General features: G+C 43.5%; 1 protein-coding gene across 1 annotated transcript; it reads left to right on the top strand.

Moving 5' to 3' along the window:
- The first annotated feature begins 21,078 nt into the window (after positions 1 to 21,078).
- On the top strand, positions 21,079 to 69,373 carry UMODL1 (uromodulin like 1). The gene is made up of 20 exons (XM_064645619.1): positions 21,079 to 21,300; positions 28,779 to 28,940; positions 29,352 to 29,458; positions 31,141 to 31,333; positions 32,279 to 32,569; positions 33,206 to 33,337; positions 34,628 to 34,882; positions 36,333 to 36,445; positions 38,542 to 38,761; positions 42,247 to 42,384; positions 42,888 to 43,559; positions 46,591 to 46,703; positions 52,959 to 53,172; positions 56,092 to 56,537; positions 57,834 to 57,976; positions 59,055 to 59,291; positions 60,147 to 60,306; positions 63,029 to 63,116; positions 65,382 to 65,589; positions 65,716 to 69,373. Exons 1-19 carry the CDS (start codon positions 21,171 to 21,173, stop codon positions 65,567 to 65,569), a joined length of 4,002 nt encoding a protein of 1,333 aa, XP_064501689.1. The 5' UTR covers positions 21,079 to 21,170; the 3' UTR covers positions 65,570 to 65,589; positions 65,716 to 69,373.
- Positions 69,374 to 71,626: the final 2,253 nt, after the last annotated feature.

Raw genomic sequence — 71,626 nt, 5'->3', positions numbered from 1 at the left:
CTGGTTCTGAGGCCACAAAATGTGCATGCCGAGGAGAGGTTGCAATTTATAACAACTTTAAACTTATTCTCGTGCCTTTCTGTGCACTGTAAAGACATGACCACAACGTGCTTTCAGGCAGTGAGCACAGAAGTTCTGCCCTGTGACAACTGAGGGTCAGCTTTGTGCCTCTGTGGCCTGTGCAGTCTTACAGATGTCACATCTGCACTGATTTATTCATTACTGAGTGGAAAGCTCAAGTGGCAAACCAAAAATAACCAAGATACCAAATTAGTGATGTCTTTATGTTCAGCCTACTGACTGAATTTATTGTCGATTCCGTACTGTGAAATCACATTCTTTGCATGACGAGTTCAGACCCAAAACAAAACGGGGATTTATTTAGTAAGTGTTGCTCTACAGTTCCGAAGGACAGAAACAGAGCACTGGAAGAGGCCTTTTCGCCTGACCTGCTTTTCTGTCAATTTAATACTCTTCCCCCCCCCCCCCGTTCCCTGTGGCAGTTCATTATAATGGAGCCAATGACACATGGACAAGACAGAGGCCGATTGCCTCTCCTGCACCAGCATCCTGCTGGGAGCTGGGAGCGGCTTCAGTGTGTTATATTCCAGGGATTTGAATGCTGAATGTGAAGAGGCAAAATTTGGCCGTGCCATCGTACAGTCGGCTTCCCCTCTCTCGATTACACAAACATTACTCTCTCCAATGTAATTCTCTTAGTTATGTTCACAGAGGTCATAGTTCTAGATCACATGTAATCAGTACAGCTAGAGTATGTCCTGGAGAGCCCCAGGACAAGTGTTTCTGTTTGAAAACAACCCTCATGGTAAAATCACACACATGAGCTGCACTGTTTCGTTTACCAGACTCCTCATGGTCTGATAACTTCTTAACAACATCTCCCTCGGTGTTGTTATGGACCTTCTTGGGGGGAAAAAACCCCACTACCTCAAAAACAAAAAAAGAAAAGGTCTAATGGATAGAGCTGCCTGGAGTTTTAGTCAGAGTTTGAAGTCTCTTACCAGGAATCCTCACTTAACATCAGGGTTGGAAAGAGCCAGGGTCATGAGATGGAAAGGACAGAAAGGAGGACCTCAGAGCTCTGCAGTTCTCCAGCCTGAGCTAGAGCTATGTGGTGGTGTACGTGCTGCACCTGTCTCAGTGCACCATATCTAAGCAACAGTTTTGCTGCAGCTGTGGGCTTCCACCTCACATTTAATGTAGATTTTTGGGCAGACTGCAGCAAAGCCTCAGCATTATGCTCCATGTGGTGTGTTGCAACAGGACACTGTGATCTGATGTTTCTCTGTGCAAATTACAAAGCTAATCAGAATAGCTGCAAAAAGGATAAAAATAAATGGGCAAATCTGGCTTTAAGCTTTTTTATTTTTTGTGCTTTGTGATGTTTGTTTGTGTGAAGCATTATTGCCTGTACTGCACATATGAGAAGACGTTACACTAGCTATGATAGCTGATGGCTCAGAACTAGAGAAATCTTAAGCTGACATTGGACCTTGAGGTGAAATTGCCTGCAAGGTTATGCAGGTATATTTTGATGCTGAATTAAAAGATTATGGCACTTAACTGGCCAATTAATGGCTAATTAAAGCACTGAAAATACTGAGAGTCTCACAGTTGGCACAGAAGGACCCAGCTGTTGCACTTCAGTGTATGTGACTGTTGTTTCTTAAAGTCTCCTCCTATTTCCAAAGTAGCACAAAGTTGTATTGAAGTTATCTTTAAATACAAAAGGGAATTTGAAGAGAACACAATGAAAATATAAATTTCTCTTTGTATGTGGGTGATGGAGGTAGCTGAAGTGGGAAAAGGCAGAAGGTGTCGTATGCCAGGATGGCATATCAGGGAATTGGTGCTGGAACCTGACACACAGGAGACATCAGCATTTTCCAGGCTGCTACTGGAGTATTTGAGAAATCCGACCCCTGCAGTCTTGTCAGTGGACTCTGGACTTACTGAAGGGGCATATTTGTTCCCAGGAATCTGCAGAAACTTGTGATGTGGAACAGGAATTCTCTCCTCTCCAGTAGGCCACTCAGCTGCCTGGATATGGGGTTTCCCCCCTTTAAGCAGGACATTTTTTCATTTAAATTAGGGCTGTAAATGTTCTGTGAATATGTGAAGGCTCTCTCTGCATTGGAAAATGATTCCCCACTGCTTCCCAACTGCTGCAGACCTGTACTGCTCTGAGACCTGATCTGTTCTCATTTTATTCATTAGGACAACGCTGACCTGGAAGAGAGAAAATGAGAGGGGACTCTGTAATTCATTACATATTTAACATCTTATTTTAAAAAGCCGATAAATTGATTTTTAATTTATTTTATATCCTTAACTGGCAGTGTCACTCTTGGAGGTGGGCTGGCACGTGTGGTACTTCGGGTGTTCCCTGGCCTTTGTGGCTGAGACCTGCAGAAGGGCAGACCTGTCCATTTTAGCTTGTAATAGATAAATCCTCCACTGCACCTGGATAAAGCTGTAGCAACCAACACTGTCTTATGGTTTCTGTTGGCCAAACATTTTTGAAAGATTATGCCTGGAATTATTTTGCTGTAAAAGCTAAAATGACACACTTTCTTCCCTTCTATGTTTCATCGTTCCCTCTATTTTAGGTCAGATGATTCATCTCTGCATTACTGTTCCTGCATTTCCATTGCCTTAATTAGGTCTTTTGGAGTTACCATAGTCTATATAGAATTGTCAATGCTATTTCTAACAACATACAGATTTGTTATCTCCCTACTTCTCTTCATTCCTCCCTTCCATGCCAGGGAGGGTTGGAACTATAAGATCTTTAAGGTCCCTTCCAACCCAAACCATTCTGTGGTTCTGTGATCCCTCTCTCCCTCCTTCATCTCTCTTCTCTGCTTTCCCTGATCCCCCCTCTGGACCTCCCTCAGTCACAGGTGGTTTCTTTCTTCCTGTCTTTACTGCACCACAGCTTTTCGGGGAGTGAGCCGGAGGGTTTCTCTCACTCTCCTGCTAAAAGGTGACTTGTTTTCTTAAGCCATGATTTAACTCAGAGGAAAGTCCTCATGACTTTTTGTGCTGTTTTAAGGTACAGCCAGGTATCTACAAAAAACCCTTGCAGGCAAAGGATGTTGGGAGATGTCCTGGACCAGCACATTTATTGAGAATTTCAGATACTACATCAGCAGTTATTAATACTCATTTTTAGCAGGATGACCCAGTGCTCGGAGGTTGCTTTTCATCCCATTATGAGCTTTTCCCACCAAGGTTTAACAGAGTACCACTGGCCACCTAAAACTGAAAAATCTGGCTGGAATTTAGCCAGTGGTGAACAAAATAAAATACTACTAAGGGTGGTGAACATCAAAGTGTTTAATACTTAAAGTGCCATCTATGATGCCTTATTGTTCCTAGATTTGTGTTCAAAGGTGGTGTGTGCATTTACAGTTTGAAGGAAGCATTTGAGAAGGAAGCGTTTGAAAAGGAAGCAGTTTGTCATTATTACTTACATGGAAACTTTCTGTTTGGGATTTTAAAATCCTGAAATTAAAGAGGACTATTAATTATAATCATGTAATACGTCTCTGCAATTAAACAGTACACAAAGCCCTTCATTAAGCCTGCACTGAATTTGTAGATTTTAGTAGAGCTTTGCCTTTTCTACTCACTTGAAAGACCTGAACCTTTCAAAATCATCTCCTCTCCTGTGAAAACTTAGGAAACCAATGAGCATTTGCTCTCAAAATATTTTAAGCAAAAAAGAGGTAATTAAAGTTTCCAACTTGGGAGCTGTAACTTCAAGAAAGACGGAAAAAGAAGCTTATTTTAACAGCAAGGATTATTAAGCACTTGAAAAATTTGCTGAGGGTCATGGTGGCCTCCCTGTCATCAAGACTGGGTCCCTGTCTGGAGGTTGTGCCACAGCTGGTACATGTGTCCAGCGTGTTCCCACAGGAATGGTGCTGTGTCCAGAGCCTGGGGGAACATTTCAGCAGGGAATTTGCCCCCCCCAGATCTTCTTGAAGCTCCAAATGCGGCAGCCTGGAGGATAATGCTGAGTGTGCACAGCCAAACTCTTAATTCCTTCTGAGCTGCATCCTGATTGTTGTCACTCCATAGCTGCAGAGTTTAGTGGGCTACAGAGATCTGAGTTTTTCGAACTGCTGAAATTTCTGGACATCTGTTTAGCTTCAATTATGGGCTCACTGGAATAAAACCCAGGCAAAACTTTGCGTTTTGTCACTAACGGGTGACCTAAAAATAATAAATTCAGGGCATTCTCTCAAGATATAGCAATAATTTCCTGTTGCCTGGCAATGTCTCCAGCACTGAACACAGAACTGAGAGTTTATTTTATGATGCTGTGCAGAAAAATTTGTTTACAGTTTTCCACTGTGATTCCCCCAAGAGGAAGAACCCGTGGCTCATACGGCAAGAGCAAACATTAATGACACCTTCTATTCATCTTGGCAAATTTATGACCAAGTTTCTGTTCCTCTTTATGTATTTCCATAAATATTTACTGACAGACTTGTCTTTTCTTGAATTCATCCCACTTATTTTCAGTGGGAATTAGCTTGAACTTACTCTAAACAGCTTATTATAGCATAATTTAAATTTTAGTTTGTTTTTAAGTACTTCTTTTTAAATAATCCTGCCTTCACATGGCATGCAAAAATATTTTTACGTTTCTTCAAGGAGGACTAAGGAACTTTCTAATGCATTTCTAGATGACATTTTATTACCCATACAGTTTGCTTGGTATAGTTTAAAGGGAACCTTATACATGCACGATGTACTGTGCTTGATAGAAGAATGTGAAGATCAAAATTTCATAGTATCCTTCAGGCAAATAAGCTGCTGCATCCACTCCTGAACAACAGTATTTACTATCACTTGTAGGAATGGGATATTTTTGTGACTGAATTCAGCCCCAGCAATAAAAAAGGAGAAGTTGAGTGATTTTGTTCTGCTGGAATATACTGCTAAGAGCAGGACAGGAACCTTCATGGTTTCGTGGGCTGGGATAAGTTTTTCCTGTGACCTGGGAACAGAGACCCAGTGTGTGCCTTCAGTCTGCATTTTTTGGGCAATACATTAACACTGGAAATAGGCTTGTATGAACTGACTCCATGGAGAAAGCCATGAAATAAATCATGCAGAGCCATTTCAATGACAACCACAGTGGATCTATTGCACTTTTAGAAAGCAAATCAAAGCTAAAATCACCGGTTTCAAATACTTTGAGTTTCTTCTCTCCACTGGTATTTTAGCGTTTGGTCAATCCCTCTGATAACTGTAAATCCCCAAATCTCCTTTTTTGGTCAATTCTATCAGAGAGGATCCTGCTGATGAAAGGAGAGCTAATCAAAATTAGGCTTAGCTGGTGATGAGCTCAACAGAGCGAGTGAGATTTTGTTCTTGTTTTTCTTTTGTTTACATGGTAACTGTCTCTTTCCTTTTCCTGTACAAATGGATGTCATTTAGCACAGCCGAGATGTGCTGCCCTTTATTTGCCAGGAGAAGTTTCTAATAATTGAGCCACTTGACTTTTCAATGCAAACAAGTATTAATATGCTGCCAGTTGAACTCTGTGGCATGTCAAGAGCACCCTGTCACTCCTACCTCCTAAAAATACTGAATTCTTTTGTTCCTCTAGGAAAGGTGACGAAGTTGTCCAAATCCTCAGAATTCACTGTTTGAGTCACATATTTTCTTTGCAGCATCTTGATGGTTTTAAGCATGATCTCAGCAGCAGCTTCGTTTCATAGCACAGGAAAAGTAAATCAGACATCAAACTGATCCTAACTCAGGCTATCAAACTCTTTTTGAAGGGAATAGATTTTGAACTGGTCCTTAAACACGGGAAAACAAAATAAGTTTCTTTTGTTTTCATAGCAGCTAACTGGGTAATGTGATTTAGCTTGAATGCAGAGGGCTGGAAGGAATAAACAAGTTAATAAGGTGCTGTGGGACTTGCCTTTACGGTGCACATGTAAAGACTTGTTAAGTATACAGGCTTAAACTAAACTGATGGATAAAAGCTTCTGGAGGGTGTTTACAACATCGAGCTCAAGCACCCAATGTGTAGGGAGCTTTTCTCTCCTCACTGATTGCACACAGTTGCAAACTACTTCTATTTCTTTCTTTTTTTTTTTTAATCTTTTGCCTCATCTACCTGTACCAGAACTGTTCCTTCCTTGTCACATTTGCTTTCTGTCTAAATTGTGATGCTTAAAGAGTGAAATAATCATGGTTGAAAAATGGGTTTTTCAAGATCAAGTCTCAGCAGGTTGATACAGTTCCATCGCTTTTAATTTAAATATTAACAGTGTTGAATCAAATACAATTCCACTTGCAATAGTTGTATCTTTGCATGAGCACGAGTATGTTTATACACTTATATATGCTTTTTTGTACCTGAATGTATTTGTTTAAATATACAAAACACATGTTTGTGTATGAATATAGACAAGTATGTATATAAACATAAATGTGTATAGTGGCAGAGACATGTTAAGGAACAAACCCAAGCAAAAGATTCATCTGCATTCAGTATTCAGACTGACAGAAATGTAAAAGGGGAAAGACAGAAGAGGACCTAAAAGTAAATTAGATGAAAAAGACCTTTCTGTTTAGATAATCTTTAATGCTCTTTGTAGGAATGTGGAAGAGTTTTTTGAAGTGGACACTGAGCTATGTGCATAACCCTTACCCTTTTGGGAAAACAGCCCTCTCAAATCTATTTTTAGACAACTCCAGGCTGAAAATCAGCCTATTTTGTTAGGGACTAAGTAGTTACATAACGTAGGCACATGACTCTTCAAAACTTAGATGTTCACTTTAAAAAAAAGAGGTTGAACTTCCCATTTTTGTACTTGGCTCAGCAAAAGGAAAGGGAACACCAGTACTGGTGGAATTTGCCTTTGCCACCTTCGTCTCGTTGTTTCGGCAGCATCTTAACAAGCAAAACTGTTCTGACTAATCCTTCTTTTCTCTGCCTCAAGGATCAGAGAATTAATTACTCAGAGCCCATTTTTCCAGGTGTGCATCACCCTTTGTTCCAAATTAAACTCCAGGTAATTTGCTGAGTGTTTGGCTGCTTCAGCCATGCCATTTTTGACGTGGAAATGCTGCTTTAGTTGCGGATCATGCGGTAAATCCTTTCTTGCTGGACCCTTTTTTATCCATAGAGATATGTCTGTTACCATGAGGATACTTTTCTGTGTCCTTCCACAGCATGAGATTCCCACCTTGCCGGTAAGGAAACGTACTCACCACATCCTGAGGAAGCCTCAAATTCCAGCACTGACATCAGGGTGATTTTCTCAGACTGATGATTAAGGTTCTACCCATCTGCTGCTGTTTATAAGCCCTTGGGGCTCATCATGTGAACTTTTCCAGTGCCTAAAGTTGCGTTAAGTGTTCTTGTCCCTCTTGCTTCTGGAAGGACAAGGTCTATCAAAACCAGATCTTTTGCAAGCAGGGAGTGATGTTGCCCTTCAGTGTTTTTCCTCCTGCTTAGAAACAGGGGCATATAGGCAAAGCATTCATCTACTCTTGTCATCAGCTGAGCTTTAGCTTTCTTATTGAAGAAATAAATTGCAGCTAAAGCATGGAAGTTTTGTAGACTGTCCTAAACCCTTCTGTGACTTTGCCAGTGGGGCCCAGTCCATCCATCCCATGAGATCTCTGAGAAGAAATGAACAGTGAACCAAGCAAAAATGTGTTAGATACTACCTTATTTCATTTGCCTCCCACTTTTTAAGACATGCACACACATTCTCTTATCTCTCATTAAACTGATTTTACTGATGCACATAACTACATCAGCAGTGCTGCCTTTTGGGGAAGGCTGACACACCCTGGGCTCCCACCCTTCCATGGGAATTTGAAGCATTAGATTGGTTTGTGAGCTCCATTTCTCACATAGGATAATATTGAGTAGTTTTTAGAATATGACAGAAATTAATTGCAAGGATGGAGAGGGATGGAATATGTGTGCTGATATTTATACTTGGCATTTTAGCAATAAGTGAATGTTAATGATGACAAAACCCATGTTCTCATCATCCTGCAGTGGTAGCATTACCATTATTGTATTCATAAAGTGAAATTCCTATCTTTTTCAGCTGCAAATAACAAAGAAAACCCTCCCTGTCCTAGAGCTTTTGCAGTCCAAATATCACAGAGGACAGGGTTACGTGCATCCTTAACCAAAGCCAGATGTTTGATTTCAAGGAGGGAATTAAAATCTATTTTCACTGGGGATTTTTTCTCATGCAGAGGGTCAGCATGGGAGAAAGCACACAGGAAGTTTCCCTACTGGCATTTGTGCTAATTAAGGGTGCAGAACAGATTCAGTAAATAACCCACTGTTTTCACAAGCCAATAAACATTTTGAAAAGCGTCTCCTTTTAAGCTTTAAATATCAGCTCTCAATATCTGGCAAAATATGTTTTGTTGTGGTGGGTTTTTTTAGTTAAATAGAGTGAGATAATTTTAGTTGGGGTTTTTGTAGTCTGAAGACTGGAAGGAGAGGAAAAAAATCAAGAAAACGGTTTTCCTCCTTTTTTACAGTGCATGGCCACGTATTCCTCTTCACCTGAGAATGCCAAAACCTGGTGTGAAATCTCTTTGCAATCCAAACACTGAACCTCCCTGCCAGGCTCTCCCTCCTTTTTCCTCATTAGGTTTGCAAAGAAGGTGATCGATCGTTTCTTTTATGGATTACCAAGCCAGTGATGCAATATATAATCTTTATTCCAAAGTATTTGTGTTTCAACTTCTCCTTTCAGCATCGTGGCATCAGAAAGAAACTGCCAGTGTTTGTGTCAGCAGTTGATGCTGTTGGGAGGTGGGAATGATTCTTTTTTCCTGAGTACCTGGAGATTCCGACCGTGCTGTCTCACTGAGGCAGGGGCTGCACGTAGGAGAGGGTGTAGAAAGAGCAGCACTTTTCCTGGCATCAGAAGTGGAAATATCAGTGCTGAGAAATTCCTCAGAGACAGAGTCTGGTTCTTCTCCAGCATAACGAAAAAATCATGTTCTGAGGCTGGAGGATTCCTTCTGCCTGCACGGTCCAGTGAGGTGCCCCCCTTGTGGGACACCTGGGGGCTAATATTAGACTTCCCCTCTCCCATTGCTTAATTCACAGGTACTGGTGGAATAAGTCCTGCTGGTGTGCTGGAAAACACTGTGCAAGCTGGAGCTCTGCCCTCCTCTGTTTAAGCAAAAGCTTCAACTCAACAGATGCTTCGGATGACAGAAGCCACTCGGTGGGCGAAACCATGGCGAATTTGTACGTGTCAAAATGCAGAGTCAGAGCAGGATTGGAGTAGCCTCCTGCTGCTGAGTAATTCTGGGGGTGGATTAGCCTGGCAGTGCCTTCTGGGCAAGGCTGGATGTTTGTTCAGACTTGGCCTGTTTCTGACAGACACCTGGTGCAGGGGTTCTTACAAGTAGTTTGCAATCTTTATTTGGGGGAAAGGTATGAGCAAAGGCGTGGAAAACCCAGAGATCCCTTGATTTTAACCACACAGATGATTCATAATCAATCTCAAACCAGAAATAATTTTAAAACAGCATTTATGATGCACAGCAGGCCAGGGTTTTCTTAAAAAAAAAAAAAGAAAGAAGAAAAAAGGAAAGCATTTCCTCACTGTACGCATGAGATCACCAGTGAATTTTCTGTTTGTGCAGAATTCTTCAGAGATTTGAGCTCATAACTTGTCTAGTCATTACCATTCTGGCAGAAAGATTAAAACTCTTTATTCTTTTTCTTGCAGCACAAGCTTCCCTGTACCCCAAACTGCCGTTTCATATTGTCTTTAATCATTTGTTGCTTTAGTCATCTGTTGTTTTCCTGCCCACTTAAAAAGCTCCTTGCCTCCTTTGTACTTAGCAATCCAGTGTTTGTTCTGGGTCAATCACAATTAAAGGTATTAATGGGGAGGAAAAAAGAAACAAAACACATCCCCAGAACAACTTACTTTGTTCCTTCTTCTAAACAAACCTACTGAAGTGTTTGTACCCTCTAACCAGGTTAAAATGTGCTGGGTTTTTGCAAACCTTTACTGATTCCTCACTCAGTATTCACAGTCAGAGAGAGGTGTCATCCCATACTTTTTCCATATTGGATGTTCCCTTAGTCCAGTGTTTCTGCTTTGAAAGGCTCCTCCTCCTTCATGAGCTGCTCTGTATTCATTTGAGCTGGCTCAGGAGCCTGCAGAAACAAGGTGCCTTTAGGTCCTTTAAAGTGAGAAGCTTCCTGTAAGCATTTAAATATAATGCATTGTTTAAAAATCTTACACAAATTGTGAAATACTTTTCTGGGGTTTGGACTGCAGATTTGTTTCTGCAACAATGTAGGCAAATCTCTCATCAGAACCAGGTACTCAGGTCTGTGTGTGTATTTCTATAACTCTTAGCTGGAAGTGAGGGCTAAATCTTATGTTGACTAACAGTGAAAAGAGGATTGTGTGTTTTGGTTGGTTTATTTTGTGCTTCAAATCTGGCTACTAGAAGTGGGTTTTGCATCCGTGTGCAAAAGATGGATTCACAAAGGGAAGTGACAGTTGCCTGCACAGTCTCTTGTCCTTCCCATCTATATCTCAGCTGTATGTTGGATGGGTTTAGGAGGGATAAAAAATGTGAGGTCATCCTTTTTCCAAAAGGAGCAGCAAGTGCCTTCAGCCAAAAGTGGGTTACAGGCAGCAGCACCAGCACAAGCCAGTGAAGCAGGGCCAGATCTGTGGGCTGGTGTTTGCAAGATGTTGCTGTTTTTGAGCCTCGTGACATTGGGTCAGCAAGGAAGTGTGAGGTCAGTGTAACTCAGGGGGGGATACTAAGCAGGAGACCCTCTGACTTTTCTCCCAGGTAAACCTCCATAGCAAAGGTTTGCCCAGGCTGCTTTCCTTCAAAACTGCCTGGGTTTAGAGTTAAAACCGGGAAGAACGCTGCGAAATGTCTCAGATGGGATTTACTCCCCTGCGGCGCCGCTAAATCATGGATGAGGTGTGATCGAGTCTCATCTGGTACCCAGCTCGTGTGTTGGGAATGGGACCCTGCTGTCAAAGCCCTGGAGCAAACAAGAGCTTCTCTGTGCTGGGATTGCACAACCAGCTCCCCATCGGAGCAGCAGGGCCAGCAGAGGTTCAGCATGACCTCCGCCTGACTCATATTTTTTTCCTCCCGTTACGAATAAGAACTTTTTCCTCATGAGTCACTTTAAAACAGTTTGTGAGTGTTGAGGGAAAGAACAAAACCCGAAGATTTTCCTGAGGAACAGTTTGTTGGTGAGACAGAACAAATCACTGGATACTGTCAGGGACTGTTCTGCTCGCACAGCTCAGCTAATGAGCTCCTAGGGCTGTAAGTGGATTTTTTGCTGTCATTTGTGTGTGCCCCTTCGTTTTAATGCATTTTTCTCTGAAGTGCATCAGTGAAAAACACAAGTGCTACTATTCCACTTTTTGGATATGTGTCTGAAGCTCAGGGAAACAAGGACCCCTTCAAAAAATTGCCAGTTTAGTTGTTGGCCATCCTAACATCGGCCTAGGATACAGTGGCAAATCAGTGCTTTTTCCTCTTCTCTCTTTTTTCTGAAGTAACATAAGCAAAAGCATATTTATTAGTATTGTAGCTGTGACTCTTACAAGGTCTGAAACACTGAGATTTCTGCCCACTCCCACCCCCATGGCTTCATTGCAGGACCAAATTCCACCCGTGTAACTCACCTGTGGCTGCACAAGAGGTCTGTGGCAGTGCCAGGGAACTCAAGTCCCTGGAATCATGGACTGGCATTTTAACTCTGAGAACTGAATAGTTAAGGTTTCTGAGAAGTTCCATTCTCTGCAGGGAGTAGACATTGAGGTGTCCATTAGAATCACAGACTCATAGAATCAGCATAGATTCATTTTCAGAATCGGGAATAAGTTTGTATCCTGATGGCAGGAATGATTTATTTTGTTTTGTATTTGGCTGCAAAAAGGTCACTTCAGGCTGAGTCAGCCTGTTTCTCTCTTCTAACACCTTTTGGCCCTGCTGACTGATTTAAGCCAGTTTTGACAGATCAGCTGAAGGCTCAGACAATCAGGTTTCTGTAGGATTCACAAAGATCAGGAATGTAGAAGAAATAAACCTTAGCACTGCCCCACTAAGGGAAAGACTGACGTGAGCTCAGCCCTTGCTAAACATCTGAAATGTCACAGCAGGAGCGGTTTTTAAGGCTGCCTGAGACAAAATTCACTGGGAGCCACAGGCATCAGAGAATGCAGTCAGGAGGCAGAAACCAGATGGAAACCAAGTCTCATACGAATTTCCTGTCCCCTTCATTGGCAGCAGGGTTTTGCCTTTGCTTTCCTGACCTGGATTGGTTCATTTCCACGGTCAGATCCTCAGGATTGCTGGCACCTCCATCTATTCCCACAGTCTGCTGTGGCCACAGTAGGGGCTTTGTCGGGTTGACAGGCCATAATCAGGCTGAAATTGTGGGAGCCTGGGCGAGGTATCTGGGAGAAACTTACTGACAGCTGCTTTTGAGGGGTTTTTGAGTGACCTGCAGGTCGAGGGAGGTGATTCTGCCCTCTGCCCTTGTGAGACCCCACCTGCACTGCTGCCTCCAGCTCTGGACTCCACAACATAAGCAAGATGAAGAGCTGTTGGAGCAGGTCCAAAGTTGGCCACGAAGATGATCAGGGGGATGGAACACCCTTCCTATGAAGACAGGTTGAGAAAGTGGGACTGTTCAGCCTGGGGAAGAGAAGGGTTTGGGGAGATCTGAAAGCCCTTTCCAGTGTCTGAAGGGGGTTTATAAAAAGGAGGGAGAGGGATTTTTTATATGACCAAATAGTGACAGGACAAGGGGCAATGTTTTTAAACTGAAGAAGGGGAGGTTTAGGTTAGATATTAGAAAGAAATTCTTTACTGTAAGGGTGGTGAGGCCCTGGCACAGGTTGCCCAGAGAAGCTGTGGCTGCCCCTGGATCCCTGGCTGCCCCTGGATCCAAGGCCAGGTTGGATGGGGCTTGGAACAACCTGGTCTAGTGGAAGGTGTCCCTGCCCATGGCAAGGGGGTGGAACTTGATGATCTTTAAGGTCCCTTCCAACCCAAACTATTCTATGATTCCATGATTCTCTGATTCTATGTTAATTGATTTAATGGTTCTTTAGGTCCTATACACTTATGGGAAGGCAAGCTGGCTTCTGAAGCACAGAAGAGTTTTTGTTATATTCCCAATTAGCTCAAATCCATAGTCCTGTTTCCCTCATGCAGATCAGTCTGCCCTGAAATGTCATGATCATTTTCTGCATCTGAAATAGTGATTACTTTATAGGCAAAATAATACAAAGCAAGAAAGAAATGTTCCAACAACTGACCTTTCTGTGTCAAACCCTTGTCTAAAGAAGATCCAGATCTTCTAAGTGACTAATTAAATCAAAAGTGAATCTGTCTAAAGAAATAAATGCCTAAAAAGTATGATGAGAAAGCTGTCAGCCACAATATTTCAATTACTGATAGTACACTCCAGGAGAGTCAAATCCTATTGCTAAAAATCTTCGTCTTGATCCTGTAATGTTATCCACAAATGGATTTTGATGTGGCTTTTATTGGCACAGCCCTTCCTTGTATAAATTGCAAAATTTGCATTAATCCAGACATTACAAATCTAACTGCAGCAAGTAAAAAAACAACAGAGCCAGGAGAACTGATCAGCTCAGGATGACTGTGCCAGGAGGACTGTGATGAGCTCCTTCCAGAGTGGAGTCCAGCTCACTTCCAGCACCACACAGCCAGGGCTTTTTTTCCTCTGAACATCTTCTCCATTCCTCCCTCCGTTGTCCTTCCTCGCCACCAAAGCAGGACTGAGAAAAATTTCACAGAATCATTTAGTTTGGAAAAGACCTCCAAGATCATCGAGTCCACCCTGTGTTCGATGCCCACCCTGTCCCCCAGCCCAGAGCACTGAGTGCCACGTCCAGCCCTTCCCTGGACACCTCCAGGGGTGGGGTCTCCACCACCTCCCTGGGCAGCCCCTTCCGATGTTTAACAACCCTTTATGTGAAGAAATTCACGAGATTTCTGTATCCATTTCTCATTTGGATTAAACACACACTGACTTTTAATGAAATTTTTGTTTGAAAAGGGGGTTCTGCATGTTCTGTGTTCAGGAACTGTTTCATTCACTACTGCAATGAAGTTGCAACTCCCCGTTGGTTGCCTCGCCCTGAACTGGCTGCTACAGCTGCCAGCCATAAGACTGAGCTGTGAATATGCAAAGTTCTGTCCGTGTTTTTTCGGAGTCCTAAGGATGAACAGGCAAACTTGAGTCTTTCAGAACGGGGATGTTCATCCTTTGCTGCAATTTAGAAGGTCACACTTCAGTCACAGAAATCCTCGGTGATGAATGTGATAAAATTTGTTTTAGAACTAACTCTGGAAAGCAGCAACTGCTTAAGACATATGGCAACCCTATCCAGCAATTTAGGACTGTAAGTGGGAGACTCCAGATGCAATCCAACTCAGATGCCAGTCTGGCATTACCTCTATCTGAAATTGGCCAGGACACACGGTTCTTACAGAAGGTGCCAAGTAATTTCTAAGGACTAAAGACCTTTTTTTTTTTTCTTTGTGAGTGCTAACTGAAAAATTTAAATCAAGATTTTTTTCCAGAAAAATTTAGATTGTTGAAAAAAACCCCACTAGATCATGAAGAGAATTATTTCTATTTGAACACTGAATTTCACTGACTCGAGTCCTCATTTTTATAATTATTTATCTGTTAGTGGGGTTTATAAGTCAGATGGCATCCTCTGTACAGCCTACAGCCAGAGTCTTCCCTGTGCAGACAGGAGATGTAAGAGGTGCATGTTGGAATATACCCTGGCAAGACATCCTGGTGCATGCAGCAAAAGGAGAACTAAGGTCACATTCTCCTTTGACAGAGCAGAAATGTTTCCAAACCAAAATATATATTTGGGTTTTTTTGGTTTGCTTTTGGTTTGTTTGGTTTTGGTTGGGGTTTTTTGTTGTTGTTTTTTTTAATTTTGTTTTGTTTTGGTTTTTTGTTTGTTTGGTTTGGTTTTTTGGATTTTTTTGGGGAATTAGTTTGTTTACTTGGTTATTGTGTTTTGTTTTATTTATTTTGTTTTGTTTATTTTATTCTGTTTTGTTTTATTTTTTGGAGGTTTTTTTTTTTGTTTTTGACTGAAATGTTCTCCAGTAGCCATTTTCCCATTTTTTAAAGAAAATTTCTGTGCAGGGTTAATTTTCCTTTATTTTTCTTCTTCCTTTTTTTCTTTTTAACCCCTTGATGAGCTTGATATTTGATTTTCCAGGCCAGAAGAACAGCTCACAAGTGCCTCAATGCTACATAGAGCTCTGACTGTGCCCTCTGACAGATGATTGGAACCATCCTGAGACTCCTGTGTTGGCACCACGTGTTCTGCAGGGCCCCAGCTCTCCTACCTCTTGAGTGTCAACACAGTGATGGCCCAGCAGTGTTTTACAAAAGTGATATTACTGATGTTCTGAACGTACACAAATGGCAATTTGTGATTCCAGACCCCTCACACCTGGCTCTTTCATCCTCACAAAATTGTCTGCAATACTGGGATTTGTATTTAAGTGCTGCTCTTCACACATTGCCTCAGCTCCAAGATTTGTACCTGTGATTTTTCCATACTTCAGTGTCGGCTCCTCCAAAAATATCACCCTGTGTTTACTCCTTTTCTTTGCGTCAGCCAAGTGACACTGCACTGAAGTTACTGTCGTGTGTTGTAAAGCTGGAGGCACATCTCTCTTGGGAATGTGCCTTCAGGATTTACACAACAAAAAGAAAAGGATTTTGGTTTCTGAAATCTGATTCATGCCCTGCTTAATAAGGCCCTTGATCGCCTGGCACTGCTCTGGTTTATGGGATGCTGAAATTGCAGTGAAATGAGGAGCACAGTGAGAGCAACTGGTGAAACAGCTTAAATTCAGGAATAAACATTGACACAGACATTTTATTTCACTCTTAGTTTGTTCTCAAGGTACAGAATCAAAGACCTTCAAAGTAGAATCACCTGATGCGTGGACAGAAGCTAAATTCCAGGTACATACATCTGATGTTTGAGGTATGTCAGTCCTGTTGGGTGTCCAAGGTGTGAGAGGGAATAAGTGCTCTGAAGGATAAACATGGACTAAACCAGCAGTTTTGAAATGCCTTTTTCTCAAAGCCAGGCTGAGGGGGAGCCAAGCTGAACAGGCAGAAGAGGCAGGTTCCTTGGGGAGAGTGTGAAGGAGAGAGAACCGGCAAAATTCCCCCTGGATGCTCTTTGTTTCTGTTGCCAGGAGTTATCACCCACCTGCAAAAGGGAAGAGAACAGAGCACCTTTTTCCCTAATCCAAAAGCCTTAAGTGTAAGGACAGTCAGGCTCTACCACCTTGGAAACAAAGCCATAAGAAGGATTTATGCAGGATGGGCACTGCAATGGCTGGGATCACTCTTATTTCTGTTCTCGTCCTCTGGGCAGCCACACAGCAGAGAAGTGGGGATGAGATTACAGGTGAGTGATGCAAAAACTGGTCAGAGGACCACGGCTGTTACATAGACAGTTTAGTTTGGAGGTGAGATGGCTCTTTATTTGAAATAAACCATCCAAGGTGGCCACTCTCTGGAGAGCTGGCAATGTCTCAGCGACCATTTAAGAATCCCTGATTGATAATTAAACAAAGAAACTCTAACCCAGCTAAAATACAACCTTTGTCCCCTACTCTTCATCCCCAGGCAAAATCCTTCCCTTTGTGCCAGAAATGAATGAGTAGAATTCCTGCTTTGTCTTCAATAATGTGCAAATTTTTATGAAAGTTGTCTTTAAAATAAACTTTCAGAGGAAATGAGATAGTAATGTACCTGGCAAACTTCTAGAGGCGCATAAAATGAAGCAAATTATAACATTAAATAGAAGACATGCTTAACTTTCATCTGTGGTATGGGATGTAATTTGGAAAAACCTAACCCAGTTGTTAGGTTGTAACTGCTACATGAACTCCTAATTTGCTCTTCGTTTCTGGTTTGATTTATTTAGATGAGAAAAGATCGTGACTTTTGGCTGCTTTTTGTTGCACATTTTTGCTTAAGTGGTTTAGTGAGTCTCAGTTAAATATAAACCATATTTCTTAGAACCCTGCAGACTTTTCTGTTATTCCGTCCAAGTCACAGCTGAAAAAAAGGCTTTTACAGGTTAGGGGCCAGCAGAACCCCCATTCTAATACAATTTAAATTGTGTTGACTTTAAAAAGAATTTGGAATACGCAGAAAAATCAAGCTCTTAATCCATTTTTCTTCTTGTTTTGGAGCCTTTGCCTCTTAAAGCTGAGCTTGAATCTGCCCTCTGGGAACCTTTTGTAACAGATGACTTCTGAGGTTACATCAAGATAAGAAAAGGGCTTGTTTTTGGCTCTTGATGTTCTCCAGCAAGAAAAAATTTTGCAGATCCCAGCTCACAGTGGCTTTTCTGGCACTTGAGCAGTGAAGTTTTGAGAACTGCAGCTGTATCTGTGTCATAAATGCTATCAAGCATTCTTTATTGCTGTTTTTTGACCCTGGTTTCAGTTCTGATCTGGGTTTGACCTTGAGTTATAAGCAGCCTGCTCCTACGGAGCCTTTTCTTCCAGGCTTTATTTCTTCTATTAATAAAATATTTGCTTTAATTGTTTCTGCTCTTGCTTAATGTAAAAAAATTAATGCTCTTCCTGACAGTGCTGAAAGCTGATGGTTTCTGAGACACAAAACTGAAGGCCAGAGATGATAAGTGTAACACAGCCCTACTGACATCAGGTGTCTGCCTTCTCCTGCTTTGGGATTGACTTCAGCTCTGAGTCTCTGGAAACAGCAGCCAGTGCATTTTAATTCCATTTGATTGTGCCATAATCCCATAGATGGGAGCAATGAGAGCAGAAAGCCAATTTGCTAAAGAGCCCAGATTGATCCAAGCCACATTGCTCAGCAGCAAACTGCTGTCAGCAAATAATTGAACTCTCTGAGTGTCAAAGCTTGTTTTAAACTGTATGGAAGTGATGGATGATGCCAAAGTTGGTCGTGCTGCAACTTTCCCTGCCACCTTCAGCCCAAACTCTTCCAATAAGGGCATCTTTTTGTACCACCAGAGCCATATCTCAAACCTTCTCTTCTGGCTTTGGCAGCCTCATTCTATATCTAGTGTATATATACACACACAGACACACATATATATATATATATACTTAGTATCAATGTTTAAGTATGAAATATGATTTCATATCTGCTCTGACAGCTGTGGCTTCTAATTATAAACTGTGTCTAATTCTACACCATTTTATTCTCAGTTTCATACCTGTGTTTATGTTGCACATTGCTGTAGAGACTAAGCCAGCTCAGCTGACACTGGAATTTTTAGCTTTCCAGTGCTATGTCCTCGCTGCAGCCTCGGCTCTGCATGGACAACAGGAATCCTCTGTGCTCTCCTTCCTCAGCTGTTCCCTTCCAGTCCCTGCTTTGCTCCAACCATGCTATACCTGTGCTCTGTGGAAATGGAGGGATCACAGGGATGAGGAACAAGGCTGTAGTCTTCTTCCTACTCTCCTCTAACATAATAACAGTCTGGTTCCCTAATACATGAGGTGTTTTCTTTTTCCTCTCATTTTCCCTGGTCACCAATAGATGCTTATGCCCTTTTTCTAGAGAAAGTGATTTAAGTGTTCTCTCTATTCCACTCTGGTTATATAGCCTTTCAGGTCCCAAACTAATGAAGAAAAAAAAAAAAAGGCAAAAAAGCTGAAACAAGATTTATTTCCTCCCCCCCCATACCTACAAGCCTAGAAGCATTTGCAGGGATAAGTATTCTTGGAGCACTCTTAGCACATGGCAAGGGAATGTTTTCTAAAATGCAGTGACAGCTCCCTGTTTCTTATCAGGCACTTGTGCCTCATGTGAAGTGTTAATCCATCAAATGCATTGGATAAAAAGCAGCATAAAAATCAGATCTCTGATTTCTGCCCCAGAACCCACATTTGTTTTCTTTTCTCATTTCTCCCAGATGGATATCCTAAAGTTATCCAGGGAGGGAGGCTACTTTGCTTTCCCTAACTCACTTCCCCCTCCATTCCCTCCTGCCCAGCCACGACTGGGAATGGGCTTTCCCAGTCCTGGTCAGACCTCCATCCTGGCCACTGGGGTCCTCTCCTGGCTCAGGCTGGGTGTGGGTTTCAGCCTCACAGCTGGGGACAGTCTGAGTGTCTTCCTACCCCTCGTGACTGTTTCCTTTCAATCTCTTCTTAAGGACAAGCCCTGGTGCTTTTTAGGGATGTGAAGACCTTCCAGCCTCTGCCTCTGGATCTTGCTTCAGGGACTAGACCCAGAGATGCCCTGCTTGAGGCTGGGGAGGAGGAAGAAGCAGGGAGTGGGATTTCCAGCTATGCCCTTACTGTCAATATTTTCCTGCTAACCTGCTCTAAGCAGCAGCACAGATTGCCTGGAGCCTGCCAGGAATTCTCTTGCTCCCACACATGCTCCCTGTAGCACAACCCAGAGTCGAACTCTGCCTTTTGCTGCAGAAGGAAGGCACAGAGGGGTTGGGCAGAGCAGGGCTGGGCTCCCAGGGGCCATATTTAGGTACCATATCTATTCCATGTTTTCTTCTGGACTGCCCCTGTGGTCATCCCGTCCAAAACTTTTTTATCAGTCCTGCTCAAATTGTGCATATATCTTTTGTTTAGCTGGAAAGCTGAACGTGATAAAAGCACAGATTCCCAAGAGCCTGACAATTCCTGAATTGTTTTTATGTGTTTCATCTTTTCAGGCAGCAGTGTACAAATAAGAGAAGCTGTAAATATTTTAATTGTATGTCTTCTGTGTATACTGTGTTAGCTTCAGTCTGTCTGTTGGCTGACCCTGGTGCCCTCAGAGCTCTCAGAAAAGAAAATAACCCTGCTATATTTGAATCTCTGCAGCTAATTCATGTTTATCCTTGTTAAAGTTTCTTTTGCTTTGTCTGAAGGATGATGCAGGCATTTTAATTCTATCCGATCGGTTTCCCAAATGGGACACACAGAGTGACTCAGCCCCTCTGGCTTCTATAATATCTCATTAGGAGCCAGCCTGATGTCTGTGACATGACTGTAGGTTGCTTACTGCTAATTCTTAAACTCCATCTGGATCTGTTGCTGTCATTGATGTTTCTCTGTGTTGTTTGGTGTTGGGTTTTTTTTAATCCCTGTTCCTGTTCAAGTATTTCAGTTTTAAGTAAAACATGTAACAAGTTCACTCCTCGTCACAAATGGTTTCAGAACTCTGGGAAAGGAGTCCCATTCCCAGACCTGTGTGAAATGATGTAGTTAACGACCTTATCACTGGCTTTGTTTATCCTGTAGTCAATGAACCACTTCAGGTCTCAAGGCCTGATCTAACAAGGTCTGCTACAAATGCAGAGAGGCAGCACAGGAGCTCCAGGAATACCTTCTGTGTCAGATACCTGAAAGTCCTTCCCAGTGATGTACGAGGACCCAGTTTTAGCCTAGAGTGATGTCTGAAGGATGTCTTATTCCAGACATCTACTGTGACTCATCTGCCCATGAGTTCCCTTCATTCCCTTTATAGCCAGAGGAGAGCAATGAACACTTTGGCATCATTAGGCTGGAGTGGACATGTGAAGTGCTTGGATGACTCTGACCTGGAAGTACCTATTTTGTTCTAGTATTTTCCATTAACATATACTAATTTCCTTTCCATTTTCTTGAGTTAAATTGTCCTTTTTATGCTTTGTTCCTGAAGGCACCAAGAACTCTTTGACTTTTCTGGCAATCTGCATCCTTTGAGGACCAAAGTGATGCCTATGACAAGCAGTCACTACTAATTCTTTCTTCTGTCTGTTTTTTGAAGTGATGTTCTTCCTAACATCAGCTTTCCTGGAAATCATTCATCTCTATTGGTTCTGTCACTGCTTTCTCACAACACTGTTTTCAACTAGATACTCGCAGGGAACTGATGCTCCGGAGTGACAAGTTAATGCTGATCCCTTTCTTCCCTGTTTTTATTTTTCTTCCCCAGGAAAAGGCCTCTCTTTGCTAGGGTACCATCTGTGCAACTACACCCTGACCAAAAATGTGTTTAAAATGGTTGCCTACCAAAAGTCCTATGAGAGAAACATGTCCTGTGGAGGATGGATACCGTGGATGGTGTGTCCCAGACATACTATAGAACCCAGTATCGTAGCATTGAAGTCCCTGAAACCATCACTCTCACAGATTGCTGTGAGGGATATGAACAAGTTGGACTCTACTGCTCCCTAGGTAAGTTTTGGTCAGATTAAGAGTTGAAAAAAGTGCTTCTTGTGGAAGAGCATTCATCCCATTCTGGGACATAGGTTCCTGTTCACTGGAACCAGTGAGTCTGCAAAAATGTAGAGTAAACTTTGTCCAACAAGGTAAGGAGTAGACATGAAAGACTAAAGCTCCTGATTCTTGCTCTTTGCCACAAATTCACTAAAATTCCAGGGGATCTTGAAGAAGGGACTCCCTTGCTATCCCCCCAGGGGCTCCTTACCTGTCCTGGTTAAGGCCAATGTCCCTGGCCAAGTGCAATAACTCCCCTGTGCCTGGTGCAGTGTCTGTTCTGAGCCTGTTTCCATTTACACGGGGAGCTTTCTTGTCAGAAGTAATCCAGGATGCACTTAGGATGACATCTCCTTTGATTTGAAGCAGGGTCTGTTCCCAGAATGCAAACCCAATTTTGGTTTAAATTTAAAACAACCTGTGACCTCAGGGCAAGTCAGTACCAACTGCTTTCCAATCAAAACTACACCAGGGCCCATTTTCTCCTTGGTTACCTACGACTCTGGAGGAGGTATGAAAAGTGGTGAATGCTTTAGTGGATCTAATCTAACTTCTGAGATTTAACAAGGCTCTACTCAGGAAGACTTAACAATCTTTGACTCTAGATGGAAGCTTGTTCCTCTTCTCACATCAGGGCTACCAGTTGTCAACAAGAAATTCCCAGTTTTATTAGAACTTGAGACGTAGATGGAAGAGATTCCTTGGGGAACAGGAACTTTTTTTTTTTTTAATGGATAAAGTTACATGCTTTTGAGCTGAATAGGCATCTTGGATTAGCTAGGCCAGCACTGAACTGTTCTGTCATGCAGAAAAGTTCTGCAGGACGTAATTTAATCTCCTATTTTCAGTGTGACATCACATTTTCTCCATGTTCCCTTTTCAGTATGGACCTGGGCATTTACACAGTCACACACTGCAACAGCAGATTGCAAAGGAAAGGTCCTATTGCAGCTCTGGCCCTTGTTTTGGGTCATGAGACTTGGGTGACTCAGATCTGTGGGAATGTCCCCAAACCTGCTCCTGCACCAGATCATATAACGTGGCATGAGAGGGTATGAGCCATATATCCTGTCATGGGATCTGTCAAGAACAATGTGTTCATCCTACTTTTAAGCTGCTTCAGAGCTTTGGAAAAAGAGCCTCCCAGCAATTTTTTTCCAGGTGTTTTCTCAACAGTAGTAGAATATCTTGTCTAGCAGGAAAGTGCTTTTAAAAGGAAGATGGGAACACAGTTGTTGTGTTTTACTTGTTCCTAAAATTATTTGCTATAGAAGAGAAATTAAAGCATAATTAGAGAGACATGATTCTTAATTTAGTGTATCCTCCTGTTGGTTGGCTCTGTGGCTGTTGTGGAGTGTCAGCCACAGCAAAATTTGGCCTGCAGGTTGCTGTGTGTCCAGGCAGTCTTGTCAGACTGGCAAAGGACCCATTGTTGATCATCTGCATTTTCCAAATATCAGTTCTGCGCTGGAGAAAATCTCCAGTATGTCTAATTATTGTTGAAAAATTACTTTAGTAAGGTCTTTTTGTTATACACTCATGTGCATTCGTGTGTGCATGCATGAGTCAAATGACAAGTCTGAGAGGCAATCAGAGAAAATGGCCTCAATTCTGTAGTGCAAGGAGAGAGCTGTGCCAGCTAAATGTGGAAGAGTCACTTGCTAGTTGTGGATATCACAATTTGCACAAGAAACTCAGGTGTTTTGAAACTCTGAAAATCAAGACCATCTTCTTGTCTGGGGAAAAAAAAAAAGCATCCTGGAAACACTTTAAATATTTTTTTTTCCTAGCAAAATTCTATGTATTTTAGAGGCATCTCTAAGGATATTTTGGACTTGAGAGCTGTTGATGGGTTTGTTTCATCTAAAAGGAACAAATCTGTACATCTCCTGTAAACCTTGCAGAATTTCCACTCTGCCCTTACCACGTTGCTGATGGGCACTCTGGGCAGGCTTGTCCATGAAATACTGTGGTCACCTTGACTCTTTTTCCTGTCAAAGTTAATCTGTGAATATTTTAAGCAGTAGAAGGATTTGAATGGCTTCTAGGTGATTTCCGTGTTTACATTATTCCGGTATCTTTGCTTTTCAGGGCATTAGTCATAATTTCTGTGAATGGTAATGCACTGTCTAGACACAGTCTTAAATAAATGATGAGAAGAGAAACTGGAACTGCTGAAATTACTGCACAGCATGCTGTTGAACTACTGTTATTTTTTCCTTGACGTTATCCATGCTGTCATGCTCTTCATCCTGCTAGGGGTGGAAAGGTCTCCATGACCTTTCCCAGCAACCTGCTCCTGGCCACTCCTCACCTTTTCTTCCTGGAAGGAAACATTTGCCCCTGCCTGGGATATGGCAGGCCCTGTTTTCTTACTTCTTTAATGATGGGAAAAAGTACCTACATTGTTAAATGACTTCATAGTCCTCACTAGTTGCCCATCTATCCATTGGGACAGCATTACACAAATGACTTCAACATATTTAAATAACAACTGAAAAGTGAATTATCTAAAAGTTAGGAAGTGCTAGAATTAATTCCAAAGGTGGAATTGAATGAAACAACCTTTGTTTTCTCTCTTTGGGCCTGTGAAGATTAATAAACTCTTTTTATTACCTAATCCAGCTCTGCCGTGCCCCAAGGACCACATTTCCATGTGGTGCCCAGGGATGATGGAGCCCCTCTAAGGAGCTCCCCAGCAACATTCCGTCTTGACCTCCACATTCAGTGCATGGTGCAGTGCTCTGCTGAGCCTCTCAACGAAGAGAGAATTATTTATCACCTCTTCAGGTGAATCCTGGGGGATTTACACGCAGAAATTTGTCTTCACCCAGACTGCAGGAAGCGAGGGAGGTTCTCTGTCTTTCACAGATGGGCAACTGAGCTGCAGGGATACTGAGATCAATCCATTGTGTGCCCACTCTCAGACACCTTGGGGGCAGTTTTAATTTTTTTTTTTAAATTTATTTTGCTTTTCAGAGTGCTTAGAGCTGCCTTTAACAACTTGTGTGGTTGGGCCACAGAGATTCACATCCTCAGTGGTGACTTTGAGCAGTCCCTCAACTGCTTGGCAGGTCCAGGGCTGCAGGTCAGGCTCATGGACCTGCAAAACCCACAGCTCTGAAAGGTTGTTTCACCTTACAAAGCTTTCCCAGAATCTTGCAGGTAGAGACAGGATGTAATTCTCCAGGCTAATTTCCAGCTGCTTGAATGGATGGTATAGTTACTTCTGCTGGTGACTGGCTGCCTGCCCACTTTCCAGCACAAGATGAAACTAGAGAGCTCCTTATCTGTCACCTAACCCTGCTTGATCCCCAGCTAGGGAGGGAAAGAGTGCATCAGCATGCAATGAACCCTGGTTTTTCAGCACACAAGTCTCTAAAACACTGTTTTAGTTCAACTTCCCTAAGCACACTGTTGATCTGTGACCTCCATGAAAAACACCCTGAAATAAGAAGGCCCAGACAACTTTAATCCTGGAGTTTCTTAACTTGAGAGTGTTTGATTTGCAATGTTAAGGTCACACTTTTAGTCAGAGTGCTCTTTGTGTGCGTAACTTCCTAAGGTTTTCAGAAAAAACACTGTAAAGTAAAAAATGTTCATTTTTGGAGCCCATGAAGCTCCTCAGCAGGACTGGGACATTTTAGGGCCAGTGTGTAGATGTTCCCATGCTGACTCCAGCTGGAGCAGTGAGGAGCTGTGGCACAGCTGTCCCCTATGCTTGGGCTGTCACCAGAAAGCCATGGGATGCTGGTGTCACATATGGGCAGCGTTACAGCATCAGCCTGGGGTGGGAAGGTGCCAAAATGCCCTATGGAACTTCACCCAGGAGCAGGTGTCTCTCCCTTCCCTGCAGTTTGGGTCCCTTGTGTGCCCTCAGCAGCTGCAGAAATGGGATTATGGGCATCAGAGGGTCTGTCCCTACCTGTTCCTTGTAGTGTCTGCTTATGGGAATCCTGTCTGGGAACTGTCTTGTCCCTTTTTGAGCCCACTGAAGCTGTCTGCCTCCACAATCCATTTAGGTAAAGAAATGTGTGCTTTTACTCATTTTATTACTGTGGACTCTGGTGAAAACCAGTTCTGCTTTCACCTTGCCCTCTGCCTTCGGGATTTTGTAAACCTTGGTCACATCCCCCTCAGCCTCCTCTTCTTCAAGATAAAAGTCCTTGTCTTTTTAGTAGTCTTTTCTTACAAGTCTTTCTTTGAAGGTCGTGGTCCCCCCTTGTCCCACAGCTGCATCCTTGCCAAATTTCAGCCCATGGCTTCTGAATATGTTCTAGTGGATGACAGAGCTTTCCACAGGGAAGGATGTTAAATATTTGTCAGATACTGGACCAACACACAACCCAATTAACCCTTGGAGAAGGAATTAGGATGGAAAACATCCACGTGAGCAGGTAAAGTCTACCAATGCTCAAAGTCCCACAAAACATACGAGGAAATCTGCCAGCCTGCCTTTGGAACAGACTTTGCCAGGGACTCTTTCTATAATTTCATGGATTTGTCTCCACCTTCTGATACCTGAGACAAATGAAGGGTGCTGGTCCCTGGCTCTGCCATACCCTCTGGATGAACCCTGTCCCCTCCAGGTGGAAAGAGGGAGAGGGAGGGTATCATGGCTGAGATAATGGTGTCCTTCAGCATCAGTCTCCAGGGAGATCCCTCCTTCCTGCAGCCACAGCAGATCCAGTGGCTCTCCAGTGGGCAGGCTGGTAACTGACCTTTGGTTGCTAAGCACTGGGTGCTGCAACTCTGTTTCCATACATTTATGTAAATAACAGAGGAGAAAAGCCTGTACTTGGTCCAACTGACAGAGGAGTTGGCTGGCTTGCTCCCAGTGCTGGCAGCGTTGCCTGGTAGGTGACTGTCCCCAACGTTATTGAAGTGGAGAGCATAAACTGAATTTTCAAAGTGCATCTGGTACAATTAGGCAGAAATGTGAAGTGAATCCATCCCTGTTTCCGCTGATCCGCAAACGATGACCTTTTGATTTCAGATAAATGGCCAGGGAGGCACTGGGCCAGGATTCAATAGTGTTTTCTGAGATTGCATGTGACTCATTAAGCCATTTACACTGCAGTTAAACAAGCAAAAAAAAAAAAAAAAAAAAAGAGACCCAGGTGGAAAAAATTCTGCTTTGAACCTCAAACCTGCTTGAACTGCACCTGAATCTGAGAGCTGGAGGAATTCACATGCTTGGGTCCAGCTTACCAAGATCCACCTGGTTTTGATTAGTAAGGAGCACTGATGAACAGGGAATATACTAATACAGGGAAATCCCTTGGTGCTCTGGTGTGAGAGGCTGCTTAGCTCCCTGCACAGGAGGCTGGGATGGAGCAATCACATGAGACTGAGAATGTCTGGGAGGCTCATCTAAGGGCATCCGAAGCCATATCACACCTTATTGTGGTTTTAGACTGAAAATCTGGAAGAATATTTCCAGGAGTAAGACCTGTTTGGAGGGACAGCTCGTAGTGCCAGCCCCAGAGCCAGAAGCAGAGGTTCCTGGTCCATACTGGGAAGGAGAATGGGATTCCTGGTGCTTGCTGGACCCAGAAGTAACTTGAGTGAGATTGCACAGAGTCGATTGTTTTTTTCTCGTCCTATGAGGCCTATGACTCAGAGTGAACTTTGGAGGCAGAGTTGGTCCTGTGAGAGACTAAAGAGAGTGAGTTACTTTGGTTTACAGGCATGAAAAGGCCCATAACAGGCTGCATTAGGTAGCAGGACAAATCCTGCTCCCTGTAGGGCAGCCAGACATTCATTGGGTTTGGGAATAGGGACAGAGTTTCCTAATTTGCTGCCCAGAGCTCTTGTGGGTCTCACACCAACTCTCTGTGAAAGGTGCTCAAAGCCTTGTTAAAGCTTTTGCTCATTGGATGTGTGCACACAAAATACACACACACAGAGGATGAAATACAACACAAAACAGTGTGGGAAATGCCATCCCATGTGCTCTACATGCAGATCTTTAAAAATATGCGTGCAAATAACCTGCATCCTACTGAGACATCTCAACTCAGTGTCTTCCCTGTTCCCCAGCATCTGGATTTGGGAAGGTTTTTCAGTGGAGGTAACTCCCATCATTAAATTATGCCTGCTTTTCACAGTTACCTTTCAGAGGCCCTTGACAGGGATACTGTGGGCCCTTAGAAGGAAACAAAGCACTGCTCTTAACAGCCTAATTCTTTGTGCAAATATCTCTGCATGTCCACTTGTGTAAATGGTTGAAAATTGCACATGTTGAGTTTTGCAGGCCATAGTTTTAAGCTCAATCCCTCAACTGTAGATTGAGCTGGGGATTTGGAGTGCTAAAAATGAGAACTGTTATGGAGTGTGCCAAAAAGCTGAGGCTTTCTGCTTGCAGTAGCCTCCAGTCTCCCATAGACTGGCAGAGGGGGGAACTCGGAATGTGCACGTGGCAGCAAGTTACAGAGATTTAGTTTAAATCTTGATTAATTAATTTCCCTGTTTAAGAAGGTTACTTCAGTGAGGCCAAAAGTCAGTATCCCCTTCTGCTTCTCAGAAACCTCACATTTACTGTTATCCAGAGTCTTGGGATAACAGAAACTGTAAATCCACAGAACTGATGATTCATGATAGATTTATAATTTGTTGTGGACTTTTCACTTTCTATGGGCTTTATTATGTCAAATGTGGTTTTTCTGCACCACAGCTATTTCCATTGCAAGAATCAGGTTAATTTTCCTCCTGGCTGACTTTAATTGCCCAGTAATGGATCGAAAATCTGCAGGTGCAGGATGAATGGAAAAGAGAAATCTTTCAGGTTGATTAGAAAGACCAGAGCTGAGCATGGAGCTGTGTTTGAGACTGTGGGTGAAAGTAGTGATTGTAAGGCTTAGAAATGTTTTCTCTTTTCCTCTGGAGAGAAATATGTCCTGGAATTGAGTCAGGACCACTGACTGCCCTTGGCTTGGAAGCAGCAACCTTCTGCCCTAGCTGCCCTCTCTGCAGGGCTCTCTGGCATGGGCTACCAACCTCCTGGAGTGGCCAGCTGGTACAGAGCAGGTGCTGCCAGGCTGCAGCCACGGGCTCAGTTCTGCTCTCCTGTCCTCCTGTGTAACCCACTCACCTGCACCGGAGAACTACATCGTGTCTCCGCTCTCATGGAACACCCACAATCACTGTAACTAAAGGTCAGCCTTGTGCCACGGAAGTTAGAATAATTATTAATGGAAATTTACAAATTCAAAATTTCTGTAGCAGAAATGTCACGAGAGAGAGAAAGATCTGAGAGCATTTATGCCCTTGGAATTAAATAATGGTATTTTTAGGCTGTTGTTTTCTCCCTGTGAAAACCTCAGAACAGACGCGCTTCTAAAGTGAGGAGGAGGTGTTTGCTATAAATTAAATAGCACAATTTTGTGGAAACAATTTTCTATATTTTTGTTCTCAGAAATGTTTTTGTTACTTAGCACTCAACAGATCCAGTGTATTTGCCTCAAGACCTGGTACTTGTCCAATGGAGAATATGGAAACCTCTGATTATCCTTGCACGTTCGATACTGAGTGTCCAGGGCTCAAAAAATGCTGCAACTCATCCAGAGGAGCAGGCTGTGTGGACCCAATGCCAGAGGGTATGTTACTGATAAATTCAGGACTGCTTCTAGCAGAAATATGCTTAATTTTTCCTTCTGAGGGTGGGATTGGGCAGGAAAACTGTTACCATAGCTCTTCATAAAACAAATACGGGAATCTGCCTTGGATCAGTTCCATGATATTCAGCTTCAGTGCTTGCACCCGGGAGCACTGAGCAGTGTGTGGGTGCTGCAGGTCCCATGGACCTTCCTTGGCTTGTTCTCCTTTGCTGGCACCTGCAAAGGAGATGGCATATGGCAAAGGAGGCAGTAGGTGATGGGCTGTACCTGGGCCCTTCGTATTTGCCAAGTTAAATCCTGCTTTGTTCTCTCGGAGCTTTCCTATAGCTCTGTTGCTTTCTATAGCATCAGACCTCAGATGACTTGGCTGTTCTATTTCGTACACTTCAGGAAGAACATTCTGGTACAACGTGACAGTGCTTGTGAAAATGGATTTTAATGAATTAATCAGAGTGGATTCCCACCGTCTGAATCATTCCCGCCTTTTGCACTCCATGGTATGTACAAACATGAACAATCCCGTGTGCTGCTTGTTGTGTCCTCGTTTCTTTTACTCAGGGGCCACCCCTTGCTCCCCCTCATTTCTGCCAGATTAATTTTTGGTTTTGGCCCTAATGTATTTCTGATTACTGAATGTCAGCTGCATCCTTAAGCAATTCAAGTGATGTTGATTTATCAGCTCCTCTAGTAAATTTTTAACATCTCTTCCAAGGGCAATTTAAAGACATTCTGAAATATAGGGGTTTTCCTGCTTAAATGGTGATTGCTCTAGCACTGATTGAGTTAAGCTTTGGACCTATGACTGACTGGGACCAGATTTCAAGACCTGCAAAGTGTGATAAGGAGTTTTGAGTTAAACCTTTCAAGAGACAAACCTGATCCCTGGCATCGGGACCTACAAGGCACGTGGACTCAGCAGTGCCAGAAGTTTTGATGTGAAAAAACAGGATTAGGGCAGGGGAATGTGTTGGGACAAGGGTGTTGCATCGTCAATCTTACCACCAGAATCAGGGCTGGGGCAGACAGCAGAGTGTTATATTTTTGCTGTAGGACCAAGGCTCTGCCTTGGGAATTGGTTAGCAGCAGTAAATCTGTCCCTGTCCCCAACGTGTCAAGGAGGAAGAGTTGCAGGTAACCAAGGAAAACACAGCCTTGGAAGAGGTGTGAGGCACACTTCCCAAAAGGAGGGTCTGCAGGAGGGACCAGGCCACAAACTAAAGCCTTGCTCAGGCAGAGAGGGTCTTTCTGTCCTCTCAGGGGTACTTAGGAAATGGATTGATGAACTAGGACAAGACCCTCCAGGCCACAAACCCAAGCATTTCCCAATTCCCTACATTTTTATTTCTAGTCTTCCCCAGTTTCCAGCTGGGAGTGGGCAAGTAGCAAAGGAAACCCATCTACCATGATCTGCCAGCACTGATGGGCAGGAGAATAGAAATGATGGCAGCAGCATGGGTGTAGCTCTTCCTTCACCTGATTTACCCCTTCTCATATCCTTGTAAAAGCAAGAAATCTTGGTCCTGTCACTGTGCGGTAAGGAATAGAGGGCAAGGATCTAAAAAGACTTTTATATCTTGGTCTAAAACAAGCTATGTCAAAGTCAAACACTAGAGAAATAGGGACTATTAACAAGCTGCTATTCAGAGGAATTTCTTCCAGGCCAACCACCACATCCCTTCTCTCATTCCTGACACTGAGTTGGGGTGGCTTGGTCTCTCTGGGGTCTCTCTGTGGCCCTCAATCCCACTTTTCATCCTCAGTCTATTGCTTTTCTTCTTTTTCTTTCCTATGCCTTTGCCAGCAGTCCTTTTAGCTGTTGAAAGTAAGAAGTGTTGGACAGCTTTTTTACAGATGAATTGTAACAGCATGTGTAATGTATGTCTATTGGGACTTTGCAAAGCAGGACTTTTCCCGTATATTCCTGGATTACATCCTTCTGCCTAAGTGTTTTGAGATCAGCTCCACACCTCCCTCAGCTTGGCACTACTATAATATAAATTAGTTGTGAAATGCGATAATAAGAGCGCATAAAGACAGGCCTAAATGTTACCACTTTGCCATGTTTTCTGATTTGGTGCTTTCTCCACTCAGATTATGACAACAATCATGGCATAATTTACGCCTCAGCTGCGCTGAGAAATGAACGAGGTGCTCGAGTGTTTGTTCCCCTGTTTTCCAGATCACTGGCGCGTTGCAGCCCTTGAATGCCTCTGTGCACCACATCCAGAGCAATCCTGCAGGGATATACGCCGGGACAGTGGCCTCCCAGATTCTCCTTGGGCTGCACCAGCCGGCTCTGCTGGCTGAGGTCTCTTCTTCCCTGGCTGACGTGGTGAAACACGTGTATGAAGTGACTGACACGCAAGTGCAAGGTCATTGATTACAATCCTGTCACGGGGGGGAGAGGCTTTTCTTAGGAGGTTTCATCCCCCTTCACTTGCATTTTCATTTATATGACTATTAATTTGCTTTCAAAGATTGTGTAGTGGATCTTGTAAAATTTGCAAATATGGCCCTGACATTTCCGTTAAAGGACGGAGAGGGTTGTAGTTAATAATAATAATAATAATAATAATTTTAGATTTAATAGTTTAGAAGGGAATGCTCCTGAATGCTCAATTAAATTTATTTTCTCCAATAGTATAGCCCATTTTCAAAAGAAAAAGCAAAGGTGTCCATATTTGTTATATTGTCCACATTAGTTATATTCAACAGGCCCTTAAGAAAAGTGTTTTCTTGGGAAGCAGATATACTCTATTGCTATAGATGTGTTGCCATCAGTAGCTTGCATGAAACAAGTCACATTGATAGTCTGTTAATTCTTATAACTTATTACTACCTACTTTTTAACTGTTAGGTAAACATTTCAGTATTTTAGTTTTAAGTTTTGTGAATCTACTCATTGCTGTGTAGCTGTCTGAACATTTGTACTCCCGAAGTGCATCCATAAGACCCACATTCAATGCTTCTTATTCTGTGTTTACTCAGTCCAACTGTCAGTGGAATCACTTTCAGCAGGTCTCCTTCCTCTTCTGCTGACATCTCTTAGGTTTGGATGACATCCTGCAGCTGTAAGCAGGAGCTGCCCCTAACTGTCCTCTAATTCCAAAGAAATGGAGTAAAAAGTGAGAGGGTTGTAGCCGCTTTGGGGAAGGGCAGGATTCCAATTTCATTGCACCCATGTACATCCAGAATTATTTTAAGAGTTACTGCAGATTTACACTGAATTTATCATATCCAGAGCCTGGTTTATACACACTGCAGATCAGTCTCGATGCTGATATCAATGTCTGTGCAAGGTGTGTTCCTCTCCCTAGATGTCAATGAATGTTCCTATGCTGAACTCAACGCCTGCCCCCAGAAAAGCACCTGTGTAAACCTGGAGGGTTATTACAGCTGTGACCCTCATGCCCATGCCATCCCTCACCAGCTGAGCCAAAGGAAGGAAGGTAAGAAACATAGATTTCACCTTGGGGAAACACAGAGGAAGTTTCTGTGGGAATTTGCTGTCTGTCACAGGGGTCACCTGCAGAGCAAGGATTTCTGGAGGACTCAGTGCCCCTTCTCCTCCTGCTGGGAGGAGATGCCACATAAGCCAGCTGTTACCTGCTTCTGATTGAAATGCAGTGTATTTATTTCATGGTCCCTTGCTGTTTCTCCTATCTCACACTCAACTCTCCTCGCTCATCTGCCAAAACCTCTAACTTCAGACCCTGACTGCTTCTCAGAACGTCATTCACCACCAGTGCACCTCCCCAGCCTCCTGAGAAACAATTAATGATGTTATTTATAAAAGTTTTTAGGTTTTTTCTCCATTTTGACTGCGTGAATGCAGCCCAGACTCAGTGGTTGTGTGATCCCACCCTGAGCTGCTCCACTGCCCCCAAGTCCTTTGCTGCAGAGAACTGGAGTTTGGCACTGGGTGAAATAATTCCTTGTGGTACCAGCCCAGCAAAATATAGAGGCATATACTTAAAGCCCAAAGACATCAATGGACCTGATAATAGGCTTTAAGTTAATGAGATGAGTAACTGCTTACCAGTTCGATACTTAAGCTAGAGAACAATTCTACAATCCTTTAATCTCAAAAATGAAGATAATGTATTATTTTATGCTTTTGTGATATGATAATGTACTTATTTTCTATTTATGTTACTTCTATTGCTGCTTTCCAGCTGTGGAAAACATGAATGGTATTATTTGGGATTGCTTTGTTAGGAATACTCTAACTCTTTGATAATACTATTTCCCCTTAGGCATTGCAGCATCTACTCCAAGTTCAGCAGTAGATGCCATTAGTACCAGCAATAGCTCTCCTTCTGTAATGAATTCAAGTCTTTTGTCCATAACTAACCAATCTGCAGATGCTGGATGCTGTAAGTAATCTTGGATTTTAATGAATATTGTCTTGATTTTAATTCAGTCACTCCTAGATTCCTTTCAGATAAGAGTTATCACAGCCCTTTTAAAAACACCCTGTCCTTCTTGTGAGAGGAAATAGCTTTCAGTAGTTCTTTGCTGAGTTCAGAGAGACAGGCTGGATATTCTTGATCTTCATCCACATCTTCTGATCGGAGCTGAAGCTAGAGGAATTAAACTGAGGCACCTCTAGTGCAGGGGGGGGATGGCTTCAGGGGTGTTTGGCAACCACGTGGCTCACAGTCCTGGAAACAATTTTTTCTTATTGAAGCAACTTACAAAAACAAACGTTTTTTCTTAGTCTAACCATCAGCATGAAAGAATTGAAGCTGTGGTAGCAGAATGACATGGTCTCTGGGTTAGCATGGGGTGTGATACTCATCTCACCTGACCCCAGCTTCTGCAGTAGAGGTGTCTAGTCTGGGATCTCTCTCTAGTTAGTGGAGACAGACTGGCTCTGCTGGAGGGCAATTCATCCTACCCAGTTTAGACACCTCCTCCTTCGAGGAGAGGAATCATCTCTGAAGGGTCTTGTCTTTTCCCATTGGCATGACAACGATTTCACTGGACTAGAGAGGAATAACAGGTGCAGTGCTGCACACCACTCTGCCCCCAGCCTCTGCAAGCTGGGGTCTGTGGGGGTTTTCCGGGCATAAATCCAGACAACCTTTGCCTGAAGAGGTGCATTTTGATGATTAAAGTGACAAGAGGCAAAGCAGGTGTCAACACACGTAGAGTACACAGATTCACTCTTCCAAACTATTCCTGTTGCTTGCAACTGTAGCTCACTGCCTGGTTATTAGTGTTCCTAGACATTCAGTGGAGATTAGTTTGCCGGGAGAAATCGTCGCTGCCCCATCCCTGGAAGTGTTCAAGGCCAGGTTGGACAGGGCTTGGAGCAAACTTGGATAGTGGAAGGTGTCCCTGCCCACGGCAGGGGGTTTGGAACTGGATGACCTTTAAGGTCCCTTCCAGCCCAAACCATTCTAGAGTTCTATGAGTCAACACAAATATATATAGCAAAGGGAAATGAAAAGAGTAAGCACCAAATTAACCACTCCAGTGGGATGGTTCATGGGTGAGGGGACCTGGTAGTGTGAGGGGGGCAGATTCTGCCCTGACCTAAAGAGGACCTTTACCCTATTGATTGTCAAAGTGTTTGTCTATAGTGGAGCTAGAATAGCACAGTGCTTTAGAGGTGAAATGCTGCTTTTTTTCTGTGCTAACTCTTCCTGGGACGTCAGTAGATCCTTCTGCAGTGACAAACCACCGAATCTTCAGCGTTACCAGCAACAGTTTCGAAATGTCCTGGCATGTCACTTCTCCTCTGAACCACACTTTCCAAGTCCAAGTGTTCAAGGGCCAGGAGACTGTCCAAGACCTGAAGACAGAGGAAATGAAAATGGATGTGTCTCATCTGGAGGCAGGTGTGATGTATTCAGTCGAGGTCCGCTATGAAACCTGTGGAAAAACCATCATCTCCCGTCAAAGTGTTAAAACAGGTAAAAGAGACACCTTCAAATATACATACATTTTAAGATATATATTAAAATAGATATACAACTTAAAATATATTCCCTCTCTCCTTCCTTCTCTCTCCCTGAAGCTGCTCTCCATTCACCTGATCGATTTGGTCCTCGCTGAACAACATTTCCCATCATCTTCACATTTCATCACTTTTTTTCCCAGCATTTATCCAAGCCACACTATCAAGCACTAGTTGATAAAGCAGTGCTGGAGCTGACTTAAACTATTACAGATATCAGGCTAATCTAGAATTCTTCTGTTTTGCATTTCTTTGGTGCCTGGCACTGCATTCTGCTGCCACTCATCTCCCATCAGGCCCCATTTTTCCTGGCTGATGCCTGTGGCTAGCAAGAAATCCAGTCAACTGGTTTGTCAAGGGCTCAGCTGAGCTAACAAAAGTGCCAGGAGGAAGGGCAGATTCAGCTGAATAAAGGATTAAAGGGAATAACAAGAGCTGAGTAAGAAAGCTCACAGACTACCTGCCCAGTTTGGATCAAGTAACCAGTGATGGTGGCTTCCTGTGTGTTGATCAAACATAATTTTCCTTTTCCTTTGGCCTTAAATTATTTCCTAGGCCTTCATGCAAATAAAGAAATAAATCTCTCCCCATTTTTTTTTGAAGAGCAGGCAGTGAAGTATTTATTACTGACCACAGTGAGACTGCTGCTGTTCATGTTTATCCATAAGAGCCTTCCCTTTGATCAGATGAAGGATGACTCCAGTTTGGGTCAGAAGGAAATTACTCCCTTTGTAGAGGGAAAGTAGGAGGTCTAGTGGTTATGAAAACAGAGGGCTGAACTTCAGAATATGAAGCTGAAGCCCTTGAGAAAAAGAAAAGTTTCCAAAGATCAGTCCAAAGAGTAACAGCCTCAGACTGTTTATACAGGCTACAGCAGTTATAGATTCCTTGGCTCTTGGTTTTGGCTCCTGTGCTCCTTATGTTATCTGTCAGGGCTCACCAGAGAAGTGCCATGCACTGCTTTTTGTTATATTTTCACTTTAGGAATATATTTATTATCCATACTACCAAGATGAGGAAAATAAACAAAAACATTTTGATTGGTGGGCCAAAGATGAACTTACTGGCAATTCAACCCTGGATGTGATTTCAAGTCAGGAGTTATGTAGGGTCAGGTCCAGGTATGAGTATACCCACATATAAAGGTATGTGTATACCCAGTTCTCATGTAGTAGCAATCAGGCACCTCAATGTCTCTATGGGCCTGATGTAAGTGCATCTTCTCAACGTGTAGGACACTCGTAGCAGCCTTTTGGCTGTATTTTCTTTATTTAATACCAAACTCTCTCAATTTCATCCTCCCTTCTCCTTCCATCATCTGAGATTTTGGTCTGGGTACATCAGTTTTGGCTGAATCCTTTCCTCTCCTCCTTTCTCAGTGTGTGTTTTAATGTTGTGTCCTACAGAGGCCCAGATATTTGGTGTTACTCTAAGGATTCTCAACTACAACTTCACTGATGATTTCCATAATTCCAGCAGCTCAGCATGTGAAGAATTTTCAAGGCTGTTTCTTACAGAGGTAACATTAAAATATCTGTGGGCAATACATTTTTTTTTCCATTTAAAATTCATTTAGTCTACTAGAGGACTTTATGCCTGGCTGAAATATCCCTTGAAAATTATCATGCTGCTTCCTGTGACCTTTCTTTATAATTAAAACAAAATTCAACTGACTAGACAGATCAAGCCCCTGGCCTTGTTAGCAATGGAGCCAATGAGAATTTTCCCCTACAGAAGAGTAAAGGAATTATAAATGCAGGCATGCAACAGGATCTTGGATCTTTAGTTTGGCAATAAACTCACACTGAACTGACTGAGGCTTTTTAATGGATTATTGAAATGACATTCCTGGCATTCATTTCAGCGCTGTTGTCTCAATAAATGTCTGGCTGCTCTCAAAGCTCTTTCTTCTTTTAGGAAAAGTGGCTGGATCAGGCTTTCTCCTCCAGCCACGTTCACTGCCTGCACACTTGTAGCCACTGTCCATGCTCAGGTGTAACCAGCCACAAACAAAACTTGAGTCATGAAGCCTATTACCAGCTCTCAGATTCCCAAAAAGGGGGGGAGGGAGTTTCAGATGGAACTCCTACAGTTTTGCTGCAGAGAACAGGGCCCATAGAGAGGAACTGGGATCTCCATCCAAAACGAGACTTTCCCAGAACAAAGGGTGACTCATAAATATAAGTAAATTTAAATCCGGGGAAAAAAACCCCCCACCAATAATGGAGCTTTGCTTTCAAAGGCAGCAGGGGAGAGGAGTTTGCTTATGAGAAACTGCAAGCTGAACCTCCTGACACGGTTTCATTTCCCACGGTTGCAAATTGTTCACTTTTGTTGTGTAGGAGGATTTTGGTGAGTGAATCTTCTCTGAGACTAATGCAGATCTAATTGGCATCGTGGGGTTGTGAAGGAAAAGGAGCATTTCCCATCTGTGTTGTCTCTGCCTCCCTGGGTGTTTGGGAGCATAACATCCCCCTCTCACTTCCTCTCTCCTCCTTTTCTTGCCTCCCCACCCTGAGTGAGCTTAGACCAGTCAAACAGCTTGTTTGTAGGAATTTTTTGGAGCAAACTCTGACTGAATGGGAACGAAGCTGTGCTGATTTATGGCTCTGCAATGCGTGCTCAAAGGCATGCTTTGAGGTGTATGAAGGAACAAAGGCTCAAGCAAGGAGCTGCCTTCTAGAGGTGTAAGGAAGAACTTCCAATTCTTGCACAGCTCAAATATTGACAGCAGTGTGCCAGCCTTGTTGTTCAGAGCAATGCCATTTGTTCAGCTGACGTGACTGCTCACCAGGCTGGTAATTAACCATGGTGTAATTGTGATATTGCCTTGAGGCTGGGCTGTCTCAAACACATTTTATTGAAGTTATCCACCTCCATTTTTCTTGTCTCTCACCCTGAGATTTCTTTATTATTGGACTCAGCTGCAGGATGAACTTGAACTGGTGAGTTCCAAATACTCCTTAGGAACTATACCTATGCCTACAATGGTAAATGAAATATTTCCTGAGCCGTTCTCTGGCACTAACCCTAACTGGCACAAACTAGCCTGCATCCATGCAATTGGGTCTCCCAAAACACAGTGGTCACATTGGGATTACCTGTTGGGACTGGACCCAGGGTTGTGGCAAAAGACAAACCCTCCCTGGGGGACTCCTAGCTGGTAGTAGTCAAAATCAAGCCAGATGCTGGTCAAGGCACAGGGGAGATGATCCAATTCCAGATTCTGGGAGTGCAGAGGTGAGTATACAGGAGGCTTGGGACAAAACACTTGCATGACATACAGAGCTAACATGAGCTGGGCCAGTTCTGCTCTGGCCCAGGCAAACAGGACCAGGAGGGAACCTTGTCCCTTGAGCCAAAATGAAGTTTGGTTTGTAAGATCAGTGGTCAGATGGATACCATTTTCAAAGGGTGCACCAAGGAGACTCACATTACTTTGGGCCTCAATAATCTCTGAAACGTAAAGATTTCTGAAATGCTTTGGTACTTGTTTTACAACATTTTCTATATTGTGCATACATAAATCTTTAAAAATGTAGCATCCTAATTGAGTTTTAAAGGAGGTTTTCCTGTTGGCTTCCTAATTGTCGATGCTTCTCTCCCTTTGCTCAGCTTGAACATTCATTTCCACCTGACATTTCTGCTTTATACAAATCTGGGAAGCTGAAATTGCAGATTGAATCCCTGCAGGCTGGAAGTGTCATTGTGAGGCTCAGAATCACTGTGCAGGATCCTGAGCTTCCAGTCAATGCCTCCACATTTGCCCCAGTGCTTTCCTACCTGCACAACAGTTCCATGATTTTGGTGGATCAGCAAAACACTGCAGTAGGAGGTAATTTTTATTATTATTATTATTTTTCTAAAGAAGAAAACAGGGTTTTTGCTTTGATCACACTCACCAGTATTCTTCACAAAATGTGCTTTATAGGGAGACAAAATAAGTGGTTTGTTGGAGGGAGAACCGTGATGTGACAGCTCCTCCATGAGCTTTATCCATAAGCCTGGAAGGGTCAGGCAAAGGAGTATTGGCTGTCCCCAGGTACCTGCAGGCACTGCTTCCCTCCAGTGTTTTTAAGAAGTTGAGCCCTTAGTTTCCCTATTTATTTTCCTCCCTCTCCTCTCTGTCCCCAGTTGGAAGTTTGCCATATCTTTCTCATGCTGAATTGCAGATAGAATTACTGTGGAATATTTGCAGCCTTTGGATACACACTCCCTCCAGACAGTTTTGTGCTTCAAGACTGTGGGGCTGTTTGGGCCAGGATTTAAGAAAGAAATCTAACATCTTCACTCTGGAAACCCGGCCAGAGAAATTCCCAAATGTCCTTCCTGTAAATAGGACTAAAGAAACACACATGGAATTTATGTTAAACAAGGCCTTTGTTTGATCTTCAGTAATCACCATTTTTATCTTCAAAGGACTAAGTTCTGGCTTCAGGTTTCCCAGCTGGCAGAGACAGCCAGAGTTAAGAAAGTTGCCAAAGCCAACAGAATAAGTTATTCTTCTCTCCCTGTGTGTTGAGCCCTTAAAAGCTTATTTACTGTGAGCAGGGAAAACTCCTTCTGGAGTCTTGAAGGTGGAGAGCATGTGGAGGTTAAGTAGAACAGGACAGGAAAAAAACAGAAGAGACAAATTGCACCCAAAGGCCACAGATATCCCAGTGGCAGCAGATACTGAATTGCAAGATGCTGATGTGTGCCAAAATACTTTACAACTGTTATTGATCCTGGGACTGAGAGAGTGTGGAGGAGGAAGGCAATAGCTCTGGACTGTCACTTGGATTGCAGAAAAGCAGGTGGCTTCCAGTAGCACCACTCTCATCCAGGAGCATGGCCAACTCCTCCACTCCTCCTTAGGGGCAGAGAAAAGGGGGTTATTTCTTAGCTCTGCCCAAAGGAGCATTTGTTTGACGTGAGTTTCCTAAGTCAAACATGGAAAATAAGGAGTGAAGAACATGAAGGAAAGATTTGTATAATGGGGTATTTTTTGCTTCCTGACCCTTCAGAGCCCCAGGATGTGACCTTTGGCAGTAAACCCAGTAATCCCACATGGGGATCCTCTGTGGAGCCTGGCCACCACAAGGCTTTGTGCTTGGTTTAGTGACAGTGAGTTCAACCGTGAAAAGCAGGGATGAGAAGTCAGAAGGGAGAGAACAACCGAAGGGAGTGGAGGAATTGCATCTCTCTTTGAAGATGCATAAATTATTAAGTTTATTGCCATGATGAATAGAGACAATAAAATCTGTTGTGTGAGGCGTGGTAAGAAAAGAGAAAGGGATGTGTGGTGAGTCAGGCCCAATATCACATCCTCAGTAGCAGCCAGGAGCCAATTCCTGGAGAACTGTAAGAGTACAGCAAGTGAAGGTGATGCCTCTCACCACTACTCTCTGACCCACCAACTGTTTTCAGCTCCAGGACTCCCTGAATCCAAAATGATTCCTTTGGGTTTCTTCTCCAGTGTGTTTCCTGTGAAATCATGCAGGCTTTTAGCAGCTGCAACACCATTAGGCAAGGAATGTCACAGATTTTTACCCATTGCGTGTGTCCCTTACAAGTATAATGGGTAATCACAGTGAACACAAAGGTGGGTTTTTTTTATAATTTTCAGAGCAGGACTGTTGGTTGAGGGGTGTGTGTGTAGGGAAGTGCCAAATGTTAAAGGCCAGAGAGATGCCAAGAGAGCAGAAAGAGAGCACAGAGCCCACCTTGGCTGAGATGTGATGGTTATAGAGGTAAAAAGAGCTCTGTGTTTGTGTGTGTGTGAACGTACATGCCTGAGTGATGTACTAGTGCCAGTGAGCACTGAGATGGGAACTAAAGTGTTTTGGGCTGATGCATGATTGAGTGTGGCCATCAGAGGTGAAGGAATTTGCTTAAAAAGCCGTGCTAAGTGAGGAGAAAGGAAACCCTCAGAGACAATGGAGCCACTGAATGTAAGTTATTTGGCAATTAGCACGGGAGCATCTCTCCGATGGTGTGTGAAGCCATCAGGAGTCGCAATTACTTCACAGCACAGTAAGGAATTAATGAGAGCACTTTCATTGCTGGTGTTTAGTCAATCCTGCACTTTTCTGTATTCCCTCTAAGTGGCTTAGGCTGTAATATAATAAGCAGATGCTGGCCACAGGCACATGAAGTTGTCTGATGGAGGCTATCATGGACACAACAATTAGCTAATGACAAAGAAAGGAAAAGAACTGAAGTATTATCTGAAAGGAAGTAAAAGGGGAAGGCTGTCTGCAAGCAGAAAGAGGAGTGCACGTATGTGCATGCACACAGAATGGGGCATTCCTTTGTTTAGGACAAATAATCATAGTCATTAATCTCTGCCTGTTTGCAGAACAAGCATTTATGCTAATGTGTTGTTCAAAACAATTTTCTGCCTCTGATTAGAATTATTTGTCCCAAGACACAGTTTTCAGTCTGGTTTGCTGCTCTCCCTCTCTCACAGCCCTGAGGCAGGGAAGGTGTATCCATGAGGGAGTGCACACAGGGAGGGCTCACGTGGGATTCACTGACATTATTCATGTCCAAAGCACTAACTCAGCCTTTGCAGGTTTGCTGGAACAGGGTGTGAAAAGCAATACAAGACATCAGATATGAATCCCTCCAGAGCGAAGAGGCTCAGCACTAAAATAGGTCTATAATTGCATGAAAGAAGCATCTCTAACTGATTCCAGACATAAGGGACATCCTTAGAGCATATCCATGCATTGATGAACCAGAAGCTATTTTCTGAGACTATCACAAAGAGGGTCACAGTTTTACAGTATTACATTTGAGGAGAAATCTTGTGTAAAAAGAGATTTTGCCCTTAGCCCTTCCTTTGTTAAGAATGGAAGAGTGCTTCCTGTGGGAGTTACTTGCATTTACTTTTTATTTGATGTGGAAGATTATTTGGATTAAGTCTCTATTTAATGTTCACTAGCTACTAGTAGCTAATGGTAACAGATCTGTTAATTTCCTGATGTATCTGGAGGTACTGTACACAGAACTTGGTATAGTGTGTGCTTTTGATATGGCTATAGCACAAACCTGCAGTATTTTTTGTCATTTCAAGTAAGTTTTTACTTCTAAAAATAATTGTTAAAGAAGTCTTTACACAGAGAAAATATTTTTCAGAGTACAAGAACAAAACTTTTATATCTGAGAGGATAACCACGCAGATAGTATGTTCCATCACTCGGTTTGGCTGACAGATAAATGATGCAAAAGGAAGACCACATTAATAAACTGAGAAAGGACTGCTTTATGATTATTTTCATCTTAACGCAGCCAGAAGGGAGGCTTTCTGACCCATGTTCTTGTTTTGGTCTACAGACTGGGATGAATGTGCTTCTCACACCGAGAACGACTGCTCTGTGTTTGCAGAGTGTATCAATCTGATGGGCTCCTACATGTGCAGATGCAAGACAACCATGGATACCAATCCATCCAGACCTGGAAGGAACTGTGAGGGTAAGCAAAAGACTGGCATGTGGTTTTTCTTTGCCATGAAATGTTGGAATAAGTTGTGGGGTTTTACCTCTGCTTTTATGCCACCTGTTCATGTAATTGCACCTTTGCAGTCTCTGGCTGAAAGATTGTATCTGATCTGTCTCTGAACCTTATATATATATCTCTTCAGACGAAATCCCTCTGAAATAACTGACTGATGAGCAACAAGGAGTAATTTTTCCTCTTTTGGTGTGTCTGTGGCTAATTTCCTCCCACTGTAAAGGTCCATGGCCTGGCAAGCAGAAGAGGAGACCCAGGAATCAAATCTGCCTCTTTGTGTAGTCACAAAGAAGATTCAGCCCTATAAAACCCACATGTGCTACAGGGTGTTAATGAATAGCCAAGAGCTGTTTCTGCAGTGTTCTAACATGTGGTTGAGGGGCCTTGGTATCATTTTCAGGTCAGACCCCGGTGCTTTCTCTTCCAGCCTGAGGTACCACTTAAATGTGTTTCCTGTGTTGTAGGTGAGATTGTGGATCCTCTGGCTGAAACGATGGCTCCTGAAACAAGAAACAGCACAGAGTTTGCTCCTGAAGAAGGAAGCCCTGCAGGCCTTGCATCTCCTGCTGCCACTGAGACAGCGGCCTCTTCGCTGCCCCTGGGTGACAAACAAGTGTCCCACAGTCCCACCAGTGCTCCTTCAGCCCCTTGGAAAAAAGGTCTGGCAGCACAGGTGGGCTTTGACAGCCCCAAAGCCACGGGGACCACAACCAGCAAGGCACTGGCTGTGAGCACAGCGAGTCGGGCAGACACAAGTCCATGGCAGCAAAGCTCCCTGGAAAAGGCTTCCCCTGGAGCACCACAGCCAGAGGCTGCTCTCACAGACATTCCCACGGGCACAGCTGGGCAGGAGCAACTCAGCTCCCCATTGCTGGCATTTCCAAATCAAACAGCCTCTGCTACCACCAGAATTCCTGGTGTGCCCCAGGCCAGCTCTCGAGGTGGCCCTGGCACAGCTCTGCCGGCCACTGGGAATGCTGGTGTTCCCACCCTCAACGCCACTCTTGGAGCAGATGTGGAGGTGGCAAGAGAGAACAGCTCTTGGTCCCAGGATTACACTGGACCCCTGGGGTCTCCAGCTTTTCCAGGTGCCTCTCCAGCTCCCAGCCTGGTGCCAGGCCCAACTATGGATCACAGTGAGTATGGTGGGGATCCACACCCACGGTAATTCAGCTGTGTGAGAAGCAAAGCCTCTCTCAAAGTCAGCAAAGATGCACAGCTGGAATCAGAGCTCTGGGATGAAGGTGTCTGAAACTAGTTTTTCGGTGTCAAAATTGTTTTCCTGCAGGAGCTGGCATTTTTTTTTCTAAATCAGCTTCTCAAAACGATTTCTCTTCCTGGCAATTTGGCAGTTGGTTTTATCCATGTTACATTTCTTCATCTCAAAGAGGAGGAAACCCATAATAGAGGAGGAAGCACAAATAGGAGGAAGCACTCAGGATGCACTGAACGTGGTTCATCACAGCATTTGCTGCTTGTCCTTTTGCCACACATCTTGGTTTCTCCTGCATCCTCTGGCACCAGGGCACTGCAGCAGCAGCTGCCTATAGAGTTAACTTAGAGAGCCAGGGAGGCAAACGACCTGCCTTCCTATTCCTCTCACCAGAGGATGATGAGTCAGAGTCCCCCATAAATCCCCTGTGAGGCAGGAGCTGCCTGGAAACCTGTGAGATGTTTTTTCAAGAGCTGTAACTGAGAATAACAAGGCTGTCGGAGAGGGCTTAATCTGTTTGGGTTTGGGCAGATGTGTTGCAGCTAATTAGGGGATTTTTCTGTTGGTCAGGGCTGAATCATATTTCAAAGTTACAGTCAGACTTGGTCTTTAAAACTACAGCTTTTTTTGGGATAGGAATGCTGCTGTCTCTGCCTATCACTAAATGTATTTTCTTCTGTAGTGTGTTACTATTCAGTAGTTATTTCAGATTTCTTTCTGCTTGTCTTTATTCTCTCTCTGTGCCCTCCTCATCTCTCTGATCCCAAACCACACTCACCTCTGCTCTTTCCTCTCTCCCTCCCTTATGATCTCCTGTTTCTGGTGGTCTCCACTCATCCAGCCCTGCTTCTAGTTCTCCCTCGTTCCTTTCTCCCTGGAAAACCACTTTTTCAGCCGTGTAAGGCCAGTTCTGCTGCTTTTCCAGCCTCTCCTACCCCCAGTCCTACTCACCAGTGCCAGAGTGTCCATTCCTGCCACCCTGACACGCTCTGGGCAGCCCTGCCAATGCCCTGCTCAGCTTCTGTCTTCTCTCTTCCTTGGCTCTGCTTGGCATTGATGAAACCTGGAAGAGAGATGGACAAATACTTGATTTGGGACCTCAGTGGTCAAATAGAGGAAACAAATAATTTTGGGCTGAAAAGCCTGTTATGCTGAACTGAAAACCTTCACTTACAGCTTTGCTTTGTCTTCCCCTGCCCCCTTTCAATGTAGGGATGAGTAAAAAATGGGGGATTTTGTTTGTTTTTAATGAAAACAAATTTTTTTTTTAATATCAAAATATCTAATTTTAACTGACCAAAAAATAGAGGTAATTTTTTTTCAACTGGAAAAGGAATTGAAGAATTCTACACAAGTTCAGTTTATAAAAAACTGTTTTCTTTTCCCTGAAGGGCCTTTGCTGGGAATGAAGCTTGTGAAGGGATTATGCCTGAGGAACAAGAGCCAAGAACCACCATGGTGGCATCTCACTAGCCTGGGGCAGGAATTTAGAAGGCAAAAATCCATGTTTGGTGGAGTTTAATATGTAGCTCCTCCTTGTGGCATCATCTCTGACCTGGAGGCTCAACCTCAGCCAACTCTTCATAGTCTGTCATGTCTTTTAAATATTGATTTTTTTTTTTTAATTTGAGAATTGTTCAGAACATTTCCCCCTCTCACCTGAGATAACTGGATGTGATTCACCCCTCAGATCCCTATGTTCATCTGACAGGACACAAGCCATAGCAAAAAGCAAGCCCAAAATCTTGGATCGGACTGGTGGTGGAGGGGGTTCCTTCAGGATCAGAAGTATGCTGGGATAAAGGAAGCCTCCTTCAGTGGCTTGCTTCAAGCAGGCATTTCTCCTCTCCCCTGCAAAGCTTTACTTGATTACTATTTCTTTTTTTCCAGATCCTGTCCCAGTTCAAATGATTATTATCCCAATGAGACTAGAAGCAACTTTGCTGTAAAGTGGCCCACAGAGTTTATGCAGAGCTCTGCTTTACAATTCTTGCTGTTTCAGAAATATGGGAGACTAAAACTCAGCACAGGACTCTGACAGTCTCAGAGCTGTAACCTGGTGCCTTACACACTGTAGAAATGCAGATGGGTGTGTGCAGGGAGCGAAGCAAGCTGCTGCACCAGGGAGCAAAGACTTGTAACTCGATTCACAAACAGCTTTAAACTGAATCAGATAACAGAATCCCTGAGGTTTTTCGTGAAGACTATCCCATATTTTTATAAACCATTGTAACATTAGGTCTTGGTATGCCAGGGGTGATGACCTGTCAGCAGCTGGGAGGCAGAGGGAAGATGAGTTGCTGGCAATGGTCAGAGTGTTGAGTGATGGCAGTCAACTTGCCTAGCAAGCCACTGAAAGGATGCCAAGGGTACAAACCATGTCTTGAGGAGCCCTTTTATCTGACCTCTGATCACCTCCAGTATCTGTGGTAACAATGCCAAACCCAGAGAAACTGGGAAAACCAGCAATATCAGGAAATAAGCTAAAATGTTTGAGACTGCCTTAACGTGATGTGACTTCAGGGGGAAAGAATACACCCTGTTGAGATTCATCTTATCCCACCACAGCTGTCTAAAGTGTAGATGTCCAACCTCAAGCAGCTGCCCAGCCTTCCTCTGAGGCTGCAGGGAGGACCTTGGTGCTGCAGTGGTTTGCCCTCTGGAGGGACTGGTGGGACAGCTAACTGAGCAACCCAGACAGAGCTGGCAGATATAAGACTTACAGAAGGTCAGTGCCCTTCTTGAGAGTCATCTGGGGCTCAGACAGGGCAGACTAAGGTGCTGGATGACTTACATATAGACTTTTGAATACCTTTCAAGCTTTCTGCTGTTATGAGTTGATGCATACAGATATCCAGGTGGCCAGGCATGCTGGAGACTGTCACACCCTTGTCCATGGGCTACAATCCTTAGAACAAGAATTTAAACTGTCTTTTTTTTTTCTTCCTTTGCAGCTGTCCAGAAGCTTAGTGGCACAGTTCGGATAACAAATGTGAAATACTCCCCAGGCTTTAGCAATACCAGCAGTGAGGAATATCAAACCTTTGCACAGCTCTTTGTTGATGAAGTAAGTGGCTTATAAGGATATGACCTGTTACCTGTCTCAAAGAAACCACGTGTATGGTCTTTCTCCCATGAAGGCTCATGTGTGTCCCTTGGCACAGCTCTGTAAAGTCTGAGTTCCCCCAGCTGTCTGAGACTGCAGGATGAGTGTACAGCTGTGTTTTAGAGGAAGATAAGGGTTTGGGGGTTCTCTGGTGCCTCCATATCCTCTGCTTTTCACACCCAGTTGTACTGGATTATTGATTTCCTCCAGGGGTGTGGTGAAAAGTTAATGGAACTTGCAAAGAGCTCTGCTACCTTTGCCCTGCACAGCACTAGATTAATTAAGTGTATGATTGCTATTACCCTTTGTTATAGTACCTCAAGGCTGACAGTTCTTATAATCATCCTTGTTTTTGTAGCCCTGTATCTGGAAAGGGAAAGGTTTCTTGTCATGTCACCTCTGCTCTCAGTTCTGATTAGAGTGCAGGATATCAAAGCACACTGTGATATCCTCTGCACATTTAACACTCTCAGAATTCTCGGGCATTGCCTTTGACAGTATCACTCTTCTAATTTTGTAGGGAATTTGTTTTGTTCCTTTGGTGCTCACTCAGACACACCCGCGCCTGAAAAAACCTCTGGTTGTGCTGCGCTGCTTTATTGCCTTCCTTATCTCCCCTTTACTGTCTGTTTATCCAGAGGCCTTGATAACTGCAGTGACAAATCCACTGCTGATAATTGTATGAATTTCAAACCCTGCTGAGGCCTCCCTAAACTCACTGTGTGCAGAGTCACAGCCTGGCACTGAGACACAGCTGAACCCAGCGGGTGCTCCGACGGCAGCGCGTGTTGGGGCAGAGGTCAGGCCAGCGTGGGGTCAGAGACAACTGCAAGGAGGGAAAAGGGTGGTCCATTGATCTGTGCATGATGTTGTCTTCTTGGATGTCAAATCAGCTTCCCAGTGGCCGTTGCTGGTTTGCACCTTTCTGGATGTGTTAGTGCAGCACAGCTTTCATGGAGCTGCTCCGGCCCTGAGCTGTCACATCAGGAAAACAGTGAAAAAAGCAGAGTGACGTGATTAGCAAAGTGAAAAGGGAGCAATTCTCCACTGACCTCACTCTCATTCAGCATCACATTCTGCCCCGGGGCTATTTCAGAACAGCATAGTATTGAAACGGACTAAAATTTATATATTTTCTTCATTCAGTCAGATACTTTAATCCAGAAAATCACAGCTACAAGTATGCTTGGAAAAATTATAAAATGATAGCATAAAGGAACAAAAGTAAGTTTTGTGTCAGTTTTACCTGGTTCTCAAGTGTTCAGGCAGAAAATGACTGCTTGTGATTATAAAGAACTAATTCCTTCTTCCGGCGCTTCAGCTTTGTGGATCAGCTGGTGAGATGTGTTAGTGCTGATTCCTTCCCACCTCTAAGCCACTCTATATAGTCTGTAGTTGCATAGCTACTGGATATGGCAAAAAATATTATAGCAAAATAATATTACAAATGTTGCATTTTTAGAAGCCAAAGGAAATGAAGTTTAGGAGACCAGAAAGATCTGCAGATTTTCTTTTCAGGTTATGGGACCAGAAATGGATCCTTTAAAGTGAGTTAGGAAAGTTCTATGGGTTTTAAAAGCACTATCAGGTTCCAGTTAAATACACTTTGCCTGAGACATTTTTTAAAACCTCTTTGGAATCACTATCTACAATTCAGAGGATTTATAAATCCTAATGTGTATAATGTTCTTTAGCCCCAGCACTTAAGTGCCATGTGGTTAAATTGGCAGTACAGCAAATGGAAATATCATCCTTTAAATAATGTGTAGATCAGAAGGAGGTAAAAACTTGATGGGACAACTTGCACTGTCATTGTCCAGGGTAATTTCAGCATCCTCCTTGCAATGCAACTGAAAAACAACATAGCTGAGGGTGGGGGAGTGTTTTAATCTTCTTGGGGTGTGCTTATCCTGTCTTTGAAAACAGCCAAGAAGAATATCATGGCACTAGGGCTTGTCCTCAAGAAAATGGATCAGTAAAGACAAAAGGTTTGAATTGAAAATACGTTCACTGAGGTGCATTAAATTCCTCAGTGGCTGCTGACATTTTCCCTGGACCTATGGATGGGTGCTCCCAGAAAACCCACCAAAAATGCCACTGGCTGCCTGGGTCTGCCACTTCCCTTTTCCTCAAAAAAAAAAAAAAAAAAGGCCTTTTCTATCCTGTTAAATTGTGGTTTCCACCTGGCCCTGAAAACGGACTTTACCTGCCTCCTGTTCTTCTTGCCTGAGAAAGGGAGCTGGTGTTAATTTTGCTCATGTTCTCTCCCTTTTCTGTGACTCTTCTGGCATTCTGATTTCTCCTGCTCTGCCATTGCTCGGGTTTCCTTTATGTGCTACAGAAATTGCAGATACAATGACAGACTCAAAGATAATTTGTCTTATAAGAAAACCCCATGCCCAAGGGTACTGAATATTTCTTTCCAAAAAGTTCTCTTTTTTCCCCTTTTCTTCTAGCCCTCCTTCATCAAGCATTGTTTTGATAACCCGGGGTGTGGTACCTGTTGTGAAATCCTGAAGCCTTTTGCATAAAGGGTTTTGTAGTGTCACCTAGTGGCTAAACACAAGTACAGTGAATGTCCCCTGACACTTAAAGCTGCGAGATCTGCTTTGGGAGGAAAAATAGGAATAAGGACAGGAAAAAAACCAAACTCTAGAGAATCAGTCACATGAGGAGAGGCTGAGGCAGCTGGAGGTGTTTAGCCTGGTGAAAAGGAGGCTCAGGGAGGATCTTCTCCCTCTCTACAACTCCCTGAAGAGAGGTTGGAACCTGGTGAAAGTGAGGCTCTGCTCCCAGGAAACACTGATAGGACAAGTGGAAATGACCTCAAGCTGTGCCAGGGGAGGTTCAAGTTGGACATCAGGAAGAATTTGTTCGCTGAAAGGGTTGTTAAGTATTGGAAGGGGCTGCCCAGGGAGAAGGTGGAGTCCCTGTTCCTGGAGATGTTCAAGAAACTGGACATGGCACTCAGTGCTCTGGTCTAGTTGACAAGGTGGGGATTGATCAAAGGTTGGACTCAATCTTGGAGCTCTTTTCCAACCTAAATGATTCTGTGATTCTGTGAAAAGGAAGAATTGAAAAAATAAATTTTTCAGGATAGATAAGGAAAGAGGATGAAATCAGGGTGGGCTGAGAGGATGTCACAGGTGTTTGTATTCAATGTCCAGAAGTTCAGACAAAAACTATGAAAGATGAAAGCTTAGGGCTGACCTCCAGCTTTTCAGTACCTGCTTGTGAAACAGCAGAAAGAGAGAGGAGAAGGGGCTCAAAGCCCCCAGCTTGGTGAAATGGGAGATTTTGGGTCTGACAAGGACAACCTACGGTCTGCCCAGGCTTTTATAGGGAAGAGCTGTTTCCATCCCCATGGGGCACTGCAAGGTTTGCTATGTGGGATTTGCAGGCACATGGGAGCCCTTTCCAGGTGCATGCAGGGGGTTTGTTCTGTGCAATGTTACTTTGCCACCCAGCACATGCAACACACAACAGCCCTGATGACTCAGGGAAGGGCTGCAAATTAGTGTGCCTGCAAATCCTGGGGCCGTCTCCAGGGCTGGATAATGGACAATGGGCAAGTCAGGGCTGGGTAATGCACAGCAGGCAGGGCACACAGGTGTGCAAAAGCTGTGATCACCTGGGATAATCTAGAAGAAAATGCACCAGCTCTGCGTGTGGGTGCAAGAGAAACAAGGCTGCTTCTCCTGCTGGCTCCCAGCACTGACTCCTGCCTTGCCTCTTCCCAAGGCTTTCCCTGGCAGGAGTCACTGCTGGCAGCCCTGATCATTACACCACTGGCACGACCTCTGCCTTAAACTCATGGCTGAAGTCCACCCTTCCTGCTCCAGATATTTCCTGCAGAAGTTATGTGGAGGAAGAAGAGGTGGCTGCAGTGTAGCCCCCACCCGGTCCCTTAATTCCCTGGAAATCTGAGCACAGGAAGGGAAGTGAGTGATGTACCCTAAAGAGAGGGTCTAAAGCGAAGTGAGGTGTGGGGAAGAGGTGACTCTCCTGCACAGCTCTCACCTCGGCCAAGTGCTGCTCGTCTGGCCCTTATGGTGAGGTTGCCCTGCTGCTCTGTGCCTTCCTCTCCTGGGAGCCTGACAGCCACTGGAGGAGGAAGGCAAAGAGCAAATATGCTGAGAAATCACAAAAAATGTAGGTGTTTCTCTGGCTGTTTCCATCTCTCTGTGTCCTGCATTGAGGCTGATGGCTGCTGTGTGTACCCCAGGCTCGGGAGGGTTGATGGGGTCAGCACAGGATTTATCTTTCCTGTGCTGCTGGGAGCTGCTGTCTTGCTGTGGACAGTGTCCCCTTGCACTCTTGATGGCAGTTTCTAAGTGCAATTTTAATACTGATAGCTCAGAACAGATAGCCTGTATTACCTGCCTGATGCAGGCTCGAAAGTTATGTCCCACTTACGCTGCACTTTCTACCTGTAAGTGTGAAAGAATCTAAAAAGACTTCCCAGACACATGTGAAGGAGATTAAGAAACACAGAGGATCTGTGAGCATCTCCTGGAGAGAGGGAGAGAAGAAAATACACAATTCTAATGGAAAAATTCAGGACATTGATGGATGGTATCACACAGTCTGGGCTTACCCAGGCACCTGGTCTTCAGGTACGTGCTCTGCCTTTGGTTAGATGGCATGCAAACCTCTGTGTGTGTGTTCCCTGCTTTCCTTTGGGAAGTCCAGTGCTGTTTCATCAGGCCCCTTTTCTGGGCAACTGAAGGAAAAGGACTGAGGTGAGAATGTGTGGATGTTTACCAGTCTCTTTTCATAGTGAGTTTCTCAGAAACAGTCTGTATTTCCGTGTATGACGTTTTCTCAAAATGTCCTTTAAAGCTGAATTAATATTAATTAGCCTTGTGTCTGGTTTGGTGTTGCTCCCATGAGATGATGCCATCTGACCTATGTCTTCTTCTCCTGTGGCTGGTGCTGGGGTTAGAGATGAAGAGGAATGATGCTGGAAGTGCAAATGCTGTTGTACATCCTCCTTGGGCTCCTGCATAAGGCCAGGTGCCCTATCCCATGGAGTGCTCTCCTGTGTGAAGAGGAGATATTCCCTTGGTTGGCTACCCTCCAGAGGTATCCAACCTTGGAGGGTGGGAAGGGGAGAGGTTGAGCATAAGCTGCAGCCTGTTTAGCTCTTTGAGAGGGGTTGGTGGCTCCCTCTGAGCTGGGCAGTGGCAAGGCTGAGCAGCCAAGCTGATGCAAACCCTCACACAGGGCTGTGCTTTCCCATCCCACAGAAAGCATTCCATCTTCCTCTCCAGCATGGTGAAGGAGGCAGCTTTTGGAGCTGCCCAGACAAGTCATGACTGAGGCTCACTGCACTTTGAAAAAGGTGGCATTTTCTTTTCTGGGCCACCAGTGAAGTCCAAAGTGACTGTGCACACTGCAAGCACCTATTTTATTGATTTCTCTAGACTGACCTAAATTCAGTGGTGATTTGGTGCTGCTATATTTTGAGGCTGACTGTTCCTATTTAAAATAGCGCAGAGCCATTTCCTAGCCCAGCTCTTGGGCTCTCCAGGAGGATCAAGAGTCAGGGCTGTGCGCCCTGATGACAGTCAGAAGTTGCAAAAAAAATATGACACTCCTCACAGAAGACTTTAATGAAATATTTCTGAAATCAAATTGAAGACTGGGAGGTTGAACTGTTCGGCAGAGCAGATGAAAAGAAACACCCTTCTGTTTTCTTTACCCTGCTTCTGGCCACTTTAAAAGAGGTGTTATTGGCTTGGCTCTGGTGAGAAATCAGATGTGAAGAAAGGCTTGAGGGTGGTCTGCTGTAAGTTGTAACATGCCTGGGCTGGGGGACCCCTCTGAGAGTGTGGAGTGTCAAGAGCATCTCCAGTTCCATTGGCAGCTCTTCCTCATTTCGGATTTCCCCCTCTCCCTGGAGGCACTTTGAGAGGCAGAACACGGGAACTCCCCTGCAGCCTCCTCCCTCCCTTTCTGTTACCAGGGGCAAGCACCAGTGCCAAATGACAGATGAGATATTTTAATTGCTTGACTTGTTTAATATTCATGGTTAAATATACATCACATCCTTCAGCTGCTGTAGAATGAAAATGTTATAAAGCAAAAGGTCAACTTTCCGCTGCTTCCCTCTAGAGTGTGGAGCACAGTTGAAATGCATAATACTCTTCTGGGAGCCTAAAATTTAATTGCCCCTATGTATCCATCTCCACATGCCTTTTGTTTTTATTCCAGATCCATAAATCTCTACCCCTCGATGTTCTTCAGCAGGTGGATGCTGGTGTGATTAAAGTGCTGATAACAGGTATTACCAATGGCAGCACGGTGGTAGGTTTCAGTTTAGTGGTTGCAGAAGATGTGGATATCCACTGTGTCATCACCACTTTTCGGGATGCCTTGGAACACAGCTCCTACTTCACCATTGACAAGAGCAGCCTCTCCATAAAGGGTAAGGAGCAGCTTGTATCCCAAGAGTTCTTCAGAACTAGAAAGATGATTATTAATCTGTATCTTTTGAAGTGAATGTATATGTAAAACAGATGGATGGAAAGCCTTTCTCTCTCCTTATATTGCTCCTGCTTATCCATCCAAGAAGTTTTTTCACATAACATCAATAAATGACATAAGAAATGAGGTACCACTGATCCAAAAGGACAAAACCAACTAGTCTTTTTGTCTATATCTAGAAACGATTTTATAGAGAAGAAGGTAAGGGGATGTTAGATACACTGGTCACAAATTTGGGGGTCTATAAACTACCAGTGGAAATGGTTCCATGTACACAGCCATAACTAGCTGTTAAAAGGATTGAAAAACACAATGCCCTCGGCTTTGCACTGATAATTTTGCATGTGATAGAAACCCCGAGAAAGAAATAAATGAACATGTGAATTCTTCTTCACTGGGAGCACATGTTTTCCTCACACACTTGTGGATTTGGAGTTCAGGTGAAAACCCACACGTTGCCAAGACCAGCACGACGGCTGATTGTACAATTTCTTTTCCTTTGTATATAATTTAAGTAAGTAACAAGAAATATTAGTCTCTTGACTAACAGCTGCTGAATTCTGCTCACAAGTTAGCTCTGAAAAAAATACCAAATACAATATCCTTGACGTAATGCATTCGTCCCAAGAATATTGTTAAAAGTGTCAATTAGAATCTAAAGCAAAATTACTTCAGCAACTTGTTTATGCTCCGCCCTGTGCATCCTTTTTGCTTGTTGCACTCACAGCTGTAAATCTGGAAAGTTACAAATCCTGTTAATTAGTAGGATCACAACTATCTCATGGTGGGGCTTGTAGAGTACCTGTCCCCCTTGAACCTGTGCTAAAACAAATGGTTTATTGCAGGGACAGGTCCCCATAGAGCAGGTGCTGCTTTCTGAGTCCCACCTAAGCTGGTATGTCCTTACCTGGTCTTATTTTTCTCTTGGGAAGAGAAAGGGAAGTAAAAGCATATTTTGCCTTTCAAAAGTGAAAATTTTGGCCAGGTAAAAATTAAGAAAGCAACCAGATGGTGATTTGGACCAATCACACAACTCTTCTGCTTCACTCATGCTGGGAATTTCCCAACAACCTCCTCAAGAGTGTGAAATGGGGGAATAACCGAGGAAGCCTCTGGGTTAGGAGCATCCCCTTGGGCTGCTGATCAGTTTAGGAGGACAGGAGCAATATACCTATATTTAAATATCAGCTGAGAATCACTGGCAGCCCAGCTCTTGGAGGGGTTTGTCAGTGCCTTGCAATTTTCCCTCTAGGCTGTTCTTCCAGTATCCCACCTCTCCTAGACCCAGCAGCTGCCTGACACACAGAGTGGGGTATCACACCTAAGAGGTGTGATGTCATTGTGACACCCTGATGATTTGACTATTCTCCAGTTTCAGAACTAATCTCCAGTTTCAGAACTATCAGATTTTCATTTTTATGCTCTCCAGCATTGTCTTCTGCTTAAATGTACCACCCAACAGATTATGATGAATGCACAAGCAAGGAGGGGACAGAAAACATAACAGAGAAGGTAACAGAAAGTACTAGATAGGTGGCTTGACCTCTGTATGGCAGGAGGAAGGAAATGTTGGTATTACAAACTTCCTTTTGGTACGAATTGATTCATCTGGCCTCTCTCTTTCCCCAAGTCATTTGTTAGCTGGTGTTTGATGGGTCTTTAAGCTCCTTCTCTTAGGCTTCTTCAACAATTTATATTTGCTTTTGTAACCACGTTGATAAGGAACTCTTTCACTGAAGTCATATCGATTTGTCAACTGATACCAACCAGTTCAGTTTTCTTTAACTAAGATAATAGTGTCATATTAAGCTTTTGTGAAATCCAGCTCTGAAAGAGCTCAGGCTTTTATTTTTTCTTCCTCTGCTGCTCAAACCAGTAACTTTTTCATTTGGGGCATTTCTGAAAGCTGGGGAGTTTCAGAAGGAGATATATATATATATGTGTGTGTGTGTGTGTTTGTGTTTGTGTGTGTTTGTGTGTGTTTGGTTTTGTGTACAGATTTTACATATTGCTTGGGAAATAGATGCTATTTTTATGTTCAAACCACTAAAAGTATTTAAGAGAAATTTTGTGCAATGAGACACATCCTCTGTGTTTCAGTGCAAATGGAGTTTATTATCTTCATGGTCTCTAAGTCAGTGGTGGATGAATAATTAGGATGCTTCTACCAGCAAAGAGCCCCAGGGTAACCCCAGAGCCTGTGCTAGATGTCTGGTGTTCAACAGGCACACTGATCTCAACCTGTGCTTCTTTTTCCCTTCCTTTTCTCCACTTGCTTTCTTCCTGAAACCATTAGAGATTGCTACCAACACATTTGTTCAGCTCCCCACTCTCTCTCAGGACACAAATGTGCCATGTGGGTCTGATACATGAGGTTTGTCCCACACTTCCCCCAAAATGGGTTTTCCAAGTGCAAAAGGTCATATTTTTTTGGGTAGCAACTGGTCACAAATGGGTCCAGTTTTTTTTTAACAAACTCTGCTCCTGTTTATAACCTCACCCAGAACTGTGGAGTCTCCTGCAGTACTAAGCAAAAACATATGAACACTTGTTGAGCCACTTGCAGGTGGGGATCTCTCGCAGGCACTGGTCTTCCAAAAGCTGTATATACATGTTTTACACACTAACTATTGCAGCTGTCAGGAAATAAAGCACTTGAGCTTTACTGACAGGCACTGTGTGTGTCTCTGGGGCTCTTAAAAAAACCCACAGCTTTGGCAGCAAGTGGAGCAGGTTAAAAAAAACAAAAGAAGCTAGTTTCCTGCCAGTAACTGTGAGTTTCCTCCTTGGATCTTGCTTTTGACTTATGAAATCAACCTGTAAATTACAACTGTACCTTTATTTTTTTGGCACTCCTCAGCACTTCCTATCAGCCAGAAGGCAACAGTGACAGATAAGAAACCCGTGCACAACACAGTTTTATCTGTGACATCTTTGCAAACTTCTTCCCCTGCTTCACTGGACTTCTCTGCTGCTGAGCACAAAGCTCTGGAGGACACCACATTCTCCAGCACGGTGCTGCCTCCTCTCACCAAGGATCCCGTGTCAACTCCTGATGTTTCTCCTCAAGCGTCTCCAGCCCCCCTTGCCAAACCTGCCCAGGAGGCTTCCATTAAAGACGCAGTGAGCGTGTTCTGTGAAATTGAGAAGATCGTCCTGGCCATCCAGAAGAGGTTTTTACAGCAGGAGTCCATCCCAGAAGCCTCCCTGTACCTGGGGGAGCCTCACTGCAATGTGAGCAGGAGCAATGGCACCCACGTTGTGCTGCAGGCAGGATGGAGCAACTGCAGCACCGAGGTGGAGACTGTAAGTCCTCTGAGCCAGGGAGTGCAAAGAAACTCTGGAGCACTTTTATCTCTGGGGGTGGTGAGGGGAGAGGCAATGGCAGACCCTTAGTTAGGTGTACAGTCTATCAGTTGCTGAAACTCCTTTGGAGATAGAAACCTCCTTCCTGTGATGGAAAGTTACCTCTCTGTTTGGGATGGGGGCCAAGCACAAAAGAGAAGGGGAGTCTTTGAGGTCAGGCAGCAAAACTCACAGAATCACAGAATGTACTGAGTTGGAAGGGACCACAAGGATCATGGAGTTCAACCCCTGGCCCTGCACAGGACCATCCCCAAGGGTCACACCATGTGCCTGAGAATATCATCCAAATGCTTCTTGAGCTCTGCCAGGCTTGGTGCTGTGACCACTGCCCTGGGGAGCCTGCTCAGTGCCCAACCACCCCCTGGGTGAAGAACCTTTTCCTGATATCCAACTTAAACCTCCCCTGACACACCTCCAAGCCATTCCCTCAGGTCCTGTCCCTGGTCCCCGCAGAGCAGAGCTCAGTGCCTGCCCCTCCTCTGCCCCTCCTGAGGAAGTTGTAACTGCAGTGAGGTCTCCCCTCAGTCTCCTCTTCTCCAGCAGAACACACCAAGTGCCCTCACCCACTCCTCACACGGCTTCCCCTCAAGGCCCTTCACCATCGTCCTTGTCCTCCTTTGAATGCTCTCCAAGAGTCTCTCCAAACTGAGAATCACTTCTTACACCTCTCTGGGTTCCCTTTGCAGCTGTCAGAAGTTCCTCTTTTCTTAGAAGCAATTTCATCATCTCATTTTGACAAATACTTCAGTTGGTACCAGTAGTGAGGACAGAGAGTGATGGCTATCTCCTTGTATCCCAAACCAAAGGCTATGCTCAGACCAGACCAAAGTACAGAAATTCCCTTCTGGAGCAATGATCATTGCTAAGGAAGGATCATTGTCCCATCCCTGGAAGTGCTTAAGGTGAAGTTGGATTGGGTTCTGAGCAACCTGGTCTAGTGGAGGTGTCCCTCACCATGGCAGGGGGTTGGAATGGGATGATCTTTAAGGTCCCTTCCAACCCAAGTAATTCTGTGATTTTATGATTCTATGACATGATACGAAGGAAAGTGAGGGAGAATCGAGGATTTTCATTGTCTCACTGTACAGCAACAAAGATATTAGAGGTTTAATGTGATTTTTGTAGCCAAAAGAATGGAGAATACCTGAGCATTTGACACTGGTAAGCCTGTAGCTCTGCTGTATCCCTATAAACACTGATGTTCACAAGCTGTGCTTTTTTCCTTCTGCGTTGCAGAACATGACTAACACTGTAGTGAAAACCATCCTTCGGAACGACGTTCCTGCTCAGGGAATAATCCACCACTTAAAAGTTGCCAGTCCCATTCGCTGTGTGTTTCAAAATGATGCCTTGGCTTCCTCTGGGTACACTGCAGAAGGGTAAGTAACAACTCTCTCTGCTTTGAAACGCTGCTGTGTGGCTGAGTGCTGCTGCATTGGGAAGATCCCCAGGGGCTGTAGCTGTATCCAGTGAAAGTACTTGCAATGCTGAATAGTCTGCCATCCTGGGAGTCCCGTGCTCAGGAGATTCCTGCTATGTGCTTCTCTCCCACTCCACCTATTGTGCCATTAGATCCAGCAGCCAACAAGCTTGAGAGGGAAATAAACCTTTGGGAGGCACTGGTGCAGGCTCAGGAATTCAGAATTCCTCACTTCTCTTTGCCTTCCTGGGCAATCCCATGTAGCAATAACAGCATTTTCCTGCTTTTGGAACATATCAATAATGTTTTACCTGATGTGGGCCTGCAGACTCCTCTGTGGGTTCTGAGAATGGCAATTATTAACCCCCACAAATCCTGATTTGGTCAACTTGGAAAAAGAGAAGACACATAATGCAAATCACGGGGGTTTTTATGGAAGGCCCCATCTTCAAGTTAGATGTAATGAAATTCACACTTCACAAAAAATGTGGCAGCACAAGCTTTGCTCTGATGGGGAACGTCCTCCCTTCATACAAATGCACCTCCTCTAGGACCATACTTAACCTACTGGCACCAAATTCACCTTCTGCTTCCTAACCCTGTCCAGACATCACATTTTCCTTTCTGTTCCCCTGCAAAGTCTTTGTCAGGCCCCTTCTCTCTGAGCTCTATAATTTTCTCATGCCCCTCACTTTCTGGGATTCAGATTTTGATTACTGAGTTCAGATTTGTCCTTTATAATTTCTTTTGGCTCTTCTCTTCTGCACTAAGCTTTTACTGTCCTTATTTTGAACTTTGCTTGTATTGCAGAGACATTCCACCCTTTGGATTTTCCCACTCGTGTTTCCATGCTCTCTGCCTTCCCAACTGGATGCATTTTCCTCCTTTCCTTTTGAACAGTGTCCTGACACCCTGGACTGCAGATAACTCTTCACTATTTATATGCTCAAGAGGTGGAGAAACAGCTACTGATTTATGACTTACAGAAGCATACAGTAAAATCTGTGGTCTTTAAAGGAGGCTAATTGATTTTTCAGACTTTACACCATCTTTGAGGACTTGCATGGATCTGGACACTTCAGAACACAAATGCAGCTGTTTATTGGAAACTCCCCAATACCAAAGAACTTCAGTGTCTCTGCCAGTGATGATGTGCTGATCGAAGTGGGGATCCAGAGAGGGGACAGCAAGCTCAAGGTGGTTCTCACTGACTGCTGGGCAACTCCAACTAATAATTCAGTGGATCCCCTCTCATTTGTTTTTATCAGCAACAGGTACAGCAATACCACTTACAAATAGCATCTGCCATGCCTTAGATCTTCCAGTGGCACTGACTGCTAATGTGTTACATTTTAAATGCCTTTTATGTGTGTTCTTGTCATTCATGTACATGTTCCCTTTCCATTTGGACTGGTCACACCTTTGAACAACAACAGTAGGTGTGAAAAGGGTTTTCAAAGGGCCAAGTCATAATTGTCTGAGCTTCCTTGTCTTCCCTACAGTTTTGTCAAGACATTGTACTTTTGACCTGAAGGTGATTTTGGCAGTCAGCAGTGAAAGAGCATTGGAAAAAATGTGTCCTTTATCTATTTCTCTGTGGTTCAGAGGTTTCTCTTGTGGTTTCAGCTTTACCAAGAGCTTATATGCCTCTCATCAATGAATAAATAGGTTAGCTAATCCCTCACACATGATATTAATGCAGCTTCTGGTAAAAGAGGAGCTTTGTTCCTGTCTGGATCACTAATGTCACCCCAATGTCATACTCCTTGGGCTCACCTGCCACCTTAAAATACAGAATAATCCTTTTGCTCGGTAACAAAACCTATTCCTTTTAATGTGATGGTTTTTCAACCTCTGTTTGGTGAAGCCAAGTTTAAATCCTTCTTTCTGCTACTCTCTCCCTTATTTTCCAACCCTCTGACCACTTCTCAAATCTCTTCTTCTGTTTGGTTACTGTGACAATAAGCAGCAAACATCCCCTTATCATCACTGTGCTGCCAGAGTTGCTTCATGAAGGGTCTGGCTGTGACTTCCTAAAGGAAGGATAGGCCTTAGAACCCAATTTATGTGCTATAGCCACAGCTTGCCTTCTCTAGCCCTATCTGTCTGGTTTTTCTCTTCCTTTTCAGCTGTCCCATCCCAAATACATACACCACACTGCTAGAGAATGGGAACTCAAGCAAAGCCCAGTTTAAGATGAAAATTTTTTCCTTTGTCAACAATTCTGTGGTTTACTTACACTGCAGAATTCGTATCTGTATGGAGACACTGGGAAGGACCTGCAGGACAGTAAGTGTTTTGCTATTTTTCTTCCCAAAAATGTGTATTTTTCTCAGTGCCTTATGCTGTCCTTCAGTGGAATGGAAGGAGTAATGTTTCCAAACTGGCTTTAAATAGCTCTTGAAGTTTCCTTCATTCTCTGCTGGGAGCAGAGAGGAGTGGGGAAGGACTACAACCATGTGGAAGTGTCTGCCTTTCTTCCTGTTCCTCATGCTCATAGTTAAAATCATGGAGCTTGCACAGAACTGGGGAACCTGAGAATTGGACCTTCCTCCTCTGCATAGGGGTGGCTGGAAATTAGACTGTTCAGAAAAGTATCAGCTCAGATGGACATGACACAAAAAAGTGAGCACCCATACTTGCAGTGTCAGCAGGAAAAATCAGAGAAAATTGGTTCAGGATGTTTTTCTGTCTTTTTTTTTTTTTCTTTTCCTCTAGAGATTTGGTGCTTCAGCTGAGACTTTAGGTGCCAGGACAGGAAGCTCAGTGGCATTAAGTTTCTAGGTCTGTGACTCTAATAGAGTTTATTAGGGCTTTTTAAAACCTGATTGCTTTTTAAAGCAATAAACAAAGCAGTGTTCTGATAAGAACTGCAGTCTCTAATTGTCTGTGCTACAAAGCATTGCTTTGTTTCTTTTTACTTCCAAGTAAGTGATACATAACTTTATCTAAAAATGTGTTGCTACTATAGAAATAAGAAAAAATACATTTTTCTGATGATTTTTTTTTTTTTTAATAACAGACAGTTGGGAATTCTCTTCTTCTGCCAACCTTCCTGGCTCTTTTTCTATCAAGGATGTTTTCATTAGCAGTTTGGTGTTCCTCCATTGTTTACCACTTTCCTCTAGCTCTAAATAACACAGTTTCAGCCCCTTATAAAGCAAACAATCTCTTCCTGAAAGATTAAAAGTGGCTACCAGAAGATACCTGTTTCCTTTCCCTAAGTATAAAGCTTCCTCCAGATTTAGTAAATAAATAAATAAATAAATAATAAAGAAGTAAAGTAGGGACAGGAAACAAGACTGACAGTGGTAAGATGGCTCCCATTTTTGCAGTTCAATATGAATATACATGTTGAAAATCAGTGGTTCAGCAACTGCCAGTCTGTGCCTTTCTTTGCAGGAGGTGCTGCCCTCCCTGAATTCACTGTGCCCTGCACAGCTGAGGAGGAATATATCTATGTCTCTCTCTATACACATATATCTATATGTATATGTACATTTTTCTTTTTCCTATGCAAAATTTACCCCCATAAAAAGTCAATGAATTAATTGTCTTAGATTGAGACCAAACTGTGATGTGGAGAAGACAAGCATTAGGCACCTCTACATAAGGATGACCTTTTCCTTTTACACAGAAGGTGGTGGGAGCTGCAGAAGGTGCAAATACCAAGGAAAACTGGAGCAAGAGGGTATATTTGGAAATAGTGTAAGATGGCTGGGAAAGGGCCCAGGGTCTGGGATCTGATCCTCTGATCTGTTACTTCAGGCAGTATTGACTTGCTTGAGGTCAGGTTTGCTTCAGCTCTTTCTTTACCCACAAAATTGAGAGTTGCATGTTGTATTATCTCTTCTTACTCTGTCTTTTATTCCCCCTTGTTTTCTCAGTGGAAGAGAGTAAGATGCTCTAGAGTTTGGAGTAAAGAGAAATAGGCTGGGGAGCAATGTAGCAAGAAAGGAGTAAGAAACATGACTTTGAATGAGGAGTGGTGTCTGGTGGAACGTGGCTGCTCCGTGGCTATGTGGAACCACAAAATCATTGCCATCAGGGAGCAGCTACATGAGCACATTCTCTAATGGATCCACCCAGCTGGGAAAGCTATTTGAGGGTAGGCCAAAGTCATAGACACATGGGTATTTTTCTGGGGACTGACCCAGCTAAAGACACTGTTCCTGGCATTGGATTGTAGAGAATTTTTGGTGTAACCAGTGGTAACATATTCTTGTGTAGACAAACTGGTAGGACACCCTTGCGATTCCCTGCTTTCTTTTGCTGATTATAAGTATGATGCTGCAGTATCTCTGTTTTATGTGCACTTCCAGGAGAGCCACAGTATTTTTTTAATAATTCCAGTAGGCTGCAGTTCCCATCAGAGACCCTTAGGGCAAACAAAGTGAACAGTGCTGTCAAGGCAGTGTGCAGAGGATGAGCGTGCTGCGTGTTCTGAAAGTGCTGCTCACACAGAGCTGAAGCAGCTGATCCCCAGCATTTCACAGGGCAGGGCTTTCAAACTAGTAGTTCCCAGATTATTAATTCACATGTCACTGAAGTTGTGTGTAGCTCCAAAATGACACGTGGCTTGGCAGAGACTGAAAGCTGCTGCTGCTTTTGGTGGTGCTGGTTTTAGCATCTGCCGTGCCTGCCATGGGCAGTAGAAACACCCCAACAAAAATGTTTGCAAAACCCTGGCATGTAGAAATAGTGATAAGTTTATTCTCCCATAAGGCTTCTTTAAAACAAACAAAAAGTTAACAAAAAGAAAGGGATTGTCTGTGTGAAATGTCTGTTCACAGCAGTGTTTTCCAGCGTGACCAATTACAGATTTCATACTGATGCCATTTCCTTTGAACTTCCTTTTTGTGCTAATTTCAGTTGAACAAAGCACGACATTAAGAAACAAAAACCCCAGTGAGTGAGAATAGCACTGGGCTTTCACATGCTCATCAGAAGGCTTTGTATTTTTGATTAAGTAAGCCACATTACTTGTTGGAGTTTGAATTGATTGTTGCAGAGATGCCACCCCATGGTTCGGTTCCTGAAGGCTGGAGAAGTCATTGCTACACACAGAACATCCTGGGGACCCCTGTGTAAAGCAGCTGGTGAGTTCTGAACAGATGCTTGCAAAAAAGGGACACCACATAACAGTCATTTCAAGATCATCTTTTACTGGCAAAGGAAGCTGAAGACCTGTGATGCAAGGTTTTCGTGCCCCTCTGCAAATATTCCTGAGGATCAAGGGTTCTTGCTGAAGCCACGTGGCAATGTGGAGAACCCTGTGCCCTCCTGGGTGAAGTGACTGTCAGGTTGTCAAGGGAATGCAGAAAGGAAGATAAAGTGCTTTGTGTGGCTGTTTGCACAGGGCAGCAAGTGCAGCAACCACAAAATCAAACAGCAATTTCAATTGTGAAGTGTGAAAGCAGCTTCAATCTTTCAGATTGCAATCGGTTTTCCAAGTGTTTACCCTGCTGTTGGTCTGCAATTGTAATGAGCTCTGAAGTCCAATATCTGAGGATGCAAGAGATTTTGTTGTTGTGTTTCCTTTGACTCCTTGGCATTGGCTCCTTTACTGCCACGAGGGGAAGTGGCAGAGAGCACAGCTGATGCACAGCACGTTGGAGGAGAGGTGCAGTACAGGTTAACAGAGAGCAAACACCAGCATTATGTTCAAGCAAGGTCTGACTTGTTATGCACCTGCCCCTTCTGCATTCTGAGTGGTGTTTTCAAGGGCACCTGTGATCTGTGATGTTTTCTGTCATCAGGCCTCCTCCAACCACTTGCATTCATAACTTATTAATCTAAAACACTCTCTGAGAGTATTTGGGCTCGCCAGTGTCAGAGTTTTAACATGTGGCTGCTGTTCACAATGTTCTTTTGGACCTAGAAATGGACTCTGACTTAGCATATTGTATTTTTCTTCCATTACATGCAAACATTGGTCTGTTCAAATAGGCCTTCAGTGTTCATTTCTGAACTAGTTCTTTTTTAAAAAAAACTTAGCTATTAATGCAACTTGTTTTGCTCTTCAGCTCTTACGACAAGCAGCTCTCACAATCCTTTTCACAGGAGACTCCAGTGCTTTTCTAATACTGAAAAATGGCCATTTCCCCAAATGACCTCTGGTGAGGGGAGTTTTATTTGGGTTGTACTGCACTGAGTCCTAGGCAAAGGTGGCACTGCTAAAGGTTGTCTCCTATTTCCAGTTTGGACACTCACAACTCATTTTAAGTGTGAGGATAGGCCTAGACAGTGATCTGCATCTCTGTGTTGAAGGAGAAAACATGAATTATGATGTCAGGTAATAACAAAAGAGACACAGAAAAAGCTCTCACTGCTCTACCTACACTTGGCCACATTCCATAGCAAAGGCCACTGCTACATGTCCTTAGGAAGGCCTGTTCTGTCTGTGTCTGGATACAGGCTGCCACTTCCACTGTGCATGCTCTTCTTCATTCCTGTGTTTCATATTGAAATTCAGAAATAACACTGAATATGTTACACAGCACTGCTTTGACCTGTAGGAACGATGCCCTGGATGTTATGTAGCTTGGACACAGCTATTACACACCTCTGTGGCTGCCAACAGTGCCCTTTGGCCAAAAATCTTGCCTGTAATTGCAGGAATGAATGCAGTAGTATTTGCCTTCTGTGTACCTCAGGTACCACATAAGTGCTTGGCTAAATAAGTGCTGTCCTGAAAATGTAAGCACACTAATAGATGTTTTTTGTAGGTGCATCAAGCCTTTACAAGAATGAATTGTAAGTACCTGTACAAACACGAAGAGAGGCACAATGTTAAAGGGAGAGGGTTATCTTTTGTCAGATTTGGACAAATATGTGGAAGTGTCTAAATGTAAACCAGGAGAACACATTCTGCTGATGGTTGGTGGTGCCTCGGGAGACAGTTGGCAACACAAGCCTTGACAAAGTACACATGGAGAATCCTTTCCTAGATACTTTGTGGTTGAAGAAGAGTTACATATGTGATAAAAGCAAGTCAAGTGGGTTTTAATAATCACAGATGAACAGAGGCAGGATTGAGATGGGAGAATGCTTCGCCTTTAAGGCTCTTCTTTCAAAAAGTCTCCAGTGTTGATTCTTTAATCCTTATTTTACTGAAAATCACACTTATGTCTGCAGGGACTCTACACTTGTGTGCAAAAGGGAGAACATGGACTGTCCTCATGACCTTTCCATGAGAATCACCCTCCCCAAGAGGCTGATACACTGCTGCATCACAGTTCTGTGCTGGCAGATTCTGCTGGCTAATTTGTAGGAAAGGCTTGTTTTTTACCCCAGTAAAATACTCAAGGATTTCAAAGCTTTTTTTCTCGCACCTCTTGGTTTTTCTTTTTTTTTTCTTTTAGCATCTGATTTGAAGAGGGAAAAGGAGGCTGGAATGGGAGTTGGATATATCATCCTCATTGCCCTTACTGTGGTTGGGTTTGTGCTGGGAGTTGTGAGCCTTCTCATTTTCCAGTACCAGCGAAAGATGGGAAGACACAACTTCAGAATCAAGTCTGACAACATCAGCTACCAAGTGTTCTACGATTAGAGATCCTCAGGTTACCTTGTGTAAGTACTGAATTATGACCAGTTACTTTTTTTTAGCTGTTTATCTCCTTCCTGGAATGGTGAAATACTGGTAGATTACCATCCTCTATTTGAGAGTATTTGAACCTGCTCTCCTTTTGGCTGTAGGTGAAGGCCACAGAAGGAAGAAAGAAACTGTTCTTGCCTGTTTTCAAATGCTGCAGGACTACAGAGGAGGAAGGCAGCATTGTGTTCTTCATCTTCCTTCATGGCTTCCATCTCAGGCAGAGTAAATGACACACCACCTGAAAAGAACACCAATAACCATTTCCCTAAAAGAAGCACATCACTTTTGTTTTTGGACCATGGATTGGCACAATAAAGGAGACAAACTTTAGCACTCTCTTTATAAACTTGCTTCAGAAGTTTTCCCTTTCTGCAATAGCTTGGGGATTTTTGGTGGTTTTTTTTTGTTTGTTTGTTTTTAAGAAATATTTTTCAAGAAAATAGTGGGATGTTAAACATAAAGAGCTGGAAATGTTGATGATCCATGAATACTGCACACAAGTGCCTGCACAGAGTCTGAAAAGATAGCTCTGAGGAGACTTAACCACTGTCACACATTCTGTCTCTGCAACTTGGGAATTTAACACTTTCCCAGAATACCATAGGGTTCAGCACTTTTTCTGTAAAAATTAGTGTGTTCTAGCAGCTCACCACCATTTGGCTTGCTTGCCTCTTTAAGAGGAGGAGAGAGAGGTGAGAAAGCTGGCAGGCTGAAAAAGAACACCTCACTCAGTGGAAAAAGAGAAGAGAAAAAAGAAACAATTTTTGCTGCTGGCAGCCCATGATTATTACTACTTCACAACTCAAGGATGTTTACCGTGGATCAGATTCTGTTCCTGGAAACAGGCTTGTTTGACATTGTTACCAGAGTTAGTCAGCAACCCTTTCCTGGGGGGAGGGCTCCTGCATGACAGTGCAGCTGCCGTGACTACACTGATTTTACTGGACTCATCATGATGGTATTTGCAGATAATTTAGTTCGATTCACCCGCAGTAATGCTTGATATAAATCACAGAGAAAGGGCAGGGAACACTGTACCCCAGCTATCAACTTGGGAATCTTGAATAGTAGTCACCAGTAGCTCATTGTCTCCCAGTTTTACAGTCACATTGATCACACTCTTTGTGACACCCATCTGTGGGCAGCTCCCAGGAGATGGCTGCAGGTGAGGGTGATGCTCTGATGGCTTCCCAAAGGCTGGGCAGGGCTACCTGTTGGGATTCCAAAGGGATGATACCCAGGACTCCTTGGACTAACTCCAGCAGCTGTACAGTTCCATCAGTGACGCAAGTCCCACCATGGAGCCATAAAGGGCATATTGAGGTTCATTAAAATAAAACCAGAATATGAAGCCTCTGAGTCTCTCCACAGAGAGAAGAATGGCTTGCCTTGTATTCATCACCCTGCTCTCCTGAGTGGTCATGGGTGTTTACAACACCTGATAGTAATGGGAATTCTGGAGTTGTGCAAACAGAGTGCAGCATGAAGGATATTGTCAGGCTCATAATGCTTACACACCACGTTGGAGTCTCAGCTAATGGCTCCTTTCAGAAGGTGGAGCTACTCAGCTCTTCTTTCCTATATATTAACTTTCTTTGAAAGTTACTTTCTTTGATTTCTCAATCATGATTAATTTGTTTTAATTCTTTTTCCTAGTGGGATCATATCTCATCACGTGGAGAACTGAAGCTTGTCTTCACTCAACATTTGGCTTGCATTGCTCTTCTCAGTAGTGGACTGGATGGGTTGCAACACTGACCCTTCCAAATTATTATCCTACATAAAGGGCTTCTAAACACTCTGTTTCCCCCCCCCCCCTCTTTTTTTCTTAGCAATCTGGCTCTTCCCTGGTGTCCTAAGAACTATTAATGACTACAGCTCCAGCTTCCAGTGAATTTTGGCAGTTTTTTCCATGGATAAAACAGAAGGGAAAAACCAAAGACCTCATTATTAAAATTCCAAGATTTGGCTCTCCCACTGTGCCACATCACGATGTGCCCATCTCAGCATCACTTGTGCCCTTACTCTTGACAAGCTGCCTGTTTTTATAAATATTCCAGGAAGTGAATCATCAAACCTGCAGAGAAATCTCTTTTTTGCTTTGTAATTCACTGTTTACTTAAGGTGAGGTGGAAACTTGGAGCTGCAACAACGTTGAAGACCTAATTGTGCAACCCCTTAAGTATACTGAGAACCTGGAGAACAAGCATTGGATTTGCCACCAAGTAAGGGAAAGACACCATGAATCCGGGGCTTAACCTGCTCAGAGTGTTCTTCAGCACTCTGATTTTGAGATTTGATGGAAAATTCTGTAATTGACAAGGACTCAGTGGAAAAAGAGAAGAGGAAAAAAAAACCCCGATTTTTCCTGCTGGCAGCCCAGATAAGTCAATTGGTACCTGTATATTCTGTTAATTAGACCATAATGATTGTACAGTCAAGCCACAAGTGAGAGCACTCCAATTATAACTGAATAGTTTATATATTTGAGCTGAGTTTTGCCTGGCTGCAAGACCATTATTGCTGCAGCAAAGGCTCAATTTACACACTCCATTGGGCACAACAAGAGTTTGTTCACCTGGATAAACTGGAACAAAAGCCACTTCCACACAGTAAGCATCTCCTGCAGGATTCTTTCCTGGAGTGCTCTTCTCTGCTGCCCCAAAACTCCACTTCAGGGAGTGTGTTGGAAGATGGAGAGTGAAATGGTGGTGTAACTTGTCCCACCTCCCCTTTATTCTGTTTGCTGCATGTGCTCCTCCCACACAGTGACAGTCTGCTCTGTCTGGGTCACATCAATTTATAATGAACAAACTAATTCCTCCTCAATACCAATAGACAACATTATAAATAATTCTTAGTGGAAATTGGTCCTTAACCCGAAGGCATGAACACTTTTAGTAGCCATAGCACTTAGGTGCTGATTTTTTGGTACAGAACAGAATAGGAAAGTTGCTTTTCTATCCCCCTAGTCCAATTTCTGTTAGGTAATAAGATTAACGGGGTAAAAGACTTCCACATTTTGCAAAAGGTGATACTAATGGATCTTAGAGGTTTTATATACACCGTTTAAATATATAAATACGTTTCAGAGTTAGTCATTTGCATTAGGCTTTGGATTCAGGTGACTGTGTAAGGAGTAAAACACTTTGACTTAACTTGTCCTTGCTACCATACCAGATCTTGATATATATATATATATATAAATAATTTAGTTGTCATTAGTGAAACTAAATTATCTTTGCAGTCATAGAGTCTGACGAACATAGAAGCATAGAATGGTTTGAGTTGGAAGGGACCTTAAAGACCATCTAGCTCCAAGTCCCTGCCAAGGCAAGGGACACCTTCCACTAGACCAGGTTGCTCAGAGCCCTGTCCAGCCTGGCCTTGAAAACCTCCAGAGATGGGGAGTCCACAACTTCTCAAAATAACCCTTAGCTTTTGTTATGTAGGAGTCTCTCAACTTTTGCTCAGTTTTCTCTCAAATATGTAATGTGTTTGCCTTCTGCACACAGTGAAAGAATAAGCTATTTTGTTACAAATATTTTTCTAGTTTTTAGTATTTGCAATCCTGGACTCCTTGGAGGTGACAGGACTAGAGATCTGCCCATTGATTTTGGTGGAGCTATGCCATTTACAAGGGCTGAGCACTAACCTTTAGAGAAAATGCAAACCAATAGCTTGTCCCCCATGCTTTGGATGATCAGCAGAAACTGCTGTTGTGACTGAGCCTGTTCAGAAGAATTTTCATGCCTTAATAAAAGCAGTCTTGTAACTTATTGTTGACTTCTGTACTGTTATATTTTCCTTTATGATTTAGTCACAGGTATTAAGATGTACATTGGTGCATGTGGCAGCTTCAAGTATTAGTATAATGTTCAAACATCACAAACACAATACATGGCCCTATCCAAACACCAATGGACTGCAATCACCAACAACTTTATATATACACATATACTTACTAAGGGTCTTTTCCTTCAACTTTACGAAAGAAAAAACATATTTTTAGTTTCATGCTTTGCAGCAAAGACAGCCAAAGGAGTATTCAACATCCCCAGTTCAATAATAGTATTGAAACAATGTAGTGATTTAATCTGAAACTACTGTCACATCAGCCTCCCTGGGCTTTTAATCTGTACAGTTCTGACAGCTGCTCCAAAAGAATTGAGAGCTCTTGTGCTTTAAAAAATATGTCATTAAGGAGCAGCCAGCTCTGGATAGCTCCTTTATCCCTGAGGACAGTTGTCCAGGGGGTCCTATCCACTAGTTCCTTAAACGACAGAAAGTTTGCTCTTCCAAAATTGTGTCCTGATCCTACTCTTCACCTGTCCCATATACCTCAGGCTTATGAAACCCACCAGGACATGATCACTGCAGCCCGGTGTGCTGCTAATATTGACATTTCTAACATTTAAAAATATAAATAAAAATACATAAATAAACAAAACAATAAAAAAACACATTTAGTTCATCTATGCTGGTAAACAACAGGACCAGTAACGCTTCCTCTCTGGTTGGACTGTCTATCACCTGGATTAAGAAATTATCCTTGTTGCTCTCCAAGACACTCATGGATTTCTTACAGGTTGCTGTGCTCCTTTTCCAGCAGATGTCAGGGTGATTGAAGTCTCCCAGCAGGATCAGAGCCTGCAAGTATGAACGTTTTGTCAACAGACTCCCCTTGATCAGCAGCCTGTAGTAAACACCCACTACAAGGTTTCCTTTTTTGGCTTGCCTTCCAGTTCTCACCCATGAGCTCTCAACTCGTTCATCACTGTTTTTCAAAGACAGCTCTGTGCAGTCAATCAAATTTTTTACACAGAGAGCAAATCTCTCACCCCTTCTGAACATTTTATAGCCATGGATTGCAGTGCTCCAGCCTCGGGATTCACTTCACCACGTTTCAGACAAAGTTCTGATGCTTTAGGGGGCTCATTTTAGACTGCTGTGATCAGTTCCCCAGGTCAGGGATGAAGCAATTTCACCAAACAAGTAGTTCTGACACTAATTGTTTGGAGAGAATTCTAGAGGAGCAGCACTGACCATCTCCTCTTTCCAGTTTGCATTGCCTATGTTTTGTTCTTGTAATAAAGCACTGGCTCTAGGTAATTATTTAAAACAATGGATGAAAAATATGGAGAAATGAAGATTTAGTTTTGACCTCTTACATAGTTTTCTAGGAAGCACTTTAGACCAGTGGTGTGTGTGCCTCATGTCCCTATTGTTCACCGGGGACACAACACTGCTGACACCTGAAGTGGAACACTCATCATTATTCCTTTCTCTTGTATTATAATGTTGCCAAATTCTGGTCCCAGCGGGGTTGGGGACAAGAAGCTGAGATAATTGGAAAATTTCCTTGTCCATTAAAATATAAACAAGTCATGTTTGTTTATATAATGTCTGTTTATAATGTCTGTTTGGAAAGTTTTCTTGTAGGCTGCGGAAGGAAACGAGTTAAAGGAACTGAAAAAGTTTAGCTGCAATTGATCTAAAAACACGATGTTGTCTCAGCCTGGTGGAAAGCCTAGAGCAGAGAGCCACCTAAGGGCTTCCCTGATCTGCTCCATAACATCTCCTCTGCCTGGGGATCTGTCCTGCAGAGCTTGTGGAAAACCTACAACTGAGTGGTATCCTCTCCATAGAGATGCTACTTTTCTTCAAGACCCCTCTCTTTTTTTTTCCCCTCAAGATTTCTCTTCTCTCCTTGATGTCTGATGATCCAGGCAGGCCCACTTCAGCCTAGGGTTTTCAGGGAATCTCTACCTGTTTCCACAACTCACTTCCTTCTGGCTGGGTGTACATCTGCCACCTTATGCTGAAGGGTGCACTGTGTACACTCTTGGATACATAATCTGGATGTGATACTGCCAGAGGGTAACACGGGAGACTTGTCAATGTAGCACCTTTCCACCTGCAGAAAATTCCCCTGAAGGTGTTCCCTGCCTCTCCTGCCCTTCTTTCCCCAGTGATTTTTTTCCCTCCTGCAATCTACAGAAAGAAGAGTTT

This window comes from Pseudopipra pipra, chromosome 2 (assembly GCF_036250125.1).
Source record: "Pseudopipra pipra isolate bDixPip1 chromosome 2, bDixPip1.hap1, whole genome shotgun sequence".
NCBI classification, from domain to species: domain Eukaryota; kingdom Metazoa; phylum Chordata; class Aves; order Passeriformes; family Pipridae; genus Pseudopipra; species Pseudopipra pipra.
The sequence above is the reverse complement of the archived record's forward strand: the minus strand, read 5'-3'. Positions and strand labels throughout refer to the sequence as shown.

What these genes read in the sequence shown, in the direction of transcription:
- UMODL1 (XM_064645619.1), top strand. Translation starts at nt 21,171, where the DNA reads ATGGATACCGTGGATGGTGTGTCCCAGACATACTATAGAACCCAGTAT. An exon ending in GCAAAACACTGCAGTAGGAG is followed by an intron (nt 38,762 to 42,246) that starts GTAATTTTTATT and finishes TTTGGTCTACAG; the next exon opens with ACTGGGATGAATGTGCTTCT. An exon ending in ACCCCTGTGTAAAGCAGCTG is followed by an intron (nt 63,117 to 65,381) that starts GTGAGTTCTGAA and finishes TTTTTCTTTTAG; the next exon opens with CATCTGATTTGAAGAGGGAA.